General features: G+C 40.9%; 1 protein-coding gene across 3 annotated transcripts; it reads left to right on the top strand.

Annotated features, from left to right (window-relative positions):
- The first annotated feature begins 12,091 nt into the window (after positions 1-12,091).
- Positions 12,092-41,820, top strand: RALB (RAS like proto-oncogene B). 3 transcript variants are annotated; one of them, XM_063116691.1, is made up of 5 exons: positions 12,092-12,208; positions 36,197-36,351; positions 37,310-37,518; positions 39,808-39,985; positions 41,231-41,820. In XM_063116691.1, exons 2-5 carry the CDS (start codon positions 36,238-36,240, stop codon positions 41,348-41,350), a joined length of 621 nt encoding a protein of 206 aa, XP_062972761.1. In that variant the 5' UTR covers positions 12,092-12,208; positions 36,197-36,237; the 3' UTR covers positions 41,351-41,820. The 3 variants fall into 3 exon arrangements, with proteins under 3 accessions (XP_062972761.1, XP_062972760.1, XP_062972762.1); XM_063116690.1 differs by lacking the exon at positions 12,092-12,208 and adding an exon at positions 27,401-27,500; XM_063116692.1 differs by lacking the exon at positions 12,092-12,208 and adding an exon at positions 35,123-35,290.
- Positions 41,821-60,948: the final 19,128 nt, after the last annotated feature.

Below are 60,948 nucleotides of genomic sequence, written 5' to 3'. Positions count from 1 at the left end.
GCAAACATTCCTTCTAACAGTACCCCATTATATTTATGGGGTATGTTCTTACGCCCGTCTGAAACACATGCCTCCCAGTCTTGAGAGGGGGCTTTTGAAGAGCCACTGGAGGGGGGGCACTTAAGAGGGGAATGAAAAGCCCCTGTGCATGTGTAGAGCAGCTGGAAGTTGGTTGGCTCACAGAGTGTGTGGTTAAGCTCCAGTTTTTATGCAGATTAAATACTTTTGTGGCCTTTGGATCTTAAAACATCTGTTCCAGCCTTGATTAAATTAAAAAGATATTTTGGTTATCTCTCTAGCTATAAAACTAATTGGGATACATCTGTTGCTTGTCTAATTAGCAACTCCAATCATATTTTGCATTTGGATCAACAATGTTTAACATTTCAATGATTATATAAAATAGTAAGGGAATAGGCTCAAGGGTAATTAATAATATAGTACATCTCAATATGAAAACAGTTTTGGATAACATCCCTTCAGACATAAATAAATGTGCTGTGTTTGCAATAAGTTTATGGGATAAAATTAACACCTTAATGAATATAATTCTGAGTTTTATTTATGTTCATAGGGGTTTGCTTGTCCAGGTCCTCCATTTTATTTTAAGAAAATTGATATTCTGGTCAGCATTCAGAACCTACATCAGTTGTTGTTGTTGTTTTCTTTATGATTTGATGTGGGGATTGAGGTGCCTGGGTAGGCAAAGATAGAAATGTGACAACTCCTTTGGAAAAGTTGGCATTGATATTACTCCATCAGAATTTCCATAACATCCTTGGCCCAATTATTTTGGCTACTAGGTCAGCCTGAAAATCAATTGATATTTGCTTAGGCTCAGATCCTTTTTCCATATGACATTGTGGAAAAACTCAAAAGATTCATACTGGGAGCAAATTAATTTTATAAAGCTGGATTGGAAAAGGAGTCTGTTTATTCTCACGCAGTTTATTTGGTCAGATAATATTTTTAAACACTGTTTACAGCTTCAGGAGGAATTTAATTTCCCTCCTAAATGGCGTGGCAATATGTACAGTTGCAGCATTCCTTGGTTTCAAAATGCAGTCCTTCAGAACCTCCTCCTCTTTTGGATTACTTACCTTCATTGGATTAGCTAGAATACCACACCTATGGCACATCTACACCAAGCAGGATATAACACTATGAAAGTGGTATGTGGTATGTGTCAATGGGCCGCAACAGTTGTCAGTGCACTTCAATACCACTATAAAGCAGTAGTATGGCTCCTGCCATTTATATACCGCTTTCTTACTGGAATATCCTGCTTGGTGTAGATGAGTCCCCAGTGATTGTGCATTGCCTAGCTTAGACAATAATAGATTTATTTTATTTATTACATTTATATCCCGCCTTTTCCCCTATTGCAAGGAACCCAATGCAGCTTCCACGGTCCACCTACTGTCCATTCTATCTTCACAAAACCCTGTGAGTTAGGTTATGTTGAAAATCAGAGACCGGGCCAAAGTCACCAGTGAGTTTCATGACTGAGTGGGGACTAGAAGCCAGATTTCCCAAGTCCCAGGCCAGCATTCTAATCACTAGATATGAAACCTCAACATTTTTCATGGACTACTGGGTCAGATGTGTAGTTGAGGCTAGGGATGTGCTCCGCTCCGATTAGGAGCGTAGAAGCAGTAGCGGATTGGCCTGCTCCGCCTTACCCAGAGGCGGAGTAGGAGCGGACCGCGGACCCCCTAGAAGCAAGGCGAAGAGAAGCGCCCATTTTTCGGAGCTCCGAGTTCAGGCGGAGCGCTCCGGTCGCCATCTTGAAAACATTTCGCCATAGGATTGCATTGCGGCAAATAATCGCGCATAACTACGTTGTTTTTGAAGCTATCATTCTGAAAATTCTTGTGCACAGAGAGTCGTGGATGGGGGTCATTTTGAGACCACTCTCACCTCTCTGCGTTGTCTGGGTCGCGGGCTATATTTTTGTGAAAATCGGGTCAACCGCGCGGCTCAAACTGCGTTTTCGGCTTTTCGCCCATAGGATTGCATTGAGGGAAAGAATCGGGGATAACTGGGGGGGGTTTAAGCTATCGTTCTGAAAATTCTTGTGCACAGAGAGTCGTGGATGGGGGTCATTTTGAGACCACTCTCACCTCTCTGCGTTGTCTGGGTCGCGGGCTATATTTTTGTGAAAATCGGGTCAACCGCGCGGCTCAAACTGCGTTTTCGGCTTTTCGCCCATAGGATTGCATTGAGGGAAAGAATCGGGGATAACTGGGGGGGGGTTTAAGCTATCGTTCTGAAAATTCTTGTGCACAGAGAGTCGTGGATGGGGGTCATTTTGAGACCACTCTCAACTTTCTGCATCGTACGGGTCGCGGGCTAGAAGTTTTTAAAAAATCGGCGGGAAAAATACCTTTTTCAAAGGGCTGAGGGGCAGAGTCAGCTCCCGGTCATGATGATCCCAAAGTTGGAGGAGGGCATAGGCAAAACAGGTAACTTGGGATTCTGGGAAACTTCTCTTTCTTCATCTGAACGGGCTTTTCCCCGTGTTTTTTAAAACAGTAGCCCCACCAAATGCACAAACACAACCTGAAATCATATACTAAGCCAAGAATAAGAGATAGAAACACAGCACTGCTCCCCACCCTAACCTTGGTGAACAACTGAATCGATGTGGTGCAAGGGGATGAGCTCCCCTAGGGCATCTCATCGTGGACGTGCCCCCACTCTCTCCTGCACTGGAAGGCCATTAGAGCCTTCCAAAGAGAGTAAAACGGTGGAGCAATGCCTATCATGAGTTGAAGTGAATGGTCACTTTTCAGTGGTAGAGCAATGCCTGTTATGAGTTGAAGTGAGCGTTTTACTTCTTCTCAGAGCTGTTGGTGGCTGTCAGTGTCTTGAACTGGCAGCTACTTCCCCCTCCCCCGGGCACGTCCCCCTATTGCTGGTAAAAGACAGATATAGCCTTTTTAAAAAAATTCTTCTTGCTGTTTATTGAGCAACACTGCTGCTTTTAATTCCACCCCTCCTTTGTTTATTGATTGATTTATTCCATTTTATATGCATTACTGGCTTATCCTTGGCTCACTTCCTTATGCCCCCAGAAATGCCAGCTGCATGCCTGCCTGTCTTCCCTCCCTCCTCCCCTGCCCACCTCGCAGGGATGTTGTGTGTGGGGTGCCCGATTTTCAAAAATTCGCCAAAAATCAGGGGATGATGGGATTGCTTTGAAACTTGGCGTGCGTGTGTATATCCCCATGAGGTGTCATGGTGCCAAACATGAGGTTTCTAACTTGAACAGAAAAAAAGTTGTATAATTTTTTAGCTTTCAATGCAAGCCTATGGGGGGGGGGAAACGGAGCTCCGGATCCGGATCCGGAGCTCCGGGCGGAGCGGAGCGGAAGTGGCGGAGCGGGGGCGGGGCGGAGCGGCCCGATCCGGAAAATGGCGGATCTGCAAGTGAAGCGGAGCGGGGGGTCCTGCACACCCCTAGTTGAGGCCCCCTCAGTGGAAAACAGCTTGGACTCTCATTTTCTCTGAAAACCCAGTCCATGTGTTCTAGAGATGCCCAACACTGGGGTCACCAATATGATGCCCATGGCTACCACTGTGCCCATGGACACCTCTTCCATGAGGTGTCCATGGGCACAGAGTTTCAGGCTCCCTGCAACTCTGGCCAGATCTACACCAAAATAGTTTGAAACCTGTATATAGTGTGTGTCCTGTGCCCCAGCAGTTATCACTACTGTTAAAAACCATTTTAAAGCAGTAGTGTAAATCCTGCCTCTGTGTCTATTTTTCTTCTAACTTTCTTTAGATTTTTTTGTAATTAAAAATAGTTAAATATGAGGCTCATATGCTGCAAAATTACTTCCAATAATACCTCTGGGCATCGCACGGGGAAAATATGAGATTTGGCATTTTGGAGCCCAAACCCAACCTCTGTTTTGTACTCAGTTTCTTGGCCACATTACTCATTTCTGAGCTTCACCAGAAATGCCTTCTGGAAAATGTGCATTTTCTTTCTTGCCCTTTATCCTCTTGTTGAAAATGTTTTATCTTATTCATTCTGTATTATTTGGTTCTTCTGTCAGTTTATTTATTCTCTCTTATGTGCATCTTTCAAAACCCACAATGTTTTAAAACATTGTCGTGGATGAGGAGGGGGCAATCTTAGAATTTTCTAGTAATTGGAGAATTTTATTTCTGCATGCAGTGTCAAATATTCAATACAAAGTTTGTAAATAAAAAAGGATTGCATTCATAAATGTTGTTAACAAGGCTAATGACTTCTGATTCTGCAATAATCTTACTTTAATGTTTACATTAATTATTCCGATTCACTCACATAAACAAGACTGGTTTCTGATTTGCTTAAATTTCTTAGTGGTTTATATTTGCTTAGATTTAAAGATTTTCTTTTTCCTTTAAAGTTTTTTTTTCCAATTGTTGCTGGAATGTTCTGGGGAGGCATCTTTCAGTCCTGCAGGGATTATCCTGTAGCTGTGACCTTAGGGCTCTGGGTAATTGAATTTCAGCTCTAAAGTAAAATGAATGTGGAAGACAAAAAAACAAGAACACTGCATGAAATGATTTAATCTATGAGCAATCAAGCCAAACTAATCCATGAATCACTCTGATGCTTACATGCTAGTACAGATACAGATAACTACGAACTGAAGCACACAAGATGCCAGGTGGGGATGAAATTAAAGTGGATTACAGACCTCAACAATAACAGCAACAATGGATATTATTTTAAAACTGGAATAAAGAAATGCAGCCACCTAAGCTTTTATATGGCTTTTTTTTTAATAAACAAATTTTATAATGGTATAGATGTGTGCTATGTCCCAATGACAGTGACACGTACTGTTTCTTCCACTAGAATAGTGTCTCCCAAGTTTTCTACTGAAGCTGAAGATACAGCACTACAACTTGTAGGATCCACCTGTCTACCTTCTTAACCATAAGGATCACTCTTTTTCCTCCTATGAACTTTGTACCCAAGAATGACTCTTGGCAGCTTACATATAATACACATCTTGCTTTGTGGTTCAACACCTTGCCTCATTCTTTGAAGGTAAAGTTGCTCAGATTCGCCTTGACTTGGTCACAAATATTGGGGCAGGTCAGAGTGATGTAACTTTGGCTACCACTTGTTCATTTGTTTTGGATTCTTTTCAGTTTGTGGATTTCGAGCATGTGGACAGGACATCTGGAATGGTGAGGTCTACCACCTGTGTATTCGACCCTTGCCCTTTTTGTGGCTAAGGAAAGTGATTAATACTTCCTTGTGGCAGGGGGTTGTTCCCCCTTGCTTAAAAGAGGCAGTAATAAGGCCTTTATTAAACCTTTCTTGGCTGAGTGCATGGTATTGGGACCATGGTGCATGGTCTTGGGACCATTTTACACCTGTCTTAATAGACCTGCAGTGGTTGCCAGTTTCTTTTTCTGCTCAATTCATAGTGTTGGTCTTAACCTTTAGGACCTAGCTATCTAAGGAAATGCCTGTCTTGCTATGAACCTGCCTGAGTATTAAGATCTATTAGAGAGGCCCTTTTGAGGGCACCAACACCTGCAGAGGCCCATTTTTTAATTCATTTTCATACATTTATTACATTTCTATACTGCCTGATAGCCAAAGCTCTCTGGGCAGTTTACAAAGATTAAATATTTTTAAAATACAATATTGTACCTAATATAAAAATGTTTACATATAAATATATAAAAAGACAGCAGAAGATGTGACTGCTTCTCACTGTTCTACTGTCCCAACTGATTTGGGGGTGGGGAGAGAAATGGAATTCAAGAAGAGCTGCTGTTTATTCGAATGATGCTTCCCTATGGCAGGATTTTAAAGGGAAATTGAGATGTTCAGTTCCTTAGTTTTCCAATGCCAGTGCCTCAATCTAGAGAATTTTGCATGCACTTATAGGACAGCTGGTACTATCAAGAATAAAAGTCACAGTTACACCTTTTGAGAGTGGTTACTCTAAAATCTATATTTTTTACTTCCAGCAGAGGGCCTGCAAGCCTCTCACTAGTTCCACAGCACAGAGTGCCCAGTTGACACATTACCTGATACTATAAGCATCATCAGACAAACATTTTATGGCATGCTTGTTACTGGCCACTCACAGATTTTCACGGGTTCTTTTCATGATGACATCCACTTCCCACGCGCCTCCTGCTTGTTCTGTCACAAAACAAGACCCGGAAAATCAGATTCTTTGGGCTGTGACAAAACTTGCCGCTATTTCCTGCTGTGTGCAGGAGAAGCAGCGTGATAAGGGCCACGTGGTTATTATATATTTATTTATTACATTTTTATACTGCCCAATAGCTGAAGCTCCCTGGGCAGTTGCTTGCTATCTTTTTCTACCCCGTGTGAAGAAAGAGGAAGCTGTTCATTCCTATTATGGGACAGGAGCAGGAGGCAAAGCGATATAGGAAAACACGATTTCCCCCCCGTCTGATGATGCTCAATGATAATAATACTCAGTCATTTACTTCAGAGGGCAGAAAGCATTGTGGTACTTACTGAAAGATAAGTTCTATGGTATTCAGTTTTTACAGCCTGTATATTCTGTGCTTAGATAACTCATTTCCACAGAGTGTTATAAAACATCAGAATATATGCAGAACTCTAAACTGAAGATTGGAACTTCTGTGTTAATGGGGCAAGAAGAAAATTATTGGGTATTTATTTTTTAACGGTTGTTTCAGTGTTATTGTGTTATTGAAATTATGAGGTAAGGATATATGAAGTGATCAGAGTTAGATATTTGTAGCTGGATCAAAGATGACATGCTGGAGAATTTTTAATATTATTTCCCTGAATTTTATCATGTTAATTTAATGTATTATTCATACCTTTCATATATATAATTCCATCTTTACATAATATCCTTCCTGGGCCTGCTCTGTAGTAGGATAAGGTCATTCTTGTTTCAAAAAGCCTTTGGCTTGGGGCTGGCATGATTGGTACTGAGACAGTAAGTGGTTTAGTGAGGGGTTGCTACTAAAGCTTCTGTACTAGTGTAACTCGGAGTTACGCAAGCACAGTGAAGTTAAGTAGGCAGAGCAACTAGTAAGGTGTTGTAAACTTGTCTGTACTGAATTAGGTGTTATATGTTGGTAGTACATTTCTTCTTACATGCATAGCACAAGGCATGTTCTTCTTTTTTTACCTATGAAGGTGTCTATACAGTAGGGTGACCGTATGAAAAGGAGGACAGGGCTCCTGTATCTTTAACAGTTGTATTGAAAAGGGAATTTTAGCAGGTGTCATTTGTATATATGGAGAACCTGGTGAAATTTCCTCTGTTCCACAACAGTTAAAGCTGCAGGTGCCCTGCCCAATTTTATTATTATTATTATTATTATTATTATTATTTATTTATTTATTTATTTATATAGCACCATCAGTGTACTTACTGTTTTACTCTGTACAGCACCATGTACATTGATGGTGCTATATAAATAAATAATAATAATAATAATAATAATACATCTGGTCACAGTATAGCTGCAGCTTTAACTGTTGTGATAAAGAGGGAATTTCACCAGGTTCTCCATATATACAAATGACACCTGCTGAAATTCCCTTTTCTATGCAACTGTTAAAGATACAGGAGCCCTGTCCTCCTTTTCATACGGTCACCCTACTATACAGCGCCATTTTACCTACTGTTTCCTCCCTACTGATTCCGTGAAGTGGCATCAATAGTGTTACATGGCAGGAGTGAAGGTGTATGTCTGTGTATGAAACAAACAAAACAAAAAGAAAGATAACAGTTAACACACACTTGCAAAGGAGCAAGAGAAGGAACAACTAAAAGCAGTTAAACCCAATCAACAGTTTCCAAACACTAGACAGAAGGAACTGCCCTTCCACTTTTTCTTGGAAGCAAGTTCCTTACAATGTTGCCTAGAAGGTTCAGATTCATTGATGTATTTTTTTATTTACTTGCAGTATTTGTATATACACCAAATAACAAATATTCTCTAAGCATTTACAAGTCAAAAAATAAAAGCATAAAATACAAAAAGATAAAATGAAGATAAAATCTAGAACAGAAACAAAACCACAAGAGAATAAAACCACCAGCAGAGAACAAAATCAGTACAACCAATCTAAAAAGTACTAAAAATAGTGATTCTGAAAAGCCTGGCAAAATAAAAATAAAAAGTCGTCTTCTTGTGCCAAAAAGGCCATAAAGTATGTGAGGGTGTTCCATAACAATAGTGCCAACTCTGAAAAGACCCTCTTTCTAGTAGCCAGCCAGGAGACCTCATTTGATAGGCTCTCTGCCTATCAAGCAAGCAAGTGGAAGCAATGATGAGAACAAGATGAGGACCAATAGCAGCTGGTGACAATGGCAGTGAGAAGGTAGATTCTCTGAGGGAAGAGGCCCATAGATAGTCTTTTGTCCAAGGGTCTCCAAAAACCTGGAGCTGGTAAAGGTGGGAGAAAACAATCCTTCAGATACCCTAGCTGATAATGTTTAAAATGTTAAGTTTTAACACCAACATTGTAAAATTAAGCCTGGAATAATAAGAACATACTATCCAGTCTTTGTTAACAACCTTGCTGCCCCAGTTTTGGATCAGCTGAAGTTTGGGGCTGTTTTCAAAGGCAGCCCCATCTATAAACATGTTGCAGTAATTCAAATATGAGGTGACTGGAGTTTGGACAATTTTTGCTAGGCCGTGACCAGATAGGGCCGAAGAACTCGGAGGCAGCTTTTGTCCAACTTCTTTCCTTCCTAATCCACTAATGTCAGTGTGCCATAAAGGAAACAGACCTATTCTGGGGAATTATTTCGGAAAAGGAAACACAGACACAGCGTTTTACTCTACTGAGTGCTGTGAAACATGGCTTGTAAACGTCCTAAAGAGGTCAAAATGGAGCTCAGAGAGGAAGTTTGGTGCAGGCTGATAGATTCGTGGAAAGGAAGAGGGAGCCGATTTGGATGCTGTCAGCTGCAAAGGAACTTCCTGAATCTTGCTTTTTTTTTTTACTTACTAAAGAGCTTCAGGTGTTTGTTTTTGAGCTCTTCCAAAACCCAGTGGTGTCACCTCTCCTGAGGAATGTAGGTTGCTTCCCCCCCCTTTTTTTTAAATGAATCAGAACATAGTTATTTGACAACTTTAAGCCAAAATAACTCCTCTCATTACCATTATAATGTAATTTCAGGCATGTGTTCTATTTAATGAGATCATATTTTTGAACAAAGCCAGAGAGGCACATTTTGGTGTACTGAACAAAGTTAATCAAACTTATTCAAACCTGCACCATCCAGTTAAGAGGGCGCTAGAATAGCATCCCTCTAAACACAGGGATTCCTCTAAACCTGCGAAGTAAAGAGAATCTTTTTAGGTGAGGATTCCCAAGCAGTTAGGGCAGGACAGAGGGAACTGTTGGAGGGACATAAAGGAATAAGATCCACGCTTGGCTCTGTCATGGAGATAGTATACAAGTGTTCTTGCTTAACTGTTGTCCTTTGGTTGTTTGGCCACCAAATTACTTACCTTCTTCCTTTCCAAGGTTTGAAACCCTACATTGCAGCCATGTAAATCAGTGGTGCAGAAGCTCAGGCTTGGGTCCAAATCTGTCCCTCTGGGGTTCCCCATAAGGCTAGGCCCCATGTCTCTGGCTCCACCCTCTTTCTCCCAGCCCCAGCCCCTTCCCCCAACCACTGATCATTTGATAGTTTCCCAGCTTTTGTGCAGTTCTTTTTCCGTTCTAAAAGGTTGAAATGCCTCCCCTAAACTTTAGTTACTGGCAGTAAGAGCTCTAAGCTAAAATATGATGGTCTTTGGGGTTTTTTAGGCCACACCCCTTCTACCTTCATCTCCCTTCCCTTCACTGTAAGTGGTTCTGCACCCCTGAATTAAATAAACCCCAATGCTTAAAATATTACTCATCGTGTTTTTGGTACATAAATATTATGTCATGTAAATGGCATTGTTAAAGAGAAAAAAAGTAAAAGCTTGGCAGGTCTAACTGGAGGTGATTTGAAGAATCCTGAAGAGAGAAAGGTGTGAGTGGTAAGACCCCAGATAGTTCAAACAGTTGGTAAAGCGTCCTGTAAATGCCATACTCCTACATGCGTCTCTCAAATGTGTAGAGCAGCCTCTTCCCACATAAGACATTCCCCAGAGTTGGTCTTGAAGTTTAGGCCCCATTTAGATGATTACTGGGTGGCAACAGGCTTCATATGATAGAGGACTGGTTCAGGTGCATCCTGTTTACTACACACCCAAAGCAATGTAAAATATGGTAACTCCATGCAAAATTCTGAATGCTTGGCCACCCATTTTTCACAATTCCATCCCACCTAGTTTTAGGAAGAACAATTACATGAACTTGGCAGTTGTGCATGCAGACGTGCCGGCATCATATGTTACTTTAAGACTGGCGTTTGGTGGAGGGGAGGTAAGACCACATCTTTCTTCTTGTGCTCAAAGCCTCGTAAATGGTTGAACTCGTGCTTAGTGTCTGTCCCAGTAAGGGTTCTATCCTCTTAGCCACAAGCTCAGTTTCTCTCACCTGTAGATTCCTCATCCCCTTCCTTTGGTTTTCCAGTTGTTCACATGCAGAGTTACTTCAGTGATGCATTTTCTTTTTAATGGATTTTAAGCCTGTGACTATTTTGATAGAAGGAAAAATTAAAAGTAGGAAAGGAACAAGAATATAGATTCTTATTTAAACAGAATTATATATACCTACGTCTGAACTGTGTTAATGTTACCAGTGTCTAAAGCCATCTACTTTCTGGAATGCCTCTGTCCTCCATGGGAAAAAGAATGATGACTTCCTGTCTAAAAGGCTGAGAAGAGATATTCTCACATAACTTCACTGAACTTGATCCTCCTTGAAAAGATTAAGGGCAAAGCGGGAGTGTGTCAATGGCAGGCTGTGTGCTGCATGGCTGCCATACAGCATAATCCTATACATGTCTGCTCATGAGTTCAATGGGATGTACTTCCAGGTAAGTGTGTATAGGGTTGCAGCCTTCATGTAATGTACATGAATGTAAATCCCATGCTCAGAGATTTAACTACTAGGGAGCCTAGGGAAGGTGCTTGACTTTTAAGAATGACAGTGTGATCTATGTGCCCCCATGCCAAGAAGCAAGTGTGGGGTTTAAATCCATCAGAGGAGAAGGAGCCGTTGCATGCTGCCCCCGTGTTACCCAGTCCAGTCCACTGCGCTGCCTGGCTCTCCCTGGTTCCCCCCTTACCTCATGGGGCTTTTCCTGCTAAGGGAACGGAGAACTTCACGTCTGTCCACACTGAAGGAAGCACAAGAGCATTCTGGCATCCATCTCCCACCCCCACCCAGGTGGATGGCAATCAATCAGGGCTCGCCATCCACCCAGCCATGCTTCCACCACAACTCTGGAGTGATGGTAAGTCCCTGACTTTTTTTACTTCAGAGCTTTGGGGGAAAGCCCCAGGATGACTCCACAGTGGCTTCTGGGGCTTTCCTCATGCATAGACAGCCCCTTGGTAAAATAGCTCCCCAGGATTGCATCCCAGACTTCTTACAATAGCTGTGTGTGCGTGTAAAAACAACAACAACAAAAGCCCTTGTCTTTAGTTTAGCAGACCAAACTGCATCTCTGCATTGTATTCTTAGCTTGTTTACAACAAAACATGATTAGATATTTTCTCTGCTATGTTCATTATTACCAGGCTTTCTGGGAAAGGGGAAGTCAACATAAAGCCAAAGGGTTTCAGCAACAAAGAGAGAACCTTCTGGGCAATCATCACATGCACTTTTCAATAGCACTGACATTTTAAATTCATTCTACATTATTGGCTAAAACTAATGTTAATTTACCTTTCTTCTGGTGTTGTTGGGTTTTTTTAAAATGCCAGATGGAAACCAGGGAGTGAACATTTGTGATATGATCCACTCCCTGATCTCAAACAGAGGCATTTAGATATCATAGCCAATTTCCTTTAAACACACACATGCAGAGACAACACACACAGACATACACACACACAGAGCGCATGATGTCATATCCTGAGCCCTTCCCTTTCTCCCCTCTGTCTTGAAAGTCTTACAGAAAAATGTTGGCCACAGTAAACAAATGAGCTAATCGAGCCTGAACACTGGACAATTTGTAGCTTCTGCCTGTTTCGTTCCATCTCGAAGAATTCAATTCAAAGAATCTAAATTCGTTACAGTTTAAAGGAAGGAAGACTACTAAACGCAGTGAGTACAGAAAATACAACTCTCATTGAGTCATATGGAGGGACTTTAGGAATCTGAACTTCCATTACAAACATGGGATATTGCCTATAATGCATAAACATAAGCAGATAGTGAAAACTGAGGATTTCAGCATCCAGAACTTAAGAAAAAAAATGCACACAAAACAAAAGCCAAACACATATTTAAGTCTCCAAGGCCTCCCTGAAAATATCTAGCATTTTTTTTTTATTAATACAGAAAATAAGCATTGATCTTTTAAATGAAAGAGTCAGGCTTCTTCACACAATAAAGATTCTAGAATATGCAGTGGAGGGATGGGATGGATAGATTGAACACCACACTCAGCATTGCATCTATCTATCTATCTATCCATCCATCCATTATATTTTTAATCTACCCAATAACCAATGATCACTGGGCAGATTACAAGACAAAAGATTAGAATGCCATACAAACAGTTAAAAAGATAAAATACAATACAAATATTCAGAAGTATAGAATACAGTGCCATCTTTGCATTGGACTTTTTTTTTCATTAGTTCAGAAAAACACTATGGGCCTGTTCAGACGACATGCTAAACCATGGGAAGGTCACTAACCCTTTGGCAGCAAACGGTTAGTGAGCTTGTTTAAACCATGGTTATGTAGCCACCATGGTTAGGAATGGTTCACATGACACACTAAGTCATGTTTCACACGATATGCTAAGCCATAATGTTTAGCTTAACCACCATGGCTTAGTGTGTCGTCTGAAAGGCTCTATGGGTTGGAATTAATCTAATATAGTTGCACTTAAGTCTTATTGAAATTAATGTGTAAAGTTAGTCATGACTGTTGGTTTCAATGGAAATTAAATCTCTCATTAAGGCTGCAGTCCTATGTCCCCTTACCTTGGACTGAGTCTTGCTTAACTCAATGGCACATTCTTCTTAGTAAACATGACTAAGATTGCACTGTTAGTTTGAATCGCATCATATATATGTAATCATGTAGTTGACTTCGATTCTGGGGTTGCAATTCTGTGCACAGTTACATGAGAGTAAACTCCATTTAACAGAGAAAGACTTATTTTCAGGTAGACATGCATAGGATTGCTCTAAACATATGCTTACTTAGGAGTAAGCCCCAGAAAGGACTGGGATTTACTCTTAAGTAAATATCATGATGATGGGTTGGGTTACATGGTGCTGCGCAAGCAAAAGGAAGAGTGGCAGCCAATTAGTGTGCTGTGTAGTTTTCAGAAACTGAATTCTGTGTAGTGGCAAATCTCATCAAATTTGTACAATTTTTCTCCATAGACTAAAGTGAGGCTGATTCCAGCTACTGAAGAAATTTGTACAAATTAGGAAATTTGTGCAAATCGCACTGGGAATTGGGAATGAGAGGGCCGTGACCAGATGTTTGACAATTTGTGAATATTTTCGGCAGGCACATACTTGTGCTCACATTCAGAGCTTGAAACGGGAATGCTTACATGTTTTGCAAGCAAAGACAAAATTCTTATCCATCCCTAGCTACAAGAATGTAGAAATCTGTACAAAGCAGAGCCATACATCATGGAAACAAGTCACAAGCAGCTAACCGAAAAAGGAGATGGAAGAAAATGCATGTTTTGGGAGAGTCTGGACAAGTATATTATAATACAATTTTGACCAACTAAATATACATCCTGAACAACAAGATGTATATGCCATACACTGTTAATCAATACATATTGTAGCTGACGTAATTTGGGAATAGGCTGATGTGATTGCTGCTCCACACCAAAATAAAATAATCTCCATGCAAAAATCAGCATGATTGAGAGAAGACTAGGCTAGATCCCTTTCCCCGATACATAATTTCCTCTAAGGAGGAATGTATTTATTTTTGTATAGTGCATCATACAAGTCCCCTACCTGCATTTGAAGTGGTACTGCCTTAGTAAGAACAAGGACTCATCACAGAATCAATGTGGACTTTGACGACGTGGCAGTTTTGGGTGTCTTTGACCAGACAGAGTACAGCTTAAGGCTCTACTGGCATTGTGCATAGAAGGTCAAATGTAAGGGAAGGGTGGGGTGGATTTGTTTTTCTGATAACACAATGTTGCTTTCTCTCTGGCACCCTTGTTCATAGTAGAGCACATATTACAGCAAAGGGCTTGCGCTTTTCTGATCTGTTCTTGGGGGAAAAATCAACCCACACTGTTTTATCCACTGAGGTTCATCCTAAAACAAAACAATAACATTTCAGTGCCAGAAGCTACTGTCTTTTTGAGGAAAACAATACATCACTCCAGATTAAATATGCTGCATGGCTTGTGTCTATGGGATAGAAAGCATTTCATAAGCAGGAATGCATCCCTTCGGTCTCTGAGAGTGTTTCCAGACATGGATTTTAGTGTGCAATCACCCTGTCTCATTCACAGAATTTTATGGGGTCGGGTCTAGATGATGTCACATTCCATTTGTAACCCTCCTGCATTTTCCTTCCACTTCTTCTGTCTTTCCTCTTTCTGCAAAAGATCCATTCAGGAGGGAAAGATGGAACAGCAGCACAATGCCTTTTGATTGGTAGTGCTGGGAGCCCTTTATCTGGAATCACTCTGAGCCACCAAATTTAGCAGAAAAAAGGAGGCTCCTGTGCAGCATAGGGAATTATGGAAGGTGCAGCTTGCCAAGCAGGCGTGGAAAAAAAGCTAACCCTCCAGAAATGTCCTCCTTTGAGTGTGATCATCTTAAATCCAAAGGTGTACATGTGAATGTCACTTAATGCAGCTTAATTATCATTTAACAAATTTAAAACATTGTTTTGTTTATGAGGTCAGTTGTGGGTAGAGTGGGAGGAAAGTGTCATTCTGGAAGTGGGGTTGAAGCGTATAGGCTGTAGTTGATTAGAAACTGATTAGGCTTATTCCGTCTTTTCCCAAATACAGCAAAATGAAAGCAGCAGAGGTGACATAGAGGCCCAGTTTAGACAATCAGCATAGGCTAAACAAGGTACGGTCACTTGTTTAAGCCATGGTGTGTGCTGGGCATGATTTGCATAATCTCCCGCTCAGTCGCAGCTTGTCATGTCATCCAAACCTGGGCTGCATGGCTTGTTTGACAGGCAAACAACCCTCAAATAACCCATAGGCTGTTGTTGGGTTATTTGAGGGTTGTTTCTCCCTCAAATAAGCCATGACACTCTGGTTTGGACAGACCCCATTCAGCGATAGATTTGTAAACCTTTACCAAGTGTTCGGGGCTTCAAGTATATGGGTAGTGGTCTTTGAAGCATCTTTCAAGTTAGACAATGCAAAGAGCTTTGGCTATGAAATGGTATAGAAATGTAATAAATTAGCAACAACAACAACAAATAATACATTTTATTGCTCAAACAGCCGAAGGGAATAACAAGCTAAGATGAAGTAGTTCACAAACATTTTTAAATACACAAAAGTTGTAATCACTAAAACTACAATGAAGATAGTAGCCAGCATATTAATAACATAGTAAAACCTAGGTTTTTCTCAATATAAGTCAATATTTACCTTGACAGTTCCAACAGAGCTAGGCAGAGAAAAGTCAAGGAATGGTTAATATACTATAGGGAGAGCACATTTCCTGTTGCTTAATAGTGTATTAAGAGGAAACTTGCTTAATCAATCAGCAGAACAGAATTAACTCTAGATGGGGAGGAAATGGCTGTAATTTCCTTTAAGGCATGTCTAAAGGACACAGAGAAATGATTCCCAATCTGTCAGAACCTGGTTAATTTCTAAATAGTGTGTGTGCGTGAGAGAGAGACTCTATATTATGCAACCCATCCACCCATCCTTACTGTGGCTTTCTGCTTTCGAGTTCTTTGTGGTGTTAGGATGGCTCCTTTACAGCAGACACACAGGGTTTGAGTTGAGGGAGAGACTCTTTCCTCCCTAGCATGTGTGCAAAAGGGGGGGGGGTGCGTCTTCTTTTTGTTGCTTTGCTTGTGCTGTACTGTTTCCTCTCAGCCCCCAGGAAAGCCAGGACTTACTTCTAAGTAGATGTAAGATTGTGCTGTAAGTCTGCAATCTAGGCAAACTTACACAATCACACTTACTTCTGAGTAGACATAAGATCATACTATGAGTGTAACCTTCAGCACAGTAAGCCCTTGGTGCTCTTGGTGAGGTGGGGAATCAGATCTGCCTCCCTTTGTTGCAGGGAGGCATTTTACCCTCTTCTCCCACCGATCGATCACAGATATGGAAAGTCCTTCCTTGGCAAGTTAATAGCGCAATGACAGCTTTACACACTGCCGATTTCACGCCATTAAGGATTTATTCCAGTTTATCCGGTTTGCTGACAAACATCATGAAATCAACCCACAAACCACCAGTCATGAGCGTGCTATAAATCACTGGTTTAGAGAAGCCCAGAGAGCTCGTTCAGATGTCATAATAAACCATGAGTTAACTGTGATTTGTTTGAAACAAGCTAACTTTAAATGATGGGTTTCGAAGCTGGCTTGTTTCAACAAATCATAGTTCAGTTTTGAGTTTAATTATAATGCTAAATTGTAATTAATTAAAAAATTGAAGCAAAACTTTCTAATCTCTTCATGGCTGTGTTGGGGGGGAGAGGCATATGTGTCTGAGGTTCATTCCCAATGTGATAAGCCATGGTTTATTGTGACATCCAAACTGGCCTGCACTGGGGTTACTCTGTAGCAAGGAAAATATGAATTCAGACACTCCCTTCACTATTACTCCTTATTTGCCAAGCCTGTGATCTGTGATTCAAAGTAGAGTCCAAGGATGAGTTCTGGATATGCAAGCTCAAAGGAAGCTCAGGAATATGCTCTTTTAGCTACATTGACCCTGTTCAGAAGACACCTTAACCACGGCTTTAACCACAGTGAATAAGGCTTGCTTTATTCACTGTGGTTAAAGCTGTGGTTTAAGGTGTCTTCTGAACAGGGCAAGTCTGACACTGCCCAGGAGCATTAAGAAGTGGGGGCGGGGAAATGTCTTGTCCAGTTGAATCTCTCATCAGAGAATAAGTTTCCATTTCCACTTTTGATGCAGATGTTTTGTCTGCTTTGCGTGAGTATGCAGCCTTGTACATATCTGCAGAACAGACAGATGGACTTCCGGCCAACTTCCATAGCTTTTGCTAGCTTTTGCTAAAGCATGTCAGGGTCAGCAAAGAAATTTGGTCTAATGGTAGGTGTAAAAAGGGGGCTCCTCCCTTCCCACATCCTTTTGAGGCCTTGTCAGGCTGCATTTCCTTCCTTTTGGTTTATTACCCCACCATGCAGGTATGTGCCTATACTGGAGCAACATCTATATCAGCCATCCCCAATGTGGTGCCCTCCAGGTGTTTTGGATTTAAACTCCTATCAATCCCACCCATAATGGCCAACAATCAGGGATTATAGGAGATATAATCCAAAACATCTGGAAGGTGCCATGTTTGGGGAGGCTGGCCTATATGCCCAACAGTTAAGGCAGTGCCAAGCAGTTTGTAACAAATATAAATTGTGCATACAGAACTTTCTGTTCTGGTCTTGTTGTCATACCTATGGCTGCAGGGCAGGACAATTGCATTTGCAGTTTGTGGGAACTGCATGAGCTATATAATCCAGTACAGAGATGTTCTTTTCAGTTCCTTCCCATGCTGAATATGGCCTTCTGAATGTGGCCTTCTCCAAACTGGAAGGAAGGCATGGCTTGCTTCGTGGGAGGGGGAGCCCGGCTGCAATCCTGTGTGCACTTACTTGGGAGTAAGCCACATTTATTTATTTATTTATTTATTTATTTATTTATTTATTACATTTCTATACCGCCCAATAGCCGGAGCTCTCTGGGCGGTTCACAAAAATTAAAAACATTTGAAGTATAAATGTTCAGAACCTTGGATTGAGGGTGACTTGCAGACCCCTTTTTATTGAAAAGGAGAGAGGGAAAGAGGAGGGGAGTGAAGCTACGCAGCCAGCCCAGTCCAGCTTAACACCTTGGTGGGAAAAACCACCCCACAGAGCAAGTCATGAAACAAAGGTTGATGAACGAAAGTATAATAGACCGTTCTTTCGTTCAACCCAGCAACCAGGAAGCAGGAGGAGTAAAGGATTTGAATTTGAATTTAAAAACACCCGCTGGAGAAAAGGCACCCCTCCCTTTCATCATCAATACCGCCTCTTGAAAACACGTCCACAGACCATTGGATTGAAAACGATGGATGAAATTACAAGTTGAGGGTAGTGTGTTGTCCTTTCAATTTACCGGAAGAACCAGACTTTCCTCCTGCCAAAACACAGGGCTAAGGGGGTGGGGGGAAAACGAGGTCAGGGCAGGACATGGACGACATCATCTGAGTCCTTTGCACACAACCCACGTTGACAGTGGGCTATAACGCTGGTGTGATGGAGCTCTATAAGGACTGAAACTTGCGTGGGCTGAAAACACGGGTCTGAGCATTCCACTAATTTAATTTGAGAACTGGCCATTTGGAGCCAGGCTTGTTACTGTAGCCGAATTGGATGACTGAAATACAGCCTAATAAAATAACCGTAACAACAACAGAACTGATTTTTTTTAAAAATGCAATTTCATCAGAACTGAAAGATTCCTCTGTGATGGATGGGAGATCACCAAGAGAATTTTCAGGAAAGCTGCAGCTATAAAATTTGAGCAGAAAGATTCCACAGATTAGAGTCCATGCAAGAAACGCATCCTCCTACTTGCTAATAAAAGGGGGAGGGAGCGGCTTAACATGCAGCAGCATGTTCAGAAACTTAAAGCACAATTACTGAATCCAAAACGTACAAGACTTGATTGCAGCAATCAGCATCTGTCTACGGTGTCTCATGCCACAAAAAGCAATCAGGAAATACTTCATTTCTGAAAGGCCCTGTGCAAACCAAGTCGTGGGAGAAAGGAGAGAGAAAGAGAAGGAATGACAGGCATCTCATCTCTATAATCAGGCAGTAGGCTTTTTGTTTGAATGCAAGAAACACTTAGAATGCAAAAGAAAGTAACCAGATTGCCTACAATCTAAACAAAACAGACAAAATATGAGGGGAAGTGATAAAATGGTGGTGGAAACAGGTGGAACTTCCTCACTGACCCTACCTGTACCCTGCTCTCCCTTCCTACTCTGCTTTCTCATTTACCTGATCTCTGGAGTGTGGGAGTAGAGTAGGAACATGCTATTTAAAATAGCACCAGGTGGGTTTTCTGCAGCCCAGTTCAGAAACCATGGCTTTATTTCATTATTACATTTATGTTCCAATTTTTTTCTCTTGCAAGGAACCGAAGCCAGCTTCCATAGTCCTTCCCCTCTCTATTTTATCTTCCTGACTGTTAGAGCAGTACAACAATGGAACCAGTTACCTAGGGAAGTAATGGGTTCTCCCACACTAGAGGCAGCTGGACAGCCAACTGTCAGGGATGCTTTAGGGTGAATTCCTGCATTGAGCAGGAGGCTGGACTCGATGGCCTTATAGGCCCCTTCCAACTCTACTATTCTATGATTCATGATAACCCTGTGACATAGTTTATGCTGAGTCGGTGACTGGCCCAAAGTCACCTACTGAGCTTAATGGCTGAGTGCAGACTAGAACCTGGATCTCATGAGTACTCATCCAACCACTACACCACATTGGCTCTCTTGCTACGAGAACATGTCTGCAATCAGCCTCAAGCATGAGCATCCCTTCCCCTCCTCTTTCGCATGCCAGAGGAGGAGTCACTTTTAAAAACTATAGTTTGAGAACAAGGCCAGATATGAAATCAGGGTTTGATCCTGGTTTATTCTCACTACCTATAGTTTAAATAAACTGCAATTCAGATGTCACATAGGCTCATGCAGGCTCTTTCACAAAACGATAGCTTCTGATTATGTCTGAATTGGGTCTGAGTCTAGAGGAAATCTACCCAGCACCATTTTAACAGATTACTTAACTTGTGAGATGCATCCAAACAGTGTCGTCCTTCCTATGATCTTGATTCAGCATCCAGAAAAGGATCTCCTCCCCCGCCCCAAGAACCTGAGACACAAGATGAAATCCAACAAGTGGATCATGCTTTTGCCCACACAACATAAATTTCCTCCTCTTCTCTCCCCTGGAGCCTCCCCGCAACTCAAAATCTGCTCCAGAGGGGTCCCTCAACTCTCCACTGAAGATTTTTGAGGGCACATGGAGGGAAGGGAAATCATCCTCTCTCCATTCTGCTGATACCACCAGCAACATAATTTTGCAAGTGAATCTCTCTCACACTTATCTTCATTCTAGGAAAAAATCACCTGCAATTCAGAGGACCTTCAAAAAGCATAACTGGCAATCCTAATTCTGCTTCTTTTCTCTCTCCCCCCCCCCAAAATCATAATTTTCAAAATTCCTCTAAATTCTGGACATATAGTTCAGTATTCTGCCAGGCATTCAAAGCTCCCACATTCAATATATTCAGTTGACATTGTTCAGGGTCAAAACTGCAGAAGCCAGTCAGTCTGGATTTCTGGCCTATCCAGTTTTCTGTATGTTATGTTATGTCCCTTTTGGACATAACTGACCTTTTCATGGATTTTTTTTTTTTTAGTGTCAAAAGATGCTGGCACATTAGAACGAAACATATGCAAAGAGGATGGAAAGCAAAGCTAAATGAAGTCTCATTGACCCCCCCAAAAGACACCATTGGATACTACATGTAGCTATTCTTCTCTTAGGCCTGAGAAGTATTCAAAAGACCCCATGACATTCAGCAGTAGATTATATTCCATCTTCCTGTATCTTCATTATTTACTTATTTTTATTTATTCACAAAATATTTATATATTGCTCCACATTCAAAGAATTGGGAACAGTGAACAATAGGATAAAAGAATAAAAACACCATATTAAAAAATAAGGTGCGTTTAGTGGACCGTCCTCAAGGATTTGCTGGTCCCTCAGGTGTCCTTGCCACACTTCACTGCAAGAAGGGGCAGCATGGCAAGGACTTGTACAGGATGTGCCTTTGCATCTGAACTGGGCCTGTGTTTGAAGAAATCTACCTGCCAATATTTTGAGTTACTTACACTCTTGAAGTACATTCACTTGGTACAATGAAATGCACATTTGCAACGCACAGTAAACAGGATCCTGCTTTCTCCGTTTACTTCTGGTTTTTCCTTAATGCATCACACTGAGGATGAAGGGAGGTTCTTTGCTGATGTAGGTCCTACAATATTCCCTCAACACACACCACCTGCCTTGTCGGTTTGCAACCCAATACTATCAACACTTACTCCGAAGTCCCACCTATGTTTGGATTCTGCAACCCAAATCCTTGCATATTTATTCAGAAGCTCAGTGAGGTTAAATCCCAAGGAAGCGTACACGGTCTACCTTTCTTGATTCTGAACTAGTCCAGGACAAGGAATTCGGCAATATTATACATTTGAAGTTGGCACTATGGCTCAGAAATAGAACACCATCCACAAGATAAGTGTTGTAGGCCTTAGAGGCACCAAAGTGGTTCATTAATGAGTAGAGTTAATTGAAAGCCTGAGTGAGACCATTATACACAGTGGTGTGCAAGTGATTTACCATGGCCATAATTAGCTGCTGGCATTTAGACGTCTAATGAAAAGATAATTTCAACTCCTGCTGACAAGCTTCTGTGAAGTGTAACTGATTAAGACAGAAGAGCTAGGGTACAATATTTGCGTAATATGGAACATGTTTGCTTATAAATCACTCCCTCCTTTTCCAGCCTTAAAGCAGAGTGTAGCTGTACTGGCTCAATATGCAAAGGAAACCAAAGCTGTATATCAGATGGTGCGGCATCACCTTCAATATATCTATACGTATTATGTGCAGTCATGTGCTTGTAATACTCACTATAGGGTTCTTCAGCATGTTCTAGAAAAGACACATTAAAAGCAATGGGACTTCTCTTGGATGATTTTGGTTTAACACAGCTGTAGATCTCAGTCTGCATAGTCATGTGAACATCTAGGCATTACTGGTTGGAGTCTTTCCTGTGCTAAATTACCACTGATGTAATTTTCATATTTATTTATTTATTGTATTTCTATACTGCCCAATAGCCAGAGGTCTTTGGGCGGTTCACAAAGCAGGCCATGTGCCTGCTTTTTCAACTCATCTTACTTCTTGGTTGACATTAATGCAACAGTTAAACCTGGTTCGTACCTAACAACAGCTCATGGTTTAAACAACCCATGTGTAGTTGTGTACAAGCAGGAGGGAGCAGACACGTTTCCTCCCGTGCACCAGCCACTTCTGCTTTTAATCAATGACCTCAATTGGCCCATTGAGGAATGTGACATGCAAATCTGGAGTGCTGGCTTGTTTGTTAGATTTGTTGCTGGGTTAACCCCTAAATAACCCTGAGCTCCAGATTTGCATGTCACACTCTACATTACAACCTACAAATGAGCTGATTGTAGGTTCTTAATTAAAAGTGGAAGTGGCTAAGGCACCAAGCTTAATTTCATAAGGTGGGAACAATGTTCTTCCACAAGTAGGGAAGAAAAAAGTGTAGGAAGGGATGTGAGAAATTTTAAACTCACTGTAATTGAAGAAGAACTTCTGATTTGATATGATCTAGGGTGGGTGCAAATTAATCAAAGAAGCTATTTTATTTGAGATGATTTGGATGATACATTAATAGGCTGACTTTGCCTTCTGTGAAATGTAAACAAATCGTCGTAAATTCACATATATAGTTATAAATGACCATATAGACATTTTATGGAAGTTTATGTCTAACTAACTAACTGGACCCCTATTGTTTTAAGTGCATAGCAATGTCCCTACTCTATAGGAAGCCTAAAAACTTATAGAACATGAAATTTGTCAACAATAGAGAACAAAATTTTTGCAATGTACCCTCACTTCCTAAGAGGTGTGTTCGAATTCAGGATTCCAGCCACCCATGCCCTGTTCCAGGATACTCCATTTCATCCCCCTTTTTATAATTGACACTCAAAATTCCACAGCTGTTATGCATGTTCAGTCCTCATTGGGCAGTTTTGGGAGTGGGGTGATTTGTCCCCTTCATTTTAAAAAGGTTTGTTGGACTTCTACAAGCTTTGGGAGTCCCCCAATCATGTTGATACTGATCTCTTATTTCTCAGTGGCTCTATTTTGGCTCCAGTTCTATTGGCTCACCCTCTAAGGTTGCTATTATTGGGAGAGATCCTGAATGCTGAAGAACCTATATTATACACTCCTAATGCAGAAAATTTTCAGGTTTCTTACTGATAAATACAAAACTGTTTAAAGTAGTTGTTTATATACTTCAAACCTAAGGAAAAAAATGTTCTAAAATGTGAACTTACTTTTCATTGGTGAAGCTTCTTTCCGAAATATTGATCACTACTTGCTATTACCGCTTTCAGTTGTCATGATAATCAGTTAGTCTAAGTATAACTCTAAATAGAACTCAATCTGGATCCAACTCAATCCTGATAGCCAGTAGTTTCACCTGGAAACTGTCATTTTCTTACTATGCAGATGATTTGTTCCTCTTTCTACATATTGCTATTTCCATGGTGGTTCAACAGACCTTCCTTATTAAATAGGATTGGCAGCTTCTAAACCAGCCTCCTGTAGCTATGCCTTTAACAGATGTTTCATCTGAGACAATTAGCTGGTGACAAGTTTTATCTCTGTGGAATATCCAAAAGCTTCACCTGCTAATTTTTGCTGTACAAGCTAATGTTGAAAGACAGCTGCAGGGGACAATTGAAAAGTTGGCAACCCTACTGTTGGATTATTTTCAACTTGAAATAGAAACTGTAAATCAAGACAGGATTTTTGCTTTATAACTGGGATCAGTTCACTAGAAAGAAATTTTGCCGCCAGTCTGATTAGCTACCAGCAAGCCTTGTTTTTCTTTGAGATGTTTATCTTCTGCCACAATCCACAGTTGGTTTTTGTGTAATTTGAGTATTGCGAGAAGTGATATTCCTGTAATATATAAGCAAAAAAAACCCCAAACCTGAACATAGCCAAAAGCAGAGTCTTCCTGTTGCTTGTGTAAACAGAAGGTGCATGGAGGAGCTCTGGTGCTTTGAACAGGGAAATCACATGTATGAATTGACTGTTAGATGAAAGAAGTCTGGATTCACTACAAGTGATTCCATGTTTTGCACTAAATAGAATTTTGTGAAAAAGTTCTCTTGTTCCCATTACTAGAGTCATTAACCAGCCAGTATCAGATGGTAAAGTTACAGTGATAACCTTTATTTACTTATTTAGAGCTCCATCACAGCAGCGATTTTATCACACTCTCACCATGCCTGGTATGTGTTTTTGCAGTGCGGTACTCACATGATGTCATCCCTGTCCAGCGCTCATCTCGCCTCTTCCCCTCCCTTTTCTGTCTTATTTTGGAGCGGGGAAGTCCTATTCCCGCCCCCCTCCATGCACAATAAAGCTGCTCTGCTGTCCTGGGACTATATCGGACCATCTCGTTTTTTGTTGGGAGCGTGTGTCGAAGGGCAATCTCACTGACAAAAGAGGAGGGCAGGGCAGTTCTCCGCTCAACTGCTCAACCGTGAAGGGGGAGGGGGAGGGAGAGGGGGTGCCCGAACGCCCCACTGAGAAGGCGAGCGAGGCTGCCACCGCCCATGCCCGGACTCAGTCCCATTCAACTCTATGGTTCTTACTCCCAAGTAGGCATGTCTAGGGTTCCTGACCAGAACAATGTCAGCTTCCTGTTGCCATGCCAACATTGACCACAAACTTTCCCAAAAACTAATTGTAATACTTTCACTTCACTTATATTGTTTAATATGATCTTACGAGAAAACAGTGTGTGGTTTTACTGTAATTACACACTTTCAGGCTATCATAATATTGTATTTGCGCAGGAATATATTAAAAATTAAGTGCAGTGGAGAGGACAATGTAGGGGGCAGGGCAGGAGATTTCCCTGGCATAGTAGTAATACAGGTGAAAAGATACATGAGCTGAAATAGTTCAACAATGTACAGACGTGAAAGTGCCCAGTGCTAGACTCGCTAAGAAAATGGAAGGGGAAACCACGGACTCAAAGTGTGTGCGGGGGGGGGGGGGGAGTAGGTGTGATGGAGCTCTTAAAAGTATTTTTATCCCACTCCTCAGGCAAAAAGCTTCCTTGAGCAGCTTACGTGCAACCAATAAAACAAGACATCCCCTGCCTGCAGGCTTACAATTTAAAAAGAGATGAAACACCATGTAAAAGGGATGGGAAAGAAAGAGGAAAAAATATTTTAAGCAATCTTTCAGCAGGGCTGTTCTAACAGCCCTGCTTCCCTCCTTTTCTTATCTCCCTCTGTAGAGCCTGCTGGAATGGGTGGTGGTGATAGCAGAGGGAGGAGGAAGAACCTTCATGGGGAAGGTCTCTAAAACAAAATAAAAACAAGAGCTAGTAAATGCCAAATTCTGCCACACTCTGCCATGAGTTCCCAAATTTAGAACTCCAACTACATTTTACATTAATGAAGGCTTGATCAAGGTGGGAGGTTTTATTTTTAAAAAAACTTTACCCCCAAGGAATGGTCTTAACAAAGAGATTCCTCTCTGAAGATGATATATGCATTGGCTCAAATAGTAACCTCCTTTCAAATACAAATAGCAGCTTCAGGAGGATAACAATTTTCATTGGGGCCACAGGGCAGAGTTTAAAAAAACCTCCCCTTTTTGCTCGGCCTTTGGTTTCACTCATCTATTTTGACATTCCATTTTGTTTGTAATGCAGTAACACACTGAGAAATCAAAACAAAATTAAATGCACATATCAAGGGCTCATTTTTACCTTTCAGTTTTAAATACCAGCCTCAACCCAACAATCATTTTCAAAGGCGGAGGGGATCAAAAATACAAAACATAATACAATGTGATATCAGCATTGACCCTTCCAGTTCTGTGATCTCTCTTAAATGTGGGATGAAAGTTGGTGTGTCCACTCATGACTAGCTTGACCCCTAAACACATTTGCAAGGGGATCAGTAAAAAATGTATAATACAATATATTGTGCTGCTTTTAATGATGCACTGTTTTTTAAACATTTGAATTAGTTGCATGTATTTTATAGTGTTTTTTATTAGTGTTGTACCCCGCCTCGATCCAGAGGGAGAGGCGGGTAACAAATATATTATTATTATTATTATTATTCCTTAAAGACTGAGATATCAGATTGAAAACTGGTGCACATGTTCAGAACATCATTCTATATTTCAAGTATGTACTATAGCTTGATTCTCACACTTACTTTGGACAGGAGAGCTACAACATTACCATATCAGAATAAGAGATCAAAAACCTAACTCAACCCCCATACCTTGGGTTGCCTGATGCAAACAGGGCAGGATTCTTGCACCTTTAATACCTGTGTAAAAGAAGGGTAACTGGTTGTCCAAAGCTGCACCTGGTGAAGCCCCATCTTTTGCATAACCATTAAAGACGCAACTGCCCTGTCTTCTTTTGCACCTAGCCACCTTACTGATACCTGTTTCTGAGAGATCCAGCAAGACTGAGAAACCACAGTATGCGCACTGATGATACAATTCTCTGCTTGAAGTTAGAGCACCTGCTCAACCACCACACCCGTTTTCAAACATAAAAATACTAAATATACTGTAATGCGATGTATACCTCGGAGAGTGAGAAACACACAGAGCTCTCAGATTCGTCCCACCTTGATGCCTTTAGCACCGCCTCCTAAATGTGAGCCAATGAGAACAACATATTCAGATTAGTAAGGTTAAGCATTGGTTAGAATTCTTCCCTGACAAGGGCAGGTAGTAGTAGTAGTAGCAGCAGCAGCAGCAGCAGCAGCCGACGCCGCCTCGTCCATCCTCCGCCCATTCCGTTCTCCGCTTCAACCAATCACGTTTCTCCCGCCTCCCAACTGGCTGGCCATGTGATCTCGACCAACGCTGCCTTCGCCTGTCCTTTCTCTGCACAGCTGGATTCTCGAGGTGATTGAGGATGCGCGCTGGGGGTGGGGTGGGGGCACGCCAGTGTGGGCGTGGACGCGGGGAAGGGGGCGGGGCCGATGTCTTTTTTTAAAAAAAAACTTCCGAAACGTTGCGTTCGCTTAATACGGAGTGTGGTTGCGCGCGCCACGTTAATATTTAAAAAAAAAAAATAGAAAAAGGAGTTGCGCGCGCAAGAGGATGGTCCTCGCGGGCCAGATGTGTGCGCGCGAGAACACGGGGGCGCGCTGTCTTGAGCGTGTGTGCGCGCGCGCGCGTTGGCGTTAGCACCCGCCTCACAGAAAGCGAAGGCAGTGGGCGCTTAAAGCAGCCGGCTCCGGGTGGCTGGGGAGATCCTCTTGCTCGGCAGCCTCAGGTAAAAAGAAAAAAAAAAAAAAGAGAGAGAGAGAGAGAGAGAGAGAGAAATAAATTAATACCACATGCACACCTTTTAGAAGGGCCGCGGCGCTTGCCTCTGCCGGGGAATGCGTGAGAGGGGTAACCGGTTGCCTGGTCCAGTCTGTCGAGGGGGAGCAGAAGGGGCGGCAGCTGCTGTTAACTAAAAGGGGAAGAGCAGAGGAGGGGTGGTGGTGGTGGGAGTACTGAGCGGTTCCTTCCTCTTTTCTCCCGCGCCCTTAATCGCTTTATATTCCATGAGGCGACGGGGGGTGAAATTAGGCTGCTGTCTGGGGAAAGTTTATTCCGTGGCTCTGGTGTCTGTGTGTGGAAACCCCCTATAAGAAGTGGGACTGCGTTCAGTTTCTGCTGCAACAGATTAACTGGGCTGCCGCTCGAGGAGCTGTTGACATAACGAATCCATGGGCAGGGTGGGAATTCTCTCTTGCCTGCCTTTTCTCCCCCATTCTTGTCCCGTAATGGCGGCATTGAAAATACGTGTTTTGATATGTGTGGTTTTTTGTTTGGGGGATGTTTCTCGGCAGAACGTGTAGCAATAGATTCTTATTCAACAATTGTTCTATATTGTTATTTTATTTTAGTTTGTGGGGGATAAAAGTTGCCCCCGGGGTGGGGGCCAAGTGTGTATTATGATGGCTTACAGAAAATGAGACCATTTTGATTCGAGAAGGCTTGTGCTCGTGAAGATGGGTAGACTTTTCTGGTTTCTTGATCGTTGTTGTAGGATAGAGGTGACTTGACTTGGGTGTATTAGCCAAGATAGAGCCTCCATCTTTAGAAGCAGTCTGCCTTTAAATATCAGGTGCTAGGCAGAAGTGTGTTGATTTCATTATTGAGACTGAGTTACCAATTGGGAAGTCACTGGTTAGAATCTCATGTCTTCAACCGACTAAGGATGCAATCCTATGCATGTTGAAGCAGAAAAACCCTCCTACAACTCCCAGCATTCCCTAGCCAGTCATGCTTGCTTGGGAATGCTGGGAGTTGTAGGACTTTTCTGTTATAACATGCTTAAGATTCTGCCCTAGGTGGCCTTAAGCAAGGGACTCTAGCTAGCTTCAGTCTCTCCCCATCTGTAACATGGAGGATAATAATACTGGCATAACCTATGGGGTTGTTGTCAGGATTACATCTAATAGATAATGCGCGTTAAGTGCTCTGAATGCTTAACAACGCTATACAGAGACTAAAGATGATTCATGTTCTGCATGTGGAGTTTCTGGAAACAGGGTGCTGGACTAGACAGACCCTTGGTCTGATCCAGCAGGCCTCTTCTTATAGTTGCTGTTGTTGGTACTGGAGTTTGGAATGCTTTCAAGGGTGGGGGAGGAGTAATTACCATACATCTGATTGTGGGAAATGAGGGTTTATGCCTTTCAACTGTGTACTTGGAGAATGTCCCAAAACAAGCTGGCTTCACTGGAAATAGACTTTGGTCTTTGAAGGTTGTTTAAAGGCATTGTGAGACTAGAACATGGTAGTTTAGTAGAGGACTTATGTAAAATCGGGCAGGAGTATTAAGAATTCTACCTTTCTGACCACTACTTCGTATTTGCTTACATTAACAGAGATGTGAGTTTAGCCAGCCAATAAATGCTGCTGATTTGGTTGTTTGGGTGTGCCCAATTTTTTGAATAAGGATTAGAATGCTGTAAACTAGATATGGTGATACTTGAATTGGTATTGGGTATGCAGACTCCTGAGCTGCACAACTCCTGTTCAGTCAAAAAGTATAGGAATGGTGAAGAAGAGATTATGAGAAGCTCTAGTCTATACATAAAACTATTTTTGGTATGAATTTTCCCTAGAGCCCTTATAATTCTTGAGTAATCCTTGCTTACAATTCTTAGTATGAAATCTAAGGTGAAATGCTGTATAGAAAAGATTGATTTGCTGTTATAACACTGTTGCTCAAATTGTTGGATCCATAAGTTAGATCCATGTGATGAAAATGGATCTAACTTTACCTTCACCACTTTTGGCTTCATCTAGGTAGCTAAGAGCTGTGGAATTAACAGTTGGTGCTAAACAGATGCTTGATCTTGAGCTATATGGGGATGGGCAGCCTAGAGTGGGGAGGCTTTCACCTTACCAGTGGAAACTGCTGCATGCAAAGGTTTTACTCTCTCACTAGAGTAAGACCTGAAATATTGCCAATAAATCTGAGGCTTGTCATACTGACTTTAAACCCTGCTTTGTGCCTTTGGAAAGGCATGACGTAGGCAGATTTAACTGAACATGTGATAAGAGCCAAACATTGAGTCATTGCTAATTGGAACCTTAGTATACAGAATTTATGCAGTTGCATACAAAATCATTGGTGACTTCTTTGCTTATTAACTGCTTAATATTTATGAAATACTTGCTACTTACTCAGTTTCTTTATCAGAGAAATGTGTAAAACAGACTGGCAACCCTAAGGAAGTGTGCTACTTTAACTACATTATAAAGCTGCACAAGATACTATGGTTGAGGTTATTTCTATTTGGTTGCTTCTCCGTAATTATTTATTTATTACATTTATATACTGCCCCATAGCCAAAGCTCTCTGGGCGGTTTATAAAGATTAAAACAATTAACATTAAAAGCAAATATACAAAATTTAAAACCATAAGAAGCATAAAAACAGACAATATCCATTTAAAACTATTCATTTAAAATAAACCCTCAGCATATGCTTATCGCTTATGAATGGAAGAAACTGGAACAAATCCAAATCTGTTACCACTAACGCCACTTTCTTATTGTTACTATCCCTTTTACTTGTACTAATTTTAGGGGAGGGTACAATATGTTTACTTTCTTGGCTTGTAGAGGAATTCTTGAATTTATTGCTAATATCCCCCCCCAAAAAATATCGTGCTTCTATTGTGTATCAAGGCCAACTGTGTGGAATGCATATGTTCCATACCATCTCTTGGGTACTGTGAGTTTGGCTATAGCTTTGCCTGCAAGGTGTGATGGCAGTTGTGTAGTGAAGCATTGTATTATGCCTTAAAATGGCTATAGTTATGCAGATGGATTGACTTAAATCAATTATCCTGTTTCCTAAAATAAAAAAATTCATGCATAATTACCACAAATAAAGCATTTTTTGTTACTGAACAGTCTTCATACAATTATGTCAAAAAGCAGGAAGCACAAACATTCCAGGTAAGCAACATGATTTCCTCTTACTGTAAAGACATCCCCAGTCTCAATACTATTGTTTGCTTAGTAAGCCAGTCAAGACAGTAACAGTGCTATCTCCACTACAGTTACCATTTTGTATACTTTTTTTTTTAATGTCCCCTGTTTTTAACTTTTGTAAACCCCCCAGAGAGCTTTGGCTATGGGGCGGTATATAAATTTAATTTAAGAAATAAATTCTGTCTTTGAATCTTGAATATATGGAACTTATGAACTGGATATATAACTGTACTAAAAGCGGTACAGCTGTATTTTCTCATTCTGGAAAAAAATGTTCATTTCTTCCAGTAAATTCCTTCAACCCACCCTGGAGTTTCTTATGAAGGCCTGGGGGGGGGGGGGGAATGTACTTGACAATGTTTACCTCATTCTCTTAAGTTGTAGGGACAGCCATATTCCATCATTTCCATGTCGTTTGCTTTGTCATAGGTGTGGTTAAGCTGTTTGGACAATGTGGTGTAGCCTTAAAAGCCAGCATCAACTTTCCTTGCTCTAAATTAGATTTCTCCTCAGCAAGAGAATTAAATTTGAATTATGCTACTACTTTCAGGCATATAGTATTTACTGTGATGGCATGGGATATAAATAAAATGGATTTAGGACAGCAGGTTTTCTCTACAGTTGCTATGACACTTTCAGCCTGTTTCTATATATGTTTGCTCGGAAGAAAATCCACTGAGTTTAATGGGGTTCACTCCCAAGTAAGTGAATATAGAATTACAGTCTTATTGTGTATGTGGTGAGATACTATTGTGGAGTTAAACGTTTCTATAAACATTAACTGAATATCCAAATAGTCCAGGATATTCAGTTAAAGTTCATAATGATATTGGTGGAGAACTTTTGGAACTTTTTCTTTTAAAATGATTTTTATCTGCATGATAAACCTGAGGTTTACATGCTGTTTCCAAAACAGATAATAATACCTTCCTTTTGTTTACTATAATATATATGACTTCTGTTTCAATGTCTGTTGTACATTTTCATTTATTTTTCCATATGCAAAACCCAGGATACCCTTGGGTACTTTTTAGGGAGCATATTTGTAAGGTGTTTTTTTTAAATAAAACAAAGGCAGTTATATTTTTTATAAATATATCCAAGAGCACACTTTTATTTTATTTATTTGAAGTTATATCTCCTTTTGCATGAATCGAAAGCACTCCCCCCCCCCCATTCAAGGCAGTTTCTCCCGATTCCTGATACATACTGAATGCTATATTCCATACTGCCCCAGAGGCTTTCTCTACCCTCAGGGAAAGCTTTGCTAGAGGCCCAAAGGACTGCAGTAGAGGGGATTGGCTAAAACTGGAAGGCCTTTTGGATAAAAGCCAATATAACTGATGGCAGGGAACAGCCATCTTTTTTCTTCACATGCTGTAGAACCTGCATGAAATGATTGTCAAGATGTATCTACACATGCATCGTTATCTGGTGCCTGAACTGTTCATGTGGATCTCAGTAAAATATAGAGTTGAATCTTTTGCTTTGAGTTAGTACTTTGATTCTGAAGTAATTTACCATAAGTGTTTTTTAAAATGCTATCCATTTAAAATCTGTTTATTTTTTTAAAGCTTTAACGTTTTAAATTTTAGACTTTTTTTAAAAAAAATGCTCTGTAAATTGTATAAACTGGATGCGATACTGGTGGTCATTTGTTTTGTTTTTTTGAGTGCTTCATCATGCACATAACATTGCCTACATATCAGTTAAATGTTATCCAATAAGAATGTACCTGGTTAAAGATGAGTTAATTGCCTTACAACATGTTTTTCCTTTAGAGTTAATATTTTGATTGATCTGGTTCATATTCATGGTATTTCAGACTTGAAAAAATAGTTCATCCCATATCTCAGTCATTGACCACTCAGTGTTTAGTAATTGCTTTGAAGAAAACTTGAAAAAATGGTTACACTCCTACAGAATGTTGCATGGCTATTTGGGCCTGAACTGACAAAGTGCAGTTCCTTATGTATGACTGATTGCTTCAAGACTAGACCTCTGTGATGGTGATGGTAGCTTGATACAAACTAGTTTTTCCTCTTGAATATAGTGATTGCATCACTAATGAGCAGGTATCTCACTAAACTTTAGCTTTGGTCACTAAGCAGGCTTGAAGGTCCATGCTCACAGGAAGAAAGCTAGAACATTGCTTTAGATTCAGTGAATAATATTAGGGTGCCAAGGGATGAGGCAGAATCATAGCATGTAGCCATGGCAACAACATTTTGTGTGTGGGCTTTTTAATGTAGGTATCCTTGGTTATTGCTCAGCAGTTTTGATCTTCTAGCTTAAGGAAGAAATTTGCTTTGAAAGCAGAAACAACTTACTGGGCTGTAATGTATGTTCATTGCTGTTTAGAGCATGTAATGCTTCAAAACAGGACTTGGATTGTATGAAATAGGGTCTTCTATTTAATTCCTGGGTGTATAAAGCTACAAGTGGCTTCAAGTTTGAGTCCCAATAGTAAAAGGCAATATATTTTCCCTTCTAGAATGAGAGACAAGAATAGAGAGCATTACATAGCTTTGTTCTAATTTAGTTCATCATTACACTTCTGGTACATACAATATTAAACTTTAGGTTCTCTGGATGTTCTGACCTATTGTTCAAGGCTAAGTGGTGTTGGGAGAGAAGCAAAAATAGCTGTATAATTTATTTTGATGTTCAGAGTAGCAAAAGGTAATAATTTATGCTGCTGAAGTGCCTCTCTCACCAAAATTAGTAACAAATCATAATCCCATGACTTAAATTTAATAGTATGGTACTTAAGCGTGACCCAAGTTTTATAACCTGCCATTGAATGATTAAGTTTAAATCACTCCTGAATGATTAAAGATGCCATCGCGCTCTCTCCACTTTCATCTGGCAAAAATGGTATTGCTAAATACTAGGAGAGTACACTGAACACTTGCTAGTACATGTTTATTTCTCTTGCCTTGGAGGTAGTGAATCACTGTATACTGTTGGAGTTGTGATGTACCCTAGCTTTACATACACACACAGATAGACCTGGTTTGTTTAAAAACCAAGGAGTTCTTATGCAAGAGCAGGAGTGCTGCCTGCAGCGAGCCTACTTCTTCTACTTTACTGCACAACCCATGATCAGCTTCCTTCATAGTTTGTGTAGTGTGACATCAGAACCCAGACTGCTGGGTTGTTTAGGGGCTAAACAACTCAGTGGTTCAAGTTCAGACATCATGCTGCACAGCCTACAAAGGAGCTGATTGGGGTTTGTGCACTAAAGTGGAAGAGGGGGGCATGCGCCAGGCAACATGGCCACTCATGCATGACAAACCATTGGTTTTTAAATGGATGACTTGTTATTATGTTCAACAGCCCATAGTCCCTTAACAATGATCATATAGGAACTGCATGGTAGTTGGGTGGTGATAAAATTGCTATATATCATGGGTGGGCAACTTGATGTTTTGGCTTACTACACCCATCAGCCATGCGCATTAGCTATGTTAGCTAGAGCTATTGGGAGTTTGTGGGCCAAAACACTGGGAGTGCCGCAAGTTGCCCACCCTGCTGTACCTGCTTATTTATAGACTTCTCATTCACTGATATAACTAAAAATCAGAATAACTAGACAGCTAAGATCTTGTCAATATTACTTTAAAACCTTGCTTGTGGTCATTGCTAAGCAGAAGTTGATAGACTTTCTCTCCCTTCTTTAGCCAACTATTTTGTTGGGCCTTACTGATTCCTGTCCTAGCCTGTACTACTTGTGTGTCTCACTTCATGCTGGGCTTTGGATATGCTCTTCTGCGTAGTGTGAAGTAAGTGTAGTGCCTCCCTTTCCTCAAGTTCTCTGCATATGTCAGAGGGCTTGAGAATGGGCAGGGCCAGCATGAATTTAGAGACCCCTGCTGCCTGTAAGTTCTGTAATGCAATTAAAACTCGGAGGGTGGGGGACTCTTCTTGTTGTGCTGATCAGCCAGAAACAGGTGGTTGCCCAAAAGATTTGAAGTTGCCACTGTAACATCTTGGGGTCATCTGTATTTTTAAAATGGCACTTACAGCACAATCTTATACATGTCTACTCAGCAGTAAGCCCCATTGTGTTCAATGGGGATTACTCCCTAAGGGATTGCAGCCTTAAGGAGTCTTGCAAAACTATGGAATTTCTATGCAACAGCTGAATGTGTTGTAAACTTTGGATCTCTAAGACATCTCTAACTGAGATGCTTGAAATACTGTAATCTATTTGACTTCATTGTTAGTGAATCTCTTTGCCATGCATACACTCTGTAGATATAAAATGGCAACATATTTTTATTGTGATTTGTGTTTTATCTTCAGTTTAAGCTTCAAATCAATTTTAGAATTTTGAGTATGGCAGTATTTCACAAAGGAGTTCTGTTTGTATCTATATAGACCAAAGCCCTGGGTTTCTGTTTGTAAAGAATGGCTGCTTTCAATTGCATTGTAGCTGGAGAAAGTCAGTGAACGCCAGCTGCATGGCAAGTAAAGTGAGAAGAAGGATTGAGGCTGTTTTCTCAACTATAGTCAGTGATTTAAAGCAAAATTTGAGACAGTACTGGGAGAATTAAGGTAATTCATGCTGTTCAGACCATTTGAGTATTTTAAAATGGTTACACCAACCCGTTTATATTTTTCTTATGACTTAATCTTAAAGCTGTATTGAATTACTGTAGTATTCATTTGTTTGGGTATATTTACATGATCATGATTGCCCGCTTAGTGAACTTTACACTGCAAGGCAACGTCTGAAAACGTATAGAGTCTCTGGGAAATTCATATTTGTTAAGAAAATTATGTAATTTGAATAAATGCAGAGGAAATTCTTAAACAACGTTACAAAAGCAACTCAAAAGTATTTTTCTACTCTCTAGTCTGTATTGCACAATATGGCCATTTCTTGTGTTAATGAGTTTGAAACTGTCTGGCCCCCTACGGAAGCCATAATTGGGTGCTGTGTGAAGAAGCCTTGCGCGCTTGTGCTTTCCCTTCTCTTTTGGCACATCCACTTGAAATTTTTTTAAAACATATTTTTTCATTTCATCTGATCCAGAAATTGCAGTTAGTTTAAACTGTGGCATATTGCAACAAGTCAGAAACAGAAACCAGAGTGTGATCTTGGCTTGTATGGAGAAACTGTAGTTGAACTAAAATATCAGGTGAAACGGCAAACTGTGGTTAATTGGAAATAGGTACTCTCAGTCTCGTCATGGCTGTGCCAGAAGAAGGGACAGGGAAAAATGCATGAGCCCCAAGGCTCATTCGTGTAGCACTAAATTGTGGTTTGGTGTTGTGTCTAAATGCAGCAAGTGAAATTTGGGCTAGTGCAAGTTCCTTTAGGCACTTCTCAAGTGCTTTAACATATTGATTTATACATTTGCTCTATAGCAACAGAGGATGCTGAGAAATTGCTATACTGACTAAATAATACTATTTATGTTTGGCTATACAAATTAACTTCTGTTCCTCTGCTTGTAGCTCATCAGCCTGCTCTGGAAGTTCCTGACAACTACAGAAAAATGGCTGCTAGCAAGGCAAAAAATCAGAGTTCTTTGGCCCTCCACAAAGTAATCATGGTTGGTAGTGGAGGTGTGGGCAAATCGGCACTTACCCTTCAATTTATGTATGATGAGGTAAGATGGTTTGTGATTTATATATACATCTTAAATTGCAATAGAATGGCACATCGTAGGTTTTGCACTAAGCTGCCTTTACTTTTTCACCTTGTGTAAAGTAAGCACAGCTTCAATAGGTTCAAAGAACATAGTTTTTTGAACTATGCTCAAATAATTTTATTCCACACTAAAATTTCTTTCTAAACAGCTACATCCATCGATTAATCAACAGTATAAAAATTGCCATTATGCCTTACATAGAGGTTGAAACCAAATATCACTTTCTTGGGATTGTGGAGCATTCTAGAATACACAGACCTGCATAAATGCTTATTTATAACTTAATACCAAATGCCTCTTTTACCAGAGCTCTGTGTTTCTGTGATTTCATGTTGATGTGGCAGAAGCACAGACCCTGAATATCAATTCTCAACAAAGGACTGTATGACCCTTAGGTATACAAAGGTAGCCTTGGCATTGCTTGAACAATTTCTGTTGAAAATCTCAGAAGGCAGGTGTTGTTTTGTGGGGAATGACTCTTCAGTCCAGCGTAGCTTGTTGTCTTTCCCCATGACATATAGAAGCAGAGTTAATAAATTTAAGGGGAATTCTAAAATAGCTGTATATGTTTTATTTTAGAATTGCAAATTCTAACCCACCTTACTAGACTTTAATGTCTTATTGCAAATCTTTTATGTCTTAGTGAAGGTAAATTTTTTGAACTCTGTTCTGTGTACTCAAGACATTAGAGTTAAATTGGAATCTTAAAATGGTTTCCAAAATACTTTGCTAAAGAGGCATATGAATAGTATCATCTGAATTTTTGCTTGAGGACTACATTAGGTGACTTGAAAGTCCCCCCTTTTTTGGCTACATTGTTCCTAGCAGCCACCATTGGTAATTTGATAACCCATCTATAATTTCAGAAACCGAGGATGGATGCTTCACAATTAATTATTCCTCTTCTGCTCCTTAGTTTGTTGAAGACTATGAACCTACCAAGGCTGATAGTTACCGAAAGAAAGTCGTTCTGGATGGAGAAGAAGTTCAGATAGATATTCTGGATACAGCAGGACAAGAAGATTATGCAGCTATTCGAGACAACTACTTCCGTAGTGGAGAGGGGTTTCTCTTAGTTTTTTCTATAACTGAGCATGAGTCCTTTACAGCAACAGCAGAGTTTAGGTAAGTAGTGATCTCTCTAGACCAGTAGTGGGCAACATGTGGCCCTCAAGATGTTTTGGCAAAAATTCCAATTCCTAAACAGCTCCACTACTTCTGGTTGACCAGCTTGGCATGTGGTGCATGCAGTATCGAATTAGCTATGCTAGCTAGGGCTGATGGAAGATATAAGCCAAAACAATTGGAGGGCAATGAGTTGCCCACTGCTGCTCTAGAGTCTAGACAAATGGTTTCTTCAAGCTTTGTATGTGTTAGAAATTTAATCAGGAGCAATGTGTTGGGTGGTATGTTGGTCCTATGTAGAGTAGACCAATTAAATTAATGAGATGTACATTAGTCATGGATAACTTAAATCCCTTTAATTTTAGTGGGTCTACTCTGTGTAGGACTAACATTGCATACTATCTATTGTATATTAAAAAAAGATGGAATATGCTCTAGTAAATAAAATCTATTTCAAACCACTCTTATCTCTCAGCAGATCCAGATTTCCTTTCTGCCCATCTCTGCTGTACAGTCATTGATTATTTTGTATTTTTGCCTGCTCTTAACTGCATTGTGCTGATTAAAAATAAACTGATGAAGACAGTGTTCTTTTTATTTTAGTTTTTAACGAGCACTAGATGTACTTTTTCTATGTTCATTCCAAATGTACCTTTCCTCAGCATGTATGGGAGTGGTTCTGTGAGTGTGCAGCAGAAACTGGCTGTGGGCTGCATTGACATTCACCCAAGAAGTCATTGAGAATATTCTCTCAGTCTGTGAGGTGTCTTTTCACATTAAAAACATTTAAATTAATGTGAAAAGCGAATGGATAAACGTGCATACAGTACTTTAAAAGGGAGGAAAGTGAGCCATCAGCTTTGCCTCTGCTTCCATGCTTCAGGCAGGATAACTTATTGTTTGATAGTTGTATGTATGTCAGTCATTCAGAATTATTAAACTAGACTTGTGCCCTTGCTGAGAGAACCAGTGCAAGTTTTATATACCAGTAACTGTCTAACAGAAGGTGTCCCAGGTATGAAATCATGGGGTAGGGAGTGCGAGTTTCCCATGTGGTCACTAAGGAATCTTATTGAGCAATAGTTGGAGCACTGGACATTTTTCACTAACCACTGCTTTTTTCTTTTGAAAAAAATGTTTATGGGTGAATTTACATTTCTTGTAAGCCTCATTGGAGGCCAGTTGGGCAGAAGGACAGGATATAAGTATTTTAAACAAAAGACTGAGTGAAGCAGTAGTGATGTGCTCCGCTTCTAATCGGACCGTAGAAGCAGGAGCGGAGCGGGGGGCTTCGCCTGCCCTTAAGGCGGAGGCGAAGAGGATTGGGGGGCCGGCGGAGCGTGGCGAAGAGGATCGAGGTGAAGGCGGATCCTTCGCCTCGATCCGGAGCTCCGCCGGAAAGGTAAGTGGGGTTTACCGGGCCCTGCCGCTGTCGCCCATACGACGGCGGCAGGGCCCGGTAATCCCCCCCCCGCCCTCCTCTCCCTTACCTGCCTTCGTCCGCGGTCCGTCAGCGTCTTCAATTGAGCCTGTGGTTCCAGCAGGAAGTCTGGGCCGCTTGCGGCCCAGACTTCCCGGTGGAACTGCGGGCTCAAGTGAAGACGGCGACAGACCGCGGATGGAGGCAGCTAAGGTCCCCCTCTCCCTTGGTCCCTTACCGGGCTCTGCCGCCGTCGCCACATGGGCGGCGATGGTGGCAGGGCCCAGTAACCCCCCCTATGGGGGGGGGAACGGAGCTCCGATTCGGATCCGGAGCTCCGAGCGGAGCGGAGTGGGCACAGGTGGAGTGGCCCGATCCGAAAATGGCGGATCTGAAAGTGAAGCGGAGTGGGGGGTCCGTGCACACCCCTATGAAGCAGTATCCTATCAAACACTGTGTAGATCTTCAGCATACATCACTGTTTTGAGATGAGATGTAATGTGTTTTTCATTTTACAGAACTTGAAGGTGTGAGAAGAGTGTAATACCAGTTCAGCTTTTAACTTGCAAATAAGCATAAACAATAATTATTTAATTTTTTTATGTGGAGTAGTAATGTAGTTGGAAAACAAAACCGGCATCTCTTTCCACTTAGTGAACATTTTTATTTGTGAGCCTTTGTAAGACTCTCACTGTAGAGGTTGACCTTGCCTAATGTAACATTAACACCACTTTTATTTAAATATTTTCATAATTTCCTGGCATACCATGGGTGCTGATAGTTTCTTGAATGTATATATGTATTTTTTACTCATATGAAGTGACTATTATGGCCATCTCAGTTGCTTTGCTTTAAATATTCTTTACTAGGGAGCAGATCCTACGTGTAAAAGCTGAAGAGGACAAAATACCTTTGCTTGTGGTGGGAAATAAATCTGATTTGGAAGACCGTCGACAAGTGCCTGTGGAAGCAGCTAGAAGTAAAGCAGATGAGTGGGGTGTACAGTATGTAGAAACATCAGCAAAAACCAGAGCAAATGTAGATAAGGTAAAATAACGATTTGTTTTCAGCAGCATTCCACAAAGGTGGTTGCCAGGTTCCAACCATGCTTGTGTCGGTGGACTGAAATAGGTAATTTTATGTTATACGAACTTAAATTTTTAAAACATGTATTTCAGTAAAGAAATACTGCGATGCATGTATTTTATTATGAAATGATAGTTCAGGAAACTTAGCACTAAAATGTTCAGAATTCTGGGAGGGAAAACCACCACAAAACCCCACTGGCATGAATCTTTGATGACTTTATACACTTGTAAATTAAGGATAGCTTATACACTTGTAAATTTACTCACATCTTCTGTACAATTAGCAGCAGAAATATAATTCCATGTGGAGACTTCAGAAGTGGCTATGTCAGAGAAAAACTCTGGGAAAGCTGGATTTCAATTTTTTAAAACTTCTAGTTTATACCTTTTTCTAAAAGTTCAACTTTTAAAAAACTGGATAAAAGTTGACAGCTGAAAAATTAACTACTTAAAGTTAAGTTATCCTTTAACCTTTTAAGTAGTTAATTAACTAGATAATTCCCATGTCTGCCTACTGGAAACATCTTGCAGTGTACTAATGAAGTTTCAAGACTTGCCATGAATCTAATTGAGGAATACTCTTCTTCTTGCATTGTGCAATGAATAGATAACTTGTTGGTAAACACCTTCCAAGATGGACTTCTTAGTTGCTCTTCATGACTGCTTACTGATCACTAAAACCTGTAAACCAGTTTTTTGGGTATGCTTTGGGTATAATCTATGCTTCAGATCTCTATCGTATACCCTTTCACAAACAGGTCTGTTAACTGCAAAAGTTCTTTTATTTTTGAATGCCCCCGCCCCATAAGCACATTTACTTTTAAGGCATTCAGTATTGATTGAATCTCTGTAATTCCAAGTTCCTCATCTTAAATACAGGTACTTCAACTCAACGTGAGTGTGTGTATATGCTAGGCCTCCATTTAACTTTTCCTGTGGCCCTATGAAATTTTCCCCATTAAATTTGAATAATTCTAGAGTTCCAGTGATCCATGCATGGTTCACTAAATTCTGATCTTTATGTAACAAATGTGTATTTGATAATGTTGACAAAGTGGATTTGCTATTAATTAAAACCCTCCTCATTATTGATAAGCTCTAATATTTTCCACATATCTGTTAAATTTCCATTGTGTTTTGACTAAAGCGGCAGTAAAAAGGTCTACTTCTTCATTACGTTAATGTGCATTTTTCCTTTTTTCAGGTATTCTTTGATTTAATGAGAGAGATTAGAGCCAAGAAGATGTCGGAAAACAAAGATAAGAATGGCAAGAAAAGCAGCAAGAACAAGAAGAGTTTTAAAGAAAGATGTTGCTTATTGTGATATTTAGGAATTTATACGTGTAGGCTGCAGAATTAACAAGACATTTACTACTAAGGGTAAAGGACTGGATTAATGAGAAGAAATCTGGCTCCAATAGATTTTTCCACTCACATAATAGCCTTTTTTGAAAGGTTAAAACTTGTTTTGAGAATTGAACTCCAACAAATCCATGAATACTGAAACGGATTCTTGAAAGCAATTGTCAATTCTAAAAATATTGCCTGCCAGCATATTTTCCTTTGGTCATAAGCTCTTTGCCTGATAGCAGTATGGCCACTCTGAATTTACCTCTTTATGCTTCTTCTACTGTTGATACTTCTACAGAACCTTCTCCATCAGTTTTTTCAAGTGGCTAGTTCTCAATGAAGTACAACCAAAGTTACCTGCCTTTCCTACGTGGCTTCAGTTTTGGTGCTTCTAATGAAGGCATAGGCCTTTAGCCATTCTTTAAAAAGGGAAATCACATTGAAATCATCCTGGTCTTTGAAATTTGCACACAACTGTGTTAAATAGGTTATGATGCTGTCAACCCTACTATTTTGCCAACATGTTCAATGGACACTATAAGAACTTACTCAAGAGCAAGACTCAGCAGTGACTTAGTGTCTAAATCATTGCTACAGTATTCCTGAACTGAGCCTATAATTTTTTAACATTAATGGTTATATTCTGGCAAGGTGTATTCCAACATTTCTCTCTTAATTTTAGCATTATATTATGGGTAAATTGACAAGCTGTCTTAATGTGGAGGAGTTCCTAGGCTTACCTCGTCAAGTTACTCCACCCAGCCTGTCAAATACTAGACCTGTCAGTCCCCCACTCCCTGCCCCCAGAATTGCAGATTCTTTCTGTGGTGTTGCAGTAGTTTGTAATCATGTACTGAAGCTGTAGAAATTCCTGCGTTTTTCCTCTGTCAGTGTTTAACAGGAGAACTTCCTTTCTTAAATGTGATGGCCCACACTGTGAAATCTTGTGAGTTTGATTCAGTCTCCTTTTAAAATAGAAGGGTGGCAAGTGTTAAGAGGGCAATCCAGCAGTAACTTTTTCTGCGCACATGCTACAGAAATGAATTGTAATTATGAACATTTAAGAGGCTTGTGCAGAAAGCATTCCTGGTGAATTGTACCATACGAAAGTACTTTGCTATTTATTTATGGTAGACTTCCCCCACCCCTTCTCTGTAATTAGTTATTGCTTTCTGTCTTTATAATATCAAGACTTGGATTGCATTCCTGAATACTCACTACTGTTTCCACAAATTGTGGAGGGAAGGGATTTGGGATTAAAGCAAGGAAAGTGGGCAACTTTTTTATTACACTTACCCTCTAGCAAAAGATACCTAACTTACGTGCAGTTGCCAAAAATCCTGACCATTTTTGCTTTTGCATAGATTGTACTAACTCTGCTGCTGAAAAACTTTTACAGTTACACAATGAATCATGGAAAAAAGGATATGTAAAGGCAGCTAAATATACTCACTAAAAAGTTGTTCTGGTTTTGTCACTACTTGCATTGCTAATAATGTGGATGGAAAAGCATGTGAAGTGCACAGTTACATTTTTTAAACCAACACAGGCAGAAGTCTTTCACATCACCTGCTATCTGATCCTTTTAACTAAAAATGACAGGGATTAAGCATCAGATCTTCTGCATGCACAACACTCTACCAGTGTTGTGTTAAAATAGCTACTTTTAAAAAACACTATTAAGCAGGGGCACACACTTAGAGTAATCTTATGGTCCCTGGAGAGCATCCTAGGGAACAGAGGATGGTTTGGAGTTGCCCTCCCAAGGCTTATAGACATTGCTGTAACCTCAGAAGGAGGACCTTAAGTTCTGACCTCCCTCCCCCACTGAATTGCAGCTATTGCACAATAACTATGCGAGCTGCTTCCTGAGGTCACATATGCAGCCTCAGAGAAAGAGAAAAGTGGGTGGAGAGAGGAGAGGTTAGGATATGAGAAATGCTGTGGCCTCTCCAGGCCCTGACACTGTACTGTTCCTAAACAGAAGACTGTTTTTTTTGGTTTCATAGTATTTCCTGAAATGAAATTTATAGGAGAACTGCATACTTAGCAGAGCTTTAGTTCTGGAAGAAACCTGACCCTTAAGTTAGATGATTAACTGCTTCCTTGTTGCACAAATATCCCCCAGCCTCCTTTCAAAAATGATTTGATGGCAGAGGTATAGTATGGGATGCACATTACTTTTTAAACGTTTTTTACTGAGTTGAGGGTTTTTCCATATAAGGAAAATAACAGTATAGTAATAAACTTAAAACCAATAATGAAATGCCTACTACTAATGGGCTACTGTCAAAATGATATTGTGGTAAGGAGGAAGGCACAAAGTTACAAAACAAATATATCAAAGCAGATCAAAATCATGATAATAGGTTATTGCAAACACAGAAGCAAACATGAAAACCCATAAGGTGGAGTTCAATATCAAGAAAGAACAAATGTGCTAGATTAGACCAAAGGCTTATCTAGTCACTGTTTGCGGTGACCATCAGATAACAATTGGAAGCCTACAAGCAGGCTATGACTGCCGTAGCAGCTTCTCATTTGCCTGCAACTGGTACCGAGAAGCATATTGCCTCTGTTACTGAAGGTAGGGTAATATATAGTGATCGTGACAAGTAGCAAGTAATAGCCTTATCCTCTGTGAAGTTGTGTAATCTCGTTTGAAAGCTGTCCAAGTTTGTGGCCATCACTGCTTCTTGTGGTAGTGAATTCTATAGTTTAAACTATATGCTGTGTGGTATGGTACTTCCTTTTATCTGTCCTGCATTTCCTACTATTTAGTTTCATGAGATGACCTCTGGATGAGTTCAATGAATATTCTAGTATTATGAGGGAGGGAGAAAACCCACTCCCTATTCGCTTTCTCCACACCGTGCATAATTTTACTGTCTCTCCTCGATCACCCTTTTTTCTTACGCTAAAGCAGTGGTTCTCAACCTTCCTAATGCCGCGACCCTTTAATACAGTTTCTCATGTTGTGGTGACCCCCAACCATAAAATTATTTTCATTCTTCTCTACACGATCCATTGTCATGGGATGGTTTGCTAATGAAAATAACACATAACAATAGCTTTAATAATACAAAAGTTAATACATGACATAGTTCAGTCAATACAGTTTCCTAAGACCATCGGAAATATGTGTTTTCCGATGGTCTTAGGCAACCCCTGTGAAAGGGTCGTTCGACCCCCAAAGGGGTCCCGACCCACAGGTTGAGAACCTCTGCGCTAAAGAGACCTAAATGTTAACAGCCTTTCTTCACGTGGGAGTTACTCCAGTCCCTTAATTGTTTGGGTTGCAGACTCCTGTGCCTTTTCCAAATGTACAACACCCCTTTTGAGGTGCAATGAACAGAGCTCTACACAATATTCCAAGTGTTGTACCATGTATTTGTATAACGGTATTATGCAACCTTGTTTTTTTATTTCTTTCCTAATGATCACAACATTGGAATTCATCTTTTTCACAGTCCCCATGCACCGTGTTGATGTTTTCATTGAGCTATCTGCTATAATCCCAATCCTTTTCCCATTAAGTTACCATCAAGCCAGACACAATCAGTGTATATGTGAAATTGGTATTATTTCACCCCACTTTCCACACACTTACATTGGAATGTGCGCACTGATATTGGTCAGGGTCGTCTTCTGGCATCTCCATATAATGTAGGAATGAAAACCACATGGTAAGTAATGATTCTTGTCTAATAGATCTTTGACCTCTCGAACCATAAGAACATAAGTGCCATGCTGAATCAGACCGAGGGTCCATCTAGTCCAGCACTCTGTTCACACAGTGGTCACCAGCCATTGGCCAGGGACCAACAAGGTAGGACATGGTGCAACAGCACCCTCCCACCCGTGTTCCCCAGCAACTGATGCACACAGGCTTACTGGCTTGAATATTAGAGATCGCACACAACTATCAGGGCTAGGAGCTATTGGCCTCCAGGGATTTATCCAACCCCCTTTTAAAGCCATCCAAATTGGTGCCCATCACTACATCTTGTAGTGAATTCCAGAATTTAACTCTGTGAATAAGTATTTCATTTTATTTGTCCTGAATCTCCCAATCAGCTTCATGGGATTCTAATATTTTGAGAGAGAGAAATCTCCCTATCCACATTCTCCATACCATGCATAATTTTGTACACCCGCTTTTTGTACAGCCTCCTTTTTTCCAAGTTAAATAATCCCAGTTGTAACCTTCCCTCAGGGGAGATGCTCCATCCTCTTACTCATTTTAGTTGCTCTTTTCTGCACTTCTTCCCCCTAGCTCTGTAATATCCTTTCTTAGGTGTGGTGACCAGAATTGTACACAGTATTCTAAGTGTGGTCGCACCATAGATTTGTATAAAGGCAGTATGATACTAGCAGTTTTATTCTCAATTCCTTTTCTTATAATGCCTAACATGGAGTTTGCTTTCTTTACAACAGCTGCACACTGGGTTGACATTTTCATCGAGCTGTGCACTACAATCCCAAGATCTGTTTCTTGTTCGGTCACTGCCAGCTCAGATACCATTAGGTTATACTTGAAGTTGGTTGTTGTTTTTGCCCCAACGTGCATCACCTTACTCTTGCTTACATTGAACCACATCTGCCATTTGGATGCCCACTCTCCTAGCTTGGAGCAGTCTCTTTGGAGCTCTTCACAATCCATTTGTGTTTTAACAACCTTAAATAATTTGGTGTTATTGGCAAATTTGGCCTCTTCACTGCTCACTCCTAATTCCAGATCATTTATGAACAAGTTGGAAAGCATTGGTCCCAATACTGATCGCTGTGGGACCCCATTGTGAGAATTTACCTTTTATTCCTACTCCCTGCTTTCTGTTCTTTAACCAGTTACTGATCCGTAAGAGGACCTCTTGTCTTATTCTATGACTGCTGAGTTTGTTCAGGAGTCTTTGGTGAGCGATTTTATCAAAAGCCTTTTGGAAGTCCAAGTAAACAATGTCCACCGGATCACCCCTGTCTACATGTTTGTTGACACTCTCAAAGAATTCTAGAAGATTAATGAAATATCTTGCCTTTGCGGAAGCCGTGTTGATTCTTCTTCAGCAAGACATGTGCTTCTATATGCTTACTAATTTTGTCTTTAATAATGCTTTCAACCAATTTGCCTGGAACAGATGTCAAGCTAACCAGCAATATTAGTTTATGTTCATGTTTTCCATCCGTTCCCTTTGAGAGAGTAGTTCTGAATGCCTCCCATTTACATGCAATTTGCAGCCAAATTTCTTTTGACTAGTGAAAATAAAGCGTTATCTGTACACCCTCTTCCCTCTCCTTTAAATAAACTGCTAATCATATCATGAGCCAGCATTGCATTCAATATTAAACACGTTTCAAAACAGGCCTTTTGCTTTCACAATGACCAATGTTTCTGTTCTCGCCTCACTTGACAAATTGGAACATTATGGGCCAAGTTTTAAATAAACATCCTAAGCAAAGTCTATCTGGAATTGCTATATTCAGTCCTTTGTGCGACAAACCTTTGGTCCAGTATGAGACACTGCCTTGCTAGTATATTTATACTAAGATGACAAATGAACTTTCCCTCCCACCACATATATCTATGAATAGGCGCATAGGCAGTTTTTCCAGACTCTTAACTGTCTGGCATACAAAGACAGTATACTCTTGAAAGGAGAAACCAGTATTACTCTGAATAGAGATAGATGGCTTGAGAATGAGAATGTTTCTCTTCAGCTGCTTGTAATGAGTTCTTTAGCTGTATATCCACTACCATCCTTGCACACTCAAATGGTCTGAAATGGCTTGTGCATAGGATTCATCTCTCAGGTTGAAATGCTTCTAAGGATTAGTTACTCTGGCAATAAGAATTTAAAGTTAATATATTTTTGGTATTCTGGACCCACCCCTTTGGCCCTGCCCAGCACTGGAATGCAGCCCCCGAGAACTTCTTTGAAATTGAATTCAGCTCTTGGGGTGGAATTGGTTGTGCACCCCTGGTCTATGCACACAAGGGCACCCCTCCCTATGTCTTTGGCACTATGGAGATAAGAACATGGGAAGCTGCCGTATACTGACTAAAACCATTGAATTTAAGTCAGTATTGTTTATACTCGCCAACACCTCTCCGGGGTTTCAGATATTATTTTCCCAGTCCTAGCTGGACATGGATCGAGTTTAGGACCCATTGCATGCAAAGTGTTCAAATTAATACAAAAGGGAGAGGAAGGTGTTGAAATCCCTTCCCCTGTCCTCCACATATTAAAAGTATTGTTTAAATAGGCGCCTATAAACCAGAGGTGGGTAATCTGGGGACCTGTATTGGACCACAACTCCCATCCCTGATGTGAATTGGAGTACAATATCTGGAGAGCCACAGGTTTCCCACCCCTGCTCAAAACAATCCTTACACGCTACGCATGGTTTGGGTGTACATGCCTAGGCATCTGTAGAAATGTGCTGAATGCATAGAGGTCAGGAGTGAGGGCACTAGGTATGTTCTACTGCATTCATTTCAATGTTCAATGAACATTTGTATGGGCCTGTTTGTGTAGGGCAATGCCAGCCATGCAGTCTAAACAGCAACATTCAAAGTATGAGCATGAGAACTGTGTCCAACCAACAGTCATTTTCCCAAGAATGGATTGTTTTCCTTTTTCCAGTTCAGTGCAAAAGTGCCAGGAAGCCATAGATTTGTGAACCGCCCTGAGAGCTTTGGCTATTGGGCAGTATAAAAATGTAATACATAAATAAATAGATTTCCATGTTGACACAGTGGGGGTGTCTATACAACACTACTTTGCAGCTGCTCCCCCCCCCCCCAGCATTGCTGCTGTGGGGCACGAATGCTAAATTTAGATGGTAGGAGGGAGCATGGGTTATCTGGCAGCCATCCCGCTTGTCAAGCCTGCCCTCCTGCCCAATGCCCTGTGTTCCTGGGCTTACTCTGCACTGGGAACTGCCCCTAGGAATGCCCCCAAACGAAATAACGTGGTAGCATCGGAACAAAAGGAAAAAGTAATGGTAAAAGGGCACTGTGAGAAAGCGCTCCCCAGAGAGGTTCGCTTAGCACCTACATTGTTTTCTTTCCGTCGCCAGCTGAAAACCTTTTTATTTTCTCAGTATTTTAACACCTAATTTAACTTAAATTTAAACTTTGTTGTTTTAATCTCATATTTTTGCTGTGTGGTTTTATTCTGGTTGTGCTTTTTATATTGTATTTTGTATTTGTGTTTTAAATTTGTTGGGTTTTTTTATGCTCTTCACGGTTTTAATTATTGTGATCCGCCCAGAGAGCTTCGGCTATTGGGCGGTATAAAAATATAATAAATAAATAAAATAATAAATAAAAACAATATACAAAAATTTTAAATCACAAAAACATACAATTTAAAAATACAATTTTAAATATAAACAATGCAGTGCCACTGCGCAGCCAATATGGGGCGTATAGGGCATACAGACAAGCCCAGTGACATCTGCAATCATACCAAAGTGATTTGAGTTCCAGCAGTCCAGTCCCAGGCTCATGGCTAGACAGTCTCCTCTACATCAGCTGTATTGGCGCATAACTTTTTAAAAAAGAAAATTGTTTTGAAGTGTGTGTATATGTGAAGGAATGTGTGTGTGCAAGTATGCATATTTAAGAATGGAAACCTTGGTTATGAACTCTTAGTAATGTGACACACAGATTCATTATGGAATATTATTTATTTTATTTAAATTAAATAAATAAATAATTATGGAATAACAAATCCTTCTGGACACACTCCTGGTTCCACCCCTTGCCTTTTGGCTTTTTTTCTCACTCGTTATCTGGGGTTGTCTTTCTCTTTCGGCTACTCATTATGGAATCTGTCATCTTTGAATATGGCACAGTATTGGCAAACATTTTACCGAAAATGGCCCTTTTTGGATGTGCACCTCTATATTGGTGTGAGCTCATTCTCTCTCTCTATATTTATTTGCTACATATATGTCTATGTGTGGATATACCCTAATGCTAACATTATTTTAACTGAATTTCCTTGGCTCTTTTGTGCTAACCCCATAGGATGGCCACTAGTTGATGAGCAGAAATAAGGGATAAAATTACTTCTCTTTGCATTCAGTGTGAAATGCGATTGGGGATATGCTCTTGTATGTTGCATTTACCATGGTTTAAGCCTGCTAATCTAGGTTTTGTTTAGATATATTTTGTTTAAGTAAACACAGAACGTTATCTCCTATAGTGTGCTAGATTGTAGTAGCGAAGAAAAATTGCATTTTAGGGGAAGGATGTAATGTACAAAGAAACCAATTTAGAATTCTGTATGTTAAAAGGTTTGCCAAGTCTTGGTAGTAACAGGAACATCACTTTAAAAACAACAACTAGCTGTGTCTGTCTTTTCTCTTTGCAGTAAAAATAACTTTTTAATTATTAGTATTTTAAGCTCCCAGCAACAGATTTTCGTGTAACTGTGACACTCATCAGAAGAAAGCTTTTCTTAAACATGCATATAAAATACTGAACATTCGACTAACAATCTTGTTTAGGAGACTTGATTTTCAACTGCCATTGTTTCTTTAATTTAGAATTGTAGCTGTTCTGTGTTCATTCTCATGCTGGTTTGTATTAATAAAGGAAAATGGCTCATTGTAGATGTAACTTACGTGATTATCCCCCCAAAGTCACAGGGATAACATAAACTAGGGTGACCAACTGTCAGGATTTCCCCGGATTTGTCCTGGTTTTTGTTCTTTCCATAGTGTCGGGGGATTTTCTATAATTTTCAACAATGTCCTGGAATGACACACCTTCCCCTTTAAGGCTGCCATTAGCATGGCAGGAGGGAATGACATGCTTTCTTGAGGCACATCATTCCCCCACCCTGAGCTCCAATTGAGGTCTTAAAGGGGAAAGTGGGTCATTCGTGGACATTATAGAAAAGGCCCCAATTGGAGTGGATGGTGGTGGTGCAGAATGAAATCCTTTCCCCTCCTCCACTCCAATCGGGTTCTTTAAGGTGGCGGGGGAATAACGTACTTTTTGCAGGACTCAGAAAGCTGCTTCCCCACACACACACTAGATGTCCTCTTTTTTGGTTTCCCAAATATGGTCACCCTAACATAAACAATATTAAAAAAATTAGGACAGTGTAATGGAAAAATATGAGTCAGGACTGGATTTCTAATTTCTATAAACATTTCATATTTAATATAAACACAGGCCTAGTCTTGCTTTAGCTGCTATAATGAAGGTGGATCGAAGTATCTTTACCCTCCCCACAACTGCTTCCAACCCTCTCATTATATTACTTGTTCAGATGTTAAGTCCACTTTCATTTCTACACTATTCCTGAACTTTAAATGCCATTTGAATTGGTGCTCTTTTTTGCCACAATGATGGTTCTTAACACTACTAGTGCAACACCCCTTTCTGCATTTTTCTGGATGGAGAGATGGCAGAGAAGCACTTTCATTTCTAGGCTTCATGCTTGCAGAGACTAGCTTGGAAAGTTGGTGAAGATGTATGTTGAACTGATTGTAGGCTTTGTGGATTTGTTTTTAAATAAATGTAAAGGCAGGAAATTTGTTTCTAAATAACTAAAATATCTATGTGTGTGGAATGAATTTCCTGCAGATCATAGTTGTACAGGTATCCTGTGGATATTTTCTGCAGGTCTAGTAAGCTATGTGCTGGGTAACAGCATGCCTGTTACAGAGGCTGCAAAGCCATATAGACTAGATCTACTTAAGGTGCAATTCTGTGCATGTTTAGACAGGTAAAAAGTCCCACAGCTCCCAACATTCTCCGGCCTGGCTGGAGAATGCTGTGAATTGTAGGATGGTTTTTTCCTGTCTAAAAATGCATAGGATTTCACCCTTAATGGTTTGAATTTCTCTGGTGATTAGAAACTGCTTGCTTGGATTGTGATTAAGAAGCCTGCAATGCCTGTGATGTATTTCAAACATTTTCAGGTGCTGTTCTGAATGTCTTTGGAACATGTGCATTTGCGTCAAGATGGAGATCGTATTGCTGGTTATCACAAGGGTCCGCCTCATATGATAAGGAGCAGGTCTCAAAACCAAAGGCGAGGAGTTTTAGGCCTGCAATATAGCAAAAGATCTGTGCACAATGTTTGACACTGTTTCATGTCACTGATGCAATCAACAGCTGAAAAGGAACTACACCCAGTAGGATATAGCACTATGAAAGTGCTATATTGTATGTATCATGGGCCCCAACAGTTGTCAGTGCACTTCAATACCGCAATAAAGCAGTAGTGTGACTCCTGCCTCTTATATACTGCTTTCATACCACTTTCATAGTGCGATATCCTGCTTGGTGTAGATATGGCCAAAGAGAGTCTGGAGGAACAAGATAAACTAATCTTGTGTTGTTTAGTGGTTTATGTGAAAATTGAACTAAAACAGGGGAAGGGAAGGGACTTCAATGTTCTCGCAAATCTTGGATGTGCACTAGGCATTGACATAGAACACAGACATAATGAGTTCTTTACCAAATATTAGAAATGTATATGGGAATATGACATAGGGCTGCCTTCCCCAACCTGGACAGGATCTACACTACTGCTTTAAAATGGTTTATAACAGTAGTGAGAACTGTTGGGGCCCAGGACACGCTCCCTATACTGTTTTCAAACCAATTTCAAAGTGTGATAGCCTGCTTGGTGAAGATCTGGCCCTGGTATTCTTGAGATGTGTTTGGACTCCTATTATCAACCGGTATACAGGTGATGCGATGTGCATGATAAAGCACTCAGAAACCAAAACTAACAACCATCAGCAGTGCATCCAGTTTAGATATTTTTTTTATAGATCAAAAAGATATATTTTTTAGAATTTTAAAAAAGTTTACATCTATAAAATTTATAAACTGCTGCTTGTAGTCGTTTGTTTCGTTTTTGGATTCCTGTTATCTCCAGACAGCATGGCTAATGGCTCTGCTGGTGGGGCATGATTGCAGTTGTAGTCCAACACATTTGGAGGGCACTAAATTTGGGCAAGACTGATTATAGAGGCATGAGAGTCCTGAAATAACCAGAGCCTCCCTTTTTTTTGTCCACTATTATCCCCCTCTCTCACCTCTACATTGTAAAATGTTTGTTCCTTTATTTCATCAGTACTACCAATCGGATGGGTGTCCAGGCATATATCATTTCTTTATGCTCTCTTTGATTTCTGTATTTTACACATGGAAATAATTGTCCCTTGCTGAGGTAGCACCTTTTAAGTATGGTTGTTTTAAGTGGGCACTCGAAAGGTGATCAATAAACAATAGACATAACTAATTGTTCCACTGTTTCCTTTTCCTAAGCATCTCAGTATATTGATTAGCAATCATTTATTCACTATTACAATTAATTATTTAGTGCTGTTGCATTCACTAATCCTCAGTGGAGCAAAACACTTAATAGCCTAGGTGTTGTAAGCATGGCCCAAAACCGGAGACATATGAATAGCTTTTTCTAGAGTGGGGCCAGTTGTTCATGATTTCCCCCCCCACACACACACACACATCAGGTAGGGGGAAATCATGCTTCCCTACCGTCACTTCTCGGCTCCTGCTGTCATTGCTTGATACTTCCTCTTTGAAAAGAGGAAGTAAACAACATGCACGTGCCCCATTCAGTCGGCTGCTCTGATCGCACTGCTTCTTCTGCACACAGCAGCAACTTCTGTTTCTAAAAATATATCTGACTTTCTGGGTGTTTTTTTGTGGCACGAAGAAGGCCAGAAGGGGCGGGAGGCAGATGACGTCACGAGAGGGACCTGCAAAAATTTGTGAGTGCCCAGCAATGAGCATGCAATAAAACACTTGTCTGATAGAGCTTGTTGTATGCTTTTGAATAACCAGCTGCTTATCTGGGACCATCTACACACAAATGCTATTTTCCTTACAAAATGCAGCTGCAGAGGTTGCTTCTTTCCCCTTTGTGCTGTTGTGCTAAAAAATTGGGTACCCACTGCTAATTTATTTATTTATTACATTTTTATACCGCCCAATAGCCGAAGCTCTCTGGGCGGTTCACAAAAATTAAAACCATGAGGAACATGATTCATAAGGCAAAAATTCTTTTCCATTATGGCAGAGTGGTGAAGCTCTGGCCCATGGGGGAATTAAATTTGAAAATGGAAGGCTTTTTCAAACTTAAATGCAGCAGGGAAGGCAATTTGGAGGGGACCGCAGATGGGAAGGGGAAGGAAAGGTATGTGAATATTGGTATATTCTGTGCTGGCTCTGTGTGTGTATGTGTGTGGGTATGTATATGAATGTGTGTGAATGGTATGTGTGAGAGAGTGAGAATCAGATGTGTATGTAGCTTTGGCCCTACACACTGTTGGCATGCAGCCCCCAGAAGATTATCCACAAGGGCACGCAGCTCACCAAGTGAAATATGTTCCCCAGGGCATGCAAGATTGGATATAGGTTTAGTGGGTACAATTCTGATCTTCCTCCACATGTTGGATGGATGGATGGTCTGAGGAAATGCCTCGTCGTAGGCCTTCAACCAGGTTATAACTGTAAATAAGATTGCACTCCAAGTGAGAAAGGATTCTTATTTTCAATCAGAGTGGAATGGTAGGTTCTATGGATTTTATGTGGTGTGCTATTCCATTTGTTCCTCATTAAAAAGGAGCAAAAAATTAAGCAAGAGTACTACCTAATATTTTTTGTTTATATATTTAAGGAATGTATGTCTTCTTTTTTAAAACAAAAAAACAAAAACAACCTTTTTTTGGTAGTGGAGGCTTACATTCAAATGTAAGAATTGTCATATAAACTTCTCGAAGTTGTAATATATTCCAAAGCCAAAAAACACGTTAATTTTCAGATTTGCATATATCTATTTGCATATACATATATACAGATTTACACATGTCAGCCTAAACCTGAGTGATCAAATTTGACAGTACATTGGAAAATGTGGGCAACCATCGCTGGATTTATATACATGTATAAATGTAATGGCAGTAGTTTGTCATCAGCACTGCTTGTAACGGGTTTAAATGTTAGGAATCCAAATCTCTAATCTCTGTCAGGTAACTTTGTGAAATATTATATATTCAAAGCGATTTGCTTTTTTCTTTTCTTTTTTAATGATTAACATTATCTCCATACATAAATGTTCATATCCTATGTATGTTTGGCTGAGTAAACCTGCAGACACAATTAAGAGAGTCATTTCTTGGCTTTCTGTTCATGACTTCGGAAGCTAGATGGCAGAATGGTCACATGGTTAAGGATCTTTTTAAACTGCAGTGTTTTTCACTGAACAGTTAAAACTTCTTGTAGAAATGATTGCATAGTTTTGGGCCAGATCTACAACAAGCAGGATATAACCTTTTGAAAGCAGTTTGAAAACAGTATGGAATGCCCCAACAGTTGTCAATACCGTTATAAACTATTATAAAGCAACAGTGTAGATCCTGCCTTGATTATAAATATGGAAGAAATGGTATCTGAAAAATGTCCACATTTCCAGAAAGACCCGATGTGATGGGTCTTGCCTATTTAGTCATTTGTGATGGTGGTAATTCTCTGCCCTCTCGTACCATAAACCTTGCTCAGAGAGGAGGCATTTGAAATAGGACGTTCCTGCTGAGTTGGCTGTGGAGGTGTGCTTGCTTTTGAGGTTCTTTGCCTACATGGGTCTACTGGAGAAGAGCCATTTTGCATAGGGAAGGAGTGAGTAGTGGTTGACACGGAGCGGGCCAGAGGGACCAGCAAAAGCATTTGGGCCTGAATCCCTTCCAGTGAAGCTGAAAACTCAACCATCCTAGGGAGCTTTTACACTAAGGGTTGGAACCAGACTACATTAGTCCGGACAGACTTATTTGTCCCATTGATTTCAGTGGTACTAAAGCAGGGAAGCACAACCTGTTTGGCTCCAAGGGACACATGCGGTGTTGGCATACACCTCCCCCAAACATGCACACACACACCCCACCTCTAGACATACTTTCCTCGACACCTGGAAACTAGGCATGTGCTCCACTCCGATTAGAAGCGCAGAAGCAGGAGCGAATTGGCCTGCTCCGCCTTGCCCAGAGGCGGAGTAGAAGCGGACCGCGGACCCCTAGAAGCAAGGCGAAGAGAAGCGCCCATTTTTCGGAGCTCCTCTTTCAGGCGGACCGCTCCGATCGCCATCTTGAAACATTTCGCCCATAGGATTGCATTGCGGAAAAGAATCGGGGATAACTGTGTTGTTTTTGAAGCTATCGTTCTGAAACTTCTTGTGCTTAGAGAGTCGTGGATGGGGGTCATTTTGAGACTACTCTCACCTCTCTGCGTGGTGCGGATCTCGCGCTAGAATTTTTAAAAAAATCGGCGGGAAAAATACCTTTTTCGAAGGGCTGAGGGGCAGAGTCAACTCCCGGTCATGATCACATGATCCCCAAGTTGGAGGAGGGGATAGGCAAAACGGGTAACTTGGGATTCTGGGAACTTCTCTTTCTTAGTCTGAACGGACTTTTCCCAGAGTTTTTTTAAAACAGTAGCCCCACCAAATGCACAAACACAACCTGTGAAATCATATACTAAGCCAATAATAAGAGATAGAAACACAGCACTGCTACCCACCCTAACTTTGGAACACCCTAACTACTGGAAACACTAGCACCATGTACATTTTTGTTTTGTTGCCGATCTTTTGCTAAAACACTTCTTTTGTCTTATTTTTAAGAATTTATAAAAGTCATTGCAGAATATGTATTTCAAAAGGGCTCCCACACTGATTCCAGAATTTATTGAAATTTGATTTTTAAATGATTTTTTTTAAAAATGGCATGCTTAGAATCACAAAACATTTTGGGTTGGATCCATGAAAGGTAGACACACTTGTGTTCATGGAAGAGTCTTTGATCTGGTGGAGGCTGCCACTAATGGAAGAAGAGGAGGGGCAACAATGTATGTCAATCCCCGCCATCTTCTGTAGTTCCCTGCACCACCTTCCACTCTGTGCTGGATTCTGGGTGTGTGGGTGTCAAGTGGCTGTATCCCTCCCTTTCCCCTAATCTTCCTTCCCTGCCTCCCAGAAACTGCATGAAAAAGTGTTCTGGTGGATTGGATCCAGACCTAGTCCTACTTAGATTAGACCCACTGAAATCAATGGCATTTAAGTTATTACAACTAACTTAAGTCCCATTTTTTCAGTGGCTCTACTCAAAGTATGAGTAAGCCTGGATCCAACCCTGTAGGTCTAAACTTAGTATGGATGTAGAACTCTATCCCATCAGTCTCACTTTGAAAGCTTAGGCAGAGAAAGAAAGAAAGAAAAATAAGGAATTTTCTGTTTCTCAGGTGCCAGGCAGGGCATGCCTTCAGTGCAAGTGTAAACTTGACTACAGCACTGATGGGATCTCCCTGCCACTTGGCACAAATGTAGGATATAGATTACTTGTGAAAGCTTGGATGAAGCAACTCTTTGTAGAGGTTTTACTGTTCTCTAGTGACCCCATGTGGATAAACAACGTTTATCCACAGATAGCACTAGACGCTCAAATTAGGAACATTTGAAGTACTTGCACAGGACACCTTCTGGATGTGTACATCTGAAATTGTACCATATTTATGACTCATTGTGGAATAGATGAATTTGCTTGAAGAGGAATCTGGCAAATTTTCTGAATTTGAAATGAACAAAATCCAAAGGAAGTTTCTGTCGACTAGCTCCTGTGGCAATGTCAGTTTAGCAACTTTCCCGGGGAGGGAAGTGTGTTTGGATGGGTCAAAATTATCTATGCTTTACACAACATCTTGTTAAATTACCTTTTGCTCTTGATTCCTTTTTCTGTTTGCAATACTCCCTCACTTTTCCTCCAATGCTCCTAGTGGTTCTACATGGCCTTATGTCCTCCCAGAGAAGAGCCTTCAGTGTGGTGGCCCCTTTGCTTTGGAAAAGGGGCCACCACACTGTTGCTTGACCTCCTTGCTCCTGGAGGTCAAGCAACACTAACACTGTTTTCCTTCCAATATCACCTGAAAACAGTCCTATTCCAGGAAGCATTCCTTAATTGATCAGCCGCGGTTTTTATTGGTGCTGTTTTAAAAAGAACAGTTTTAATATTGTTTTCTAATATTTTTATCTTTTAAAATGTTTTATATATTTATATATTATATTTATTACATTTTTATACTGCCCAATAGCCGAGGCACTCTGGGCAGTGCACAATTAAAACCATAAAATACAATAAGTATACAATAAATTTAAAACTTTAAAAGTTTAGGAATGCAATATAAAATCAGATAAATTTCAGTCCAGGGAAAGCCTGGGTGAAAAGGTATGTTTTCAAGAGGCGTTTGAAAGATGTTACATTTTTCGCCTCCTGAACTGCAAGAGGGAGGGTTTTCCAGAGGGTGGGGGCTGCTACAGAGAAGGCCCACCGCCAAGGTTCTTCACGGTGGCATTCCAATTCCCCCTTTTATTGTGTATACCAACAAAACAGAACAGAAAATACATTGTGTAAAGAAAAAAAGCATTACATATATAGGAATATCATCATTTTTCATCATGTGTACCATTCATTTAAAAAAGTGTGTGTGGGGGGGGGGAGGTATACATAGATTTCAAGAAAAGCAGACCAGTTATCTGTGTATTTGACATTCCGTTTTACCCTAATGTTCATCACCCCAGTATCTGTCTTAGATGTGGAGCGGTATAGAAGTGTTGTAAATAAATAAACACATAAATTAGCAGCTGCAGACAAGGAAGCAGAAGACAATGCAAGTAGATGAACAAAAGCATCTGAGAAGCCTCTAGCTAAGAGAACTTTGTCTCCAGGTCCCCCATTGTTTAGCCCAGGGGTGGGCAACTAGGACTCCAAGGAGCCCTGGGCTTAACTTCACGTGGCCTTCTGCAAGTGATCAGTTCAGACCTCTGGCAAAGACAATCTCCCTCTCCCACAGTGGCCTGGGGGTGGGGGAGAGGAAAGGGGAAAGGGCAGTGTCAGAAAAAGAGAGAAAAGGAGTGACTCTGCTCACTTTGTCTCTGACTCCATCACGCCCAGTGCCAGCATATATGGACCCTGACAGATTATCCTCAAGGAAATGCGACCCTCAACAGAATATATATTTTCCATGCCTGGTTTAGGCGACTGAACTGTGGAAGCACTAGGAGCAGGGGCAGTGCCAGACTATTTTGTGCCCTAGGCAAGGTGAGCTACTTTCACCCCACCCCCCAAAAAATGCCAATTTTGATTTTTAAGAACATATGTTTCCTGGAAAAAATAAGCACAAAACTTGAAACTGCTAAATTTATTTTAAAGTGCTAGAAATACGTCATGCCAATTATATCAAACAACTTGGAAAGGAATGTCTATGGGTCTAAAATGCATTATTTAATAGGAATATCACCTCCAAATCATTCCCCCCAACTCACACGCACGTGCACACACACACTCAGCATCACTCACTCCAAACAAACACATGCATTCACTCAAAGATCCCATGCACCCCATTCACCTATATATTCTCTCTCTTTCTCCAGCTGTGTTCCAGAAGTCCGAACATGGAGCTGCCCCACCCCCACCCCAGCGTCCCTGGCTTCACTTCGGCTGGGCGGGCGCAGGGTGCCATCTCGCCCGCCCAGGCCCAGCTGAATCCTCGGGCTGGGCCGGCTCACAGCTAACGCGCATGAGTGCTGCGCTGTGCTCGGTGCCCCTCTTAGCTTGGCGCTCTAGGTGGCCGCCTGAGTGGCCTCTATGGTAGCACCGGCCCTGACTAGGAGCAAATATTTACTAACGGATGGGCCGGTGAGATAACATTACGCCAGTCCTTTTACAACTTCATTGGCTGCCAGTCCAGGTCCGGGCCCAATTCAAAGTGCTGGTATTGACATTCAAAGCCCTAAACGGTTTGCAGCCAGGCTATTTGAAGGAATGCCTCCTCCCATATGTACCTACCCGGACCTTAAGATCATCTACAGGGGCCCTTCTCCGTGAGCCCCTGCCAAAGGAAGTGAGGCAGGTGGCTACTAGGAGGAGGGCTTTCTCTGCTGTGGCACCCTGGCTGTGGAATGAGCTCCCCAGAGAGGTCCGCCTGGTACCTACACTGTACTCTTTTCGTCGCCAGCTGAAGAACTTTTTATTTTCTCAGTATTTTAACACTTAATTTTAACTTAAATTTAAATTTTGCAGTTCTAACTCTGTATTTTAATCTTATATCAATTTTGCTGCGTGGTTTTATCCTGGTTGTGCTTTTTATATTGTATTTTGTATTTGTGTTTTTAACCTGTTGGTTGTTTTATTATGGTTTTAATTTTTGTGAACTGCCCAGAGAGCTTCGGCTATTGGGTGGTGTAAAAATGTAATAAATAAATAAATAAATGCAGAAGTAACATAATGAATAATCTGGAGAGCATGAATAGAAAAATGATTTTTTCCTTCTCAAAATGTTGGAACTGGCAATGGCACTGAATGGCATTAGGTTCAGGACAATCTATAATTAACTAAAGGAAGTCATTGGCACAAGATGTGATTCTGGCCAGACCCTAGTTCAAACATTACTCTTATGGTTTGGCTCAGTACCACACCACTCAGGTACTATTAGTAAAGAAACACCCAAGAGACAGGCACAGCCACGTGGTTATTTTCATATATCAACATTACCAGTCCCAGAAATGTGGGATGTAAGCACATTATTGTGCCCCCTACGTGGTGATACTTTACTAATATTATCAGAACAAAGGGACCAGATTCTGATGCAGTGGTTGCCACATTCCAATGGTCACATTCGAATTGGGTCTTAGAAGGTTTTACCAAATGATTCGGGGGTATACGTGGACAATGAGCTAATGAACTCAATGGACTGATATCTGAGCAAAGATGTGGGGGACCAGTCTGTAAGAGCCACCCTCCTTGGTGATGTGAAGTAATTGAGAGTACACTTTTAACAATGCCATGAGTTCATCTTATTTGGCAGCAACACACCAAGCCAAAGCATCTCTTGGAAACCCTGTAAGGCTCAGGTTTTTTTTTGTTTTTTTTAAAAAAACCACACACACACCCTTACCTTGGTGCGCTTCTGTGCACCCGGCCCTTTAAGCAGTAAAACTAAATGGCGGACGTGATGGGGCTTTCCTGCAGCCTGTTGCGTCTGACGTGTGGATAGGAGCGACAGCCTGCGCTACTTGTAGCGCAGGCTGGCCCCTCCACATGCCCGGATTTTCAGGTAGGTCTAGCAAGGCCCCCAGTGTGTGAGAGAAAAGGTGGTTCTTGCTTGGAGTGAGAAAGACCTTAGAGAAGGGGAATTCTCACTGGGAAGGGGTGGATATGCCACATAGTCCAACAACATCTGGAGGGACACATGTTCCCTGCAACTGCATTAAAAGAACTAGAACAAGAAGAAGGCCAAAGGTGTTGTTAGCTTCCTTTCTATGCCACTCCATTTTGCCAAACACAAACCCACAACCCATCAGCCCTTAGTCCCCTTGTGAATGGACAGGGGCAGAATGTACTTCAATTCAGCTTTGCAGTCCAAGGGCAACTTGTCAGTTTTAGCTGAGTGGTCTTTTTGGCAGGGAAGGGGGAAGCAAGCTCCCTGCAGTTGTTCCTTTACTGGCCAGTGGAAATGGCCAGGTTGGTCCTTCT

Source organism: Elgaria multicarinata, chromosome 2, assembly GCF_023053635.1.
Source record: "Elgaria multicarinata webbii isolate HBS135686 ecotype San Diego chromosome 2, rElgMul1.1.pri, whole genome shotgun sequence".
In the NCBI taxonomy this organism is placed as follows: Eukaryota; Metazoa; Chordata; class Lepidosauria; order Squamata; family Anguidae; genus Elgaria; species Elgaria multicarinata.
This window is presented reverse-complemented; position numbering and strand designations above follow the sequence as displayed.

Bases quoted from the DNA above. Each gene is read 5' to 3' on its own strand.
- RALB (XM_063116691.1), top strand. From the start codon at position 36,238: ATGGCTGCTAGCAAGGCAAAAAATCAGAGTTCTTTGGCCCTCCACAAA. The intron at 37,519-39,807 runs GTAAGTAGTGAT...ATTCTTTACTAG, and splicing joins ACAGCAACAGCAGAGTTTAG to GGAGCAGATCCTACGTGTAA. The intron at 39,986-41,230 runs GTAAAATAACGA...TCCTTTTTTCAG, and splicing joins CCAGAGCAAATGTAGATAAG to GTATTCTTTGATTTAATGAG.